Source organism: Curcuma longa, unplaced genomic scaffold (assembly GCF_044706935.1).
Source record: "Curcuma longa cultivar G26 ecotype Majalengka, Jawa Barat unplaced genomic scaffold, ITB_CL_G26_1.1 contig_2545, whole genome shotgun sequence".
Classification (NCBI taxonomy): Eukaryota; Viridiplantae; Streptophyta; class Magnoliopsida; order Zingiberales; family Zingiberaceae; genus Curcuma; species Curcuma longa.
Genome location: NW_027432769.1, coordinates 4,300 through 69,766, shown reverse-complemented (window position 1 = coordinate 69,766; position 65,467 = coordinate 4,300). Strand labels below are relative to the sequence as shown.

At 40.4% G+C, this 65,467-nt stretch overlaps 2 protein-coding genes and 1 non-coding gene across 3 annotated transcripts; 1 reads left to right on the top strand and 2 right to left on the bottom strand.

Moving 5' to 3' along the window:
* The first annotated feature begins 6,799 nt into the window (after window positions 1–6,799).
* On the top strand, window positions 6,800–35,819 carry LOC141818599 (BEACH domain-containing protein C2-like). Its single transcript, XM_074706061.1, has 4 exons — window positions 6,800–8,977; window positions 13,905–14,692; window positions 17,457–18,146; window positions 35,622–35,819. Exons 1-4 carry the CDS (start codon window positions 7,081–7,083, stop codon window positions 35,817–35,819), a joined length of 3,573 nt encoding a protein of 1,190 aa, XP_074562162.1. The 5' UTR covers window positions 6,800–7,080.
* A 13,003-nt stretch (window positions 35,820–48,822) lies between these two features.
* Window positions 48,823–49,203, bottom strand: LOC141818598 (uncharacterized). Its single transcript, XM_074706060.1, has one exon. It carries the CDS (start codon window positions 49,201–49,203, stop codon window positions 48,823–48,825), a length of 381 nt encoding a protein of 126 aa, XP_074562161.1.
* A 245-nt stretch (window positions 49,204–49,448) lies between these two features.
* Window positions 49,449–49,520, bottom strand: TRNAE-UUC (transfer RNA glutamic acid (anticodon UUC)). Its single transcript has one exon. It is a non-coding gene; the product is annotated as a tRNA-Glu (tRNA).
* Between the last annotated feature and the right edge of the window lie 15,947 nt (window positions 49,521–65,467).

Genomic DNA, 65,467 nt, shown 5'->3' with positions numbered 1-65,467 from the left:
CTGGTTAGCCAAACCACATACTTAACTTGATCCTAGTTTCATAATCAAAACTCTGGTTTGATCTGCTAGTGCTACCTGCACTAACACATTTGTCACATTCATTTATTTTGAATTCGTTTGATAGTATTATTTTGTCAAATTTTTCGTGTCATTGTTTGGGCGATTGTTTAAGTTCGTACAATGACTTAACAAGTCGACACACCTCCTCTTTCCTTGGAGCTATAAACTCTCTGGTTGCTCCATATAGATTTCTTCTTTTAACTCACCATTTAGGAACGCAGTCTTAACATCCATTTGATGTATTTCAAGGTCATACAGTGTTACGATGGCTATCAACATTCGTATGGACGTAATTCTTATTATCGGTGAGTAGGTATCGAAGTAGCCAAGTTCTTCCTTTTGCTTGAACCCTTTGACTATAAGTTTAGCGTTATATTTATCAATCGATCCATCAGTTTTATATTTGCGTTTTAGTATCCATTTACAACTTAATGGTTTATTACCAAAAGGAAAGTCCAATAATTCCCAAGTATGGTTATTCATGATGGACTTGATTTCACTATTGATAGCTTCTTTCCACAATGGGGCGTCGGGACTAAAGAGAGCTTCGCTTAATGTTCTTGGCGTTCGGCCTAACCAAGTTGGACATCTCGTCGACAGCCTGCTTTGTTGCTCTAGAGTCAGATAACTTTTGATTATCCTCCTTTATTCGTAGTCTCAAGATCAGGTCTTCAGATCTCATCTCCTTTTGCTTGTGCTTGAGGTAATTTTTGAAATCCTTCCACGACGGAGGGAGTTTCTTGATTACCGCGGCTACTTTGAATGACTTATTCAGCTTCATGCCTTCGACGTCCAGATCATGCAGTATCATTTGCATGTCTTAGACTTGAGACCTCACGTTTTTGGAATCCACCATCTTGAAATCTAAAAATCGGCCAACGATGAATTTCTTCAATCCGACGCTTTTGATTTTGTATTTCTTTTCAAGCGATTCTCATAGAGATTTTGCCGTCTCCATCAGACTATACATGTTATACAACGTGTTCTCCAATGCGTTGAGAACGTAGTTGTGGCACATGAAATCTCCGTGCGACCACGCATCACATGCAACCTTGCTATATAGAAATTATATACTTGTACCTTAAACTATTTTCACCTCTCATCCATGCAATTTTCTGGGATTGGTTCAGACTTCTTAAGCAAAATATTTTGTAACCATAGAACAGAATTCAAAACTGAATGAAATTGCCTACTAACTGTCTCACCGGATCTAGCTATTTGGCGTTTTAGGACTCTATTCTTCACATTATGTGCAACAATGTGAAGAAAAGATATTACAAGTTCACTAATTGACATATTTTTATTTCCTTCCCGTTTTTCATGAGTCATTAGCAAAGAACAAAGTTTGTCTAAAGACTTTCTATCCATCCTACAGTTATCAACATATTGTCGATCACTATGAAAAACTATTTCATTTAAGTTTATAAACCTAATATTATATCTAGACAATGTCTGATGAGTATATGATATGCTCCTCCTAGACCTACCACTCCACTTATTAGCTAAGACAACTACCAACAATAAAAGCATCAATAACTTCCTTTGCATCCTCTTCTTGCGTATAATTAGATAAATTATCTTTGTCCCCGGGGCAATGGTGCAACGGTAGGACATCCGGGTTGTGACCCAGGAACCTGCGGTTCGATCCTCAACGACGTATTTGCAAGAATTTTCTTCCAAATGGGGAACGCAATCAAAGGATGCTAGGCATCTGGATTGGCCGCCGTATGCGCTTCCCGATTTACCTTGGTGGTCGGTGGAAAACTTCCGTGGGACCAGGCTTTGAGTCCATGAGACTGACTAGGATTTATCATCAGAGAAATTATCTTCATCTCTTGCCTTACTGCTAATTGATCCATATCAACCTATCATGAAAATAAGGCAATGAAAAGTAAATAGACTTGGATTTGCTAAACGAGATCATCTATTAATAAAGGATGGTTTAGCCTACATAATCCAAGGATTCCATAATAGATATCCACACTGCTACAAGCACATCATATGCAAACTTGTCCAGATTGAGATATTCTTATTGCATGGATTGAAAGAGATAGGCAATATTTAATATCAGAATTACATATAAAGAACACATACGAGAGGTGTGTTACATAAGTTATTGCAATAGCATCTCATTTGCAATGATCAGACTTCAGTAACACATAATTTTTGCATTTTGACATTTGTTAATTGGTTTTATATCAACCTCTTCTAGGCATGCAATCCTTGATTACCATCTTCTATGGATCTCTACCAATTTTGAGTTGGCATTCTTCCCCATGTTAATTTCCAAGTATGCATACTGCTCCCTGACCCCAAGAAAAACTAATGAAGCCAGCCACTAGTGGGTATAATTGAATTGTGTGAGACTATAATGAATTGGAAAGGAGAAATCATTCTTATGTATTATATAAGTTACATAGACAGTTGCTTTATGATGTCTTCTTATAACTGCTTTTTCATACACTGCAAAATGGTACCTTTTATCTAATGTACTTTTATAATAATAAAAAATGCTTAGTAAAATGCTTTAGTTTAATGTTCCTAAAATGATGAACAGAAAACTCATCATTATCCTCAAAGCATGTTACCCAATTTGAAAAGGTATAAAAATGAAAAGGCATTAGAGGAGAAATCTACAACAAACATGATGTAATAGTGTTCTTTCTTCTTCTTCTTTTTTTTTCTTTTCAGGGTAATGCAAATAGCTTCTCTGATAAAATTGAAACTAGCAGAACATGTGAAGTTATATTTGCATCTCAGCACAATAATAACAACAACAAAAATACAGATAACAATTAAAAGGGGGCTATCTACCTGTGGTTTGAGGTCCCTGTGAATGAGATTATTCTCGCTCGGTACTTTCAATCCTTCAGCTGATGAACAATTCAAAATAAATGCAGAAATGCACCCAACAATTCAACATCAACAAAGTAATACAACAACAGAAACCATTCACAGATAACTTCCCAAAGAAAGAAAGCTCTAAAAAGAGACATTTGATGAAGGTAGAGGGTAAACACATATCGAGTTGCCTTAAGAAGTGTCTAGCAACATCCACTGACACCCTCCCACGAATTCCTTGCCGATTTAAATAATCTGCAACGTCGCCACTAGCCCAGTACTCCAACACGAGAAATATCTTGTTCTCCGTCTGTTCAAGTGAGTCATTCCAATATAAAATTCTTCTCGAGACAAAAGGCAATTGGATAAGACGATAAAGCGTAGAGTCAACAAAGGTGATGATAAGAAAAGGATCTGGATGGCCTGGAAGAAGCGTACAATGTTGGGGTGGGAGATGTTGTGGAGGATGTTGACCTCCTTGAGAAGGCAGTTGCGGACCTTGCTATTGACCCTCTGCTTGTCGATTAACTTTGCCTAAGTTGATGCATCATACTCACCGCGAGGAGGAGGAGGACAAGGAGGTGGTCAGGGGCGGCGTGGCGGAGTAAGCTGTTAGAGGAGGAGCGAAAGCGAAAGGGGAAGGCTTCGAATCTTGGAAAGTGGAGAGGAGGGTTGCGATCATTCACCGTGGACGAAGGCTTCGAATCGCCGCCACCGCTAGGGTTTCGCTAGCGGAGGATTTCGCGATCGTGGACGTAGGCTCGCGAGGTAATTTTGTAAAGAAAATTTCCTTAACTCCGGAATTAAGAAAAACCTAAGTTTTCCTTGATTTTTCAATTTCAGATTGGATGCCCTCTTTTACTGACATATGCTGACGTGCCGAGTATGAAACATTACTTGGGAATCACTGATTGCCTAAACCAAACAAGGTTTTAGTTGATAATTTTGGATAGATAACCAATGTAATCACGGACGATCCTCAACCAAACGCACCCTTAAAGTCATTTAGAACTACAAAACAAATGCTAGAGTTCTTTGGCATCATGTTATAGTTCAAAAATTACTACAATTTTAATCAAAATTCCTACAACATAGAACAATAAGTATAGATTATGAAGTATTACATTAGGCAACTTGACCAAGCGTCAAACATAATATTACATCTTACAACTCAGAATCCAGTTAACATAATAGAATATGTAATTTATCATGCAAATTAATATAGATGTTGTAGTAATTTTGATTAAAATTATGAAATAAACTGATACACTCAATAAAATAGGTTAGGATGTTATATTTGGAGCATATACAGTTGTAAGCAAGCCTGGCTCAAGGCATAGGCCATTAAGGCCTATGCCTAGGGCCCCAATTTTAATTGGGGCCCATTAACATTTTAAAAAAATATTTTAATAAAATTTTATTAGAGCCCCAACATTATTAAAAAAAAATTATTAAGGTGTTGAACCTTATTAAAAAATTAAATTATTTTACTATGCATGTATAGCTTAGAGCATCCGCAACGCGCTGTTAATCGGGCGGTAATAGCAGACGTGGAGGAGCGAAGGAAGGACGTGGAAGAGTGAGGGAGGAGTGAGAGAGGAGTGAGGTATTGAACGCGTTAATAGATGGGCCCGTGCTTTTTATTTTTATTTTTTTAATGTTAACGCGTTCGTAGAGGCTGCATAGTGTGAGTGGTGGTCGACCACTGGTCGACCACCATATGGTGATCGACCACTAGCCGACCACCACTCAACCACGTGTTAGTGGACCCAATCGACCACTGGTTAAAGGCGTTATAACGTTACGAGCGTTGTGGATGCTCTTATAGAATATTATTAACTATACCTTTAGTGCTTTTGTGCAGAATAAGAAAAAAAAAGGTCACTCTTTAAAAATTTCATTGTAAATTGAAATACTTAATATAAATAAATACAAATGTGGGAGAAAACAAGAAGATGCAACAGGATCGTTTATCTGATTGGTTAGTAAAACATGAATTAGTTCATAGATCTTTGGGCTTCGATGGCCAAGGAATAGAAATAGTACAAATAAAAATCGAGGATTGTGATTCCATTGCTGTCATTTCATATATATATGGTTATAATTATTTATGCTCCTTCAGCAGAAATAAATTTTTTAAAATTAAAATTAATAAAGTATTATTTACGTTCAACAATATTTTAAGAAAGATTAAATAATCAAATAATTTTATCAATTAAAAAAAAATATTAACAAAACTTGAATATAAAAATTTAATTAATAATTTTGCATCTCAAAAAAAAGTTAGAAAATTAAATTTTATATAAAAATCTACTTTTAAATTAATAGCTAGAAAATTAAATTTTATATCAAAATATATTTTATATAAAAGGGTGAAAAGGATGAGAAAAAATTTTATATTTAAAAAAATTATATTAAAAGTCTAAAAAAAATTTAGCCTAGGGCCTCATGAAACCTTGAGACGGCCTTGGTTGTAAGATGCAAATTATTATTAAGTTTTGATTGTCAATGTACTAATGTTGGAGTAGGCAAATTTTTCTATGATGGTCAACTATAGCTTTTCGATTTACCTCATTATAGATGATTATGGGGTTAGCTATATGAGGCTGCTGGAATGATTGATTCTATCTTTTACTGCAGAATAGACAAATAATTTATAAATTTTAAATAAATAAATTTATAAATCTCTAATTAATTAGTAAAATTTTCATAATATTTAAAAAATTTAGTTAATTCGGTCGAAAACCAAATTAATCGATAAAATATCAGTTCGATTTGTTCGATTTTTATAAAAAAATTGATCGGTTCGAAAAAATCAATTTATTTGATTTTCGATTAATTTGGTTCGGTTCAATTCAGTTTTAACCGAATACTCAGTCCTACCTATGCGTGGCCGCTCGTGTAGGGCTATTGTGTCACGCGAGTGATCATGTAATGTTGCCTTGCACAAGGTGATCACATAGTGCCGCCCGAGCAAGACCGCTCGTGGCTTGTGCTATTGAGGGCGGAGATGCGACAAAAGAAGGATGGTCATTTTGGGCGGATACAAAATTATCTAAAAATTGAACTGCAATGAATTCATAAATTCATCTGTTAATTATTTTATAATAAGTAAATAAAAGAAATGATGAATAATTATTTTCTCATAAAATAAATTAAAAAAAATTATTCTTAATTCTCATTCTTCAATAAGAGATGGAGTTCATCACTCCAACGGTCCCATACGATCGATCCCATGACTATCTATAAAAAGGTAAATCAAGAAATTATAGTTGATCATAATGAAGAAGAGCATTACTTCGATTTTATTAAGATTTGATTTTTATCCACTTTAATAATTATATTTCATCCTAATTAACTTAATTATATCTTGAAATGATTATCCTCAATTCTTAAATTCACCCTCCGAAGTAAATAGGTCATTAAATGAGTTAAAAGTGAATGACTTTCTTGTCAAGTCGAAGGTTCAGCTTTCAACCGTTGAACTGACAGAAAAAAGCAATTTTTAATAGTTGAACTGATTGAAAAAAAAGAAAAGTATTTCGGATATTAAAATATGAAGTGGGGTGCCATTGGATCGATTGAAAAAAATTGAAGTATTTACGTATCAAAATATAAAGTGGAATGTTATTTTAATAATATTTTAAATACCACCCTCGCTCGACTATAAAGATAATAAAAATATTCTTTTTTTTTTTTTTAAATTGAAGAGAATATTACAAGATTTAAAAAAAAAAAATTTACATAATGAAAAATGACGGTAACCCTGCCCCTGCGAAGCACAAAATATCCTACAAAATAGCCGAAATCCCATGGCGTAACACAACTGGGCGGAATCCTCAACCACAAGGCTCAAGCCGGTTGAACTCGATCCCTCCTCGTCTCTCCGGCTTCTCCATCCCTTGACCCGCTTCGCTTCCCTCGTCCAACACAAACAATGTAACTCAATTCCATAAAGAATTGCCATTTTCAGATCAATCGAAGCAGCAGCGCCACTCCTCGATCTCCCACCTGCTCTCCTTTCGTCAACCCTCTTTTAATTTCTCTAGATCTGCAGATTTTTAGTCCCGCATTGTTTTTGTTATTTCTTTTCTTACGCCCTTTGACGTCGTCGTGATTGGTTTTTCTAATCTTTAATTCATTTTTTTTAATCTTCTCTTGTCCTCTGGAGTCTACAAAATGGAAGAGGATCGGCACGAGCCCTCTGGTTCGTCCCCACAGGACAATCGCGGAGGAGTCGGCGGCGGCGGCAGCGAACGAAACCATCTCGCTTCCTCTGGCGGCAGCCTCACCAGCTCCCTCGCCGAGGACGACCTATTTGAGCCCGTCTCCCTCCGAGATCTGGACGTCGTCGTCGCTCCCGCAACACCCCGTTTTGACCCTGCCCTCGTCTCCACGGGGCCCCCCGGCTCCGACGATTTCAACCGCTACTCCGCTCGCTTGTCGCCCCTTGCCGACGCATCTGTGTCACCTCCCGTCGAAATGGCGGGGGATCTGCCGCGCAGGCCATCGGATCAGTGGTCCACTGGTAACTTCGACTCGTACGTGTCCCCCGTAGCGTCACCGCCCAAGCCGAGGGCGAAGCCAGCCACGTCTGATGTTCCGCCGGATATCGTTCATTCGGTTGACTCGGCCATAATGGGCAGGGCGGAGGGCTTGGAGAAGCTCAAGTCGGTGGTCTCTGAGGGTAGCGGTGATGATGCCGTCGGCGTTTCAAGATCCGTTGTGGATGCCCTTCTCACTACGATGGGAGGCATTGAAGGTCTCGATGAGATTGATGGCAGCAGGGATGCTGTTTGGAATCCTCCGACCGTGATGCTGAGTTCGAGGGCTGCGGTGGTAGCTGCAGAGATAATCCCCTGGTTACCCTGCGAATGGGATTCTCTAACTTACATGTCGCCAAGGACTAGAATGGCTAAAGGCCTGCTATTGATCTTACGAGCTTGCACCAGAAACCGAGCAATGTGTTCAGCTGCTGGTTTGTTGCGTGCTCTCCTCCAATCAGCAGAAAAAATAAACTCCGTTGATCACAGTTCCTGGGATGGAAAGTGGCTGTTCCAGTGCATTCAGGTTTTAGCAGAGCATTCTCTGAGTACGCTTGATCTCCACAGATGGCTTGGTCTCATCAAGAAGTCTGTGTCAACTGACTTGGCTGCGCCTTTGTTGCTAGCACTAGAGAAGGCCATGGAAAGCAGGGAGGCAATGGGTCCTGCTTACACTTTTGAATTTGATGGCGAGAGCTCTGGCTTGTTAGGCCCTGGTGACAGCCGATGGCCTTTCTACAATGGATATGGATTTGCGACATGGATTTACATTGAATCGTTCTCTGACACCCTTAACACAGCAACTGCAGCTGCCGCTATTGCTGCAGCTGCAGCCGCAAAGTCAGGTAAGTCATCTGCCATGTCGGCAGCTGCTGCAGCCAGTGTACTTGCTGGAGAAGGGACGGCTCATATGCCTAGGCTCTTCAGTTTTTTGTCTTCTGACAACCAAGGAGTGGAGGCATACTTCCATGGGCAGTTCTTGGTGGTGGAGTGTGGCAGCGGGAAGGGAAGGAAGGCTTCTCTGCACTTCACTCATGCTTTCAAGCCTCAATGTTGGTACTTTGTTGGATTGGAACATAGTTACAAGCAAAGTTTGTTAGGAAAGGCTGAAAGTGAGTTGAGACTGTATGTGGACGGCAACCTATATGAGAGTCGCCCTTTCGAATTTCCACGCATCTCGAAGCCCTTAGCATTTTGCTGCATAGGGACAAACCCTCCTCCAACCATGGCTGGTTTACAGAGGCGCAGGCGCCAGTGCCCACTGTTTGCAGAGATGGGCCCTGTCTACATATTTAAGGAGCCAATCGGTCCAGAAAAAATGCGTCGATTGGCTTCTAGGGGAGGAGATGCACTTCCTTGTTTTGGTAATGCTGCTGGATTACCCTGGATGGGAATAAATGACCATGTGAGGAGTATGGCAAAAGAGTGCTTTTCATTGGATGCTGATATTTCAGGAAGTTTGCATCTTTTATATCACCCTAAATTGCTAAATGGCCGTTATTGTCAAGATGCTTCACCATCAGGTTCAGCAGGTTAGCCAAGTATCTCTTTTGCTGTTTCTAATGTTAAATCTTCTCATATATAGTTTCCCTTTCCTTATATTACTAATCACATAAGATCTATGCTTTGAAAGCATTCTGCTTAAACTGAAAAGTTAAGGAAATCAATGTAGGTCTGTATAAGGTAAACTGTTTGGCATTGATTCATGTAAAAGCCAGTCAGCTATTGTGTAGCAGCCTTACACTATTTTCCACATTTTCTATCTGCTTATGTTTGTGAGAATTAGATATCAATATCCTACCAAATTTGCCAGCTATCTTGCAGGAACTTTAAAATGTATTTATTCGAGTTGTCTTTGTATTTGAGGAGAGGAGCCAATATGTCCTCTGACTATAGACTATCATCTGAAATGAGTCTAACACATGACTCAAGTGGGTCATGCTAGCATGAGACTAACATGGCCATGCTTACACAACTAACATGCTTTTATCATGGCAGTTAGTAATTACATTGTGTGTAGACTGATAGAAGAAACACCCACCATACTTTCACACAGTATTTCAAGAGAAGGCTTGTAATAGGCAATGCTATAAGAGGGTAACACTTTTTTCAAATAAAAAAAGAGCTATAGACTGAAGGACTACTCCAGGTCTAGAAACACAAAACTTCCTGAATTAAATTAAATCAACATGATGCTTGAACTCTCCATGACCTTCTCCATACTTTTGTCCAAACACTAAGATTTAGTAAACACTTGAAATCTTCATTAATCATCTATAAATTTTTTTAGAAACAACAATTCATTAATCATGTAAAACAAAATTTAGAAACAACCTTGTTGGATACTTAGATCCACATTCTAGTCAAATACTTGTACAAGAATCCATTTAACATAGGTTAAATGCTATGTAGTATGAAATATGACAGGATATTGACTTATGTGGAGCTCATTCCTTAATATATGTGGATGTCCATAGTTAATTTGCATGGAACACCTAGTTTTAGTAAGTCTTCTATCATGTAATCAAGAATTAACTTTATATATGGACCCAATAGAAATTTTCAGATGGCGTTAGTAGAATTGAATATGGAGACAAACGTATAGAAAGCTTGAAAATGAAGGGAACGTGTTACAAAAGTAATACTATTATTTCACCAACATTCAAAAATGAAACAAAAAATGGTCATGAAAGAAATATTTTTGTTTGATAAAAAGGCACATAAACTTCAAATACTGCATAGCATATGATCCACCAGGAATTCCTCTTAAGGTCTTAAGGATTTAATAGGAATAATATAAGGTGTCCTTAAAAGTGATTTGTTTACCACTTGTCTCAAAAGCTCGAGCTATTAAAAGAGAAACAAATTTATATATATTTTGTTACCTTTATGTCACCTCCCTACTGATTGGTCATGACCTCCCAACACATGAATTGATTAGATATATATTTTTCTTGACGCAGGTGTGCCTACTTTAATATTGTATTAAAGTATATTAACTAACTGCTTATTCCAAAAGTTCGAGCTATAAGAAAATGGACACACACTTGTACATATGGGCATGTTGAAGCTAGGAGGTCCCACATGCACAAGGGTGGCAGTCTAGTATATAAATCATGATTTGAAATCTCGTACTGTGTTGGACGAAATAGTCAAAATGTATCCTTCTGGTAAATCACCGAAACTTGATATCACTCGACACTTCGAGTAGTGCAGTAGTTTTGGTCTTTGACTTGTTTTAGTATTGTATTGACGCTTCGATGCATGGTATCAGTGATAGTTTGAAGGTTGAAGGAGGAAGGAAATGAAACAAAGGAAGGAAATGAAACAAAGGAAGGAAACATTGTCTGTGCTGAGTAGTATTGAGTTTCGGTAATTTATCGGAATGATATTTTTTGATCGTTTCATCTGACATGGTAAAAGATATAAAACCATGCTTGACACAGACAATGCTAACTTCCTATGCTTCATCTTCTTTCTTCTTCAATTTTAACCCATTAGCGACACCATGCATCAAAATATTTGCACGATACCGAAACAATATTGTTCCAGTTAAAGATCGAAACTTCAACACGACTCGAGATTTTGAACGTTGCCTAATACTCTAATTTGCCACCAACTCCTTCGAAGCAATATTGTCCATACGGGTTATCATAGAAGTCAGATAGTAACAGACGTACCATTGGTGATGAACTTGTGAATGATATGCGACAAGGATGAAGAGGGTGCACTAAAACCTAGTAACAGATCAAACAATTTAGAAGTAACTAGAATGAGTAGCATTTTCATTTTTTTTATCTTCATACTGTAATTTTGGCAACATTATTCATTTGCATGAAACTTGAATTATGTTACTTTAGTGTTTCTAGATAGTCAAAATACAAATTTCCATAGACAGTAGGAAAAGTAAACAACACAAATTGCTAAGTCTAATTAAGACTTAAAATTCTTGTCCCGAAGTTTTAAAATTAATAATTTAGCACTAAATTTAATTTTGTAATAACTTTGGTCAGAAGTTCTTGTTAGTGTGATTTTTAGTTTGCTCCTTTGGCAATGTGTACTATGTGACCTTGTCAATGTGCTTAATTATTAATTTATTACCTAATCAACATCTTAATTTATTGAAGCCAACATAAATACCCTGCTTTAAACCAATTGAAATATGACACTTTAGGGCCAATGAATAGAGTTTATAAGCTTAGACCAGCGGATGGCTATTAATTTGGACTAAATATTTAGGCAATTCATTTGGCCTATTATTCCACTGGATTATTACATATGGTGTCAAAGTATATCTACAAAGAGGAATTCACAAAGTTTTACCTATGTGATAGCAGAGCCATCATTGGGCTTTACATGCCTTAATTAGGGATGATCCTGAATTTAAAGGTTTAAAATCTCATTTCAACCTGGGGTTTTTGATGATAGATGAAATGAGATAGTTTCAATATTGTGTTGGAAGTACCAACAATTATGAGTATGGTGAATTAGTGGTGGTGGAAGGAGAAGTTTGAGAGTTTAACTTGCCTAAGTTTATTCACAAAATATTTTTTTGTTGAACTCTTGCAGCCTTGATGAAGCTCTTCGTGAGCTGCAGAGAACTTGATTGAGTTGTATTGAGTCATCATTTGAAGAAGTTCCTTCATTGGTGGAAATTGTCCACGAGTTGTGCAAAGTTGTTTTGAGTTGGTGTAAAGAAGTTATGCAAAGTCCTTTTGCTCTTAAAAGAATTAGTATGAATTTTACTCATGACAATCTTTTTTACTTAACTTTTTTAGTTAAAAAACAAGACTATAGTAATTAAATAATAAATTGAATTAGAATTTGGGAAACAAGTTGAAAAATTAATAAAATTACTTGAATTTATCTTGACATGTACTTAAGGACACCAAGTGTAGCAATTAGTAGTTAGTATGGAATGATATTCATCAACACTAGAGGTGCAAACGAATCGAGCCGACTCCCGAGCTTTTCTAGCTAGTTCGAATAATATTTGATTCGTATTCGAAATTATCGAATTCGAGCCGAACTCGAACATGTTCGATAATTTTTTGAGCCGAATTCGAATCTATAATATTGTGTTCGACTATTCGCGAGCCGCTCAAATTAAGACATTTCAAACTAAAGTTTGATTCTGCTCGAATTAAGGTTCGAATAATTCGAATCGAACTCAAATAATTTAAGACATTTCGAACTAAAATTTGATTCTGCTCGAATTAAGGTCGAATAATTCGAATCGAACTCAAGCTCGAATTATATTTCGAATCAAACTCGAGCCAAAATTATTGATATTTTCGAGCTTCGAATCGAATTCGAATATCATATATATGTTTCGAGCTTGAATTCGAATATCAATATTTTTATATTATTCGATTCGATTCGACTCGTTTGCATCCTTAATCAACACAATTAACATGAGCATAGGAGAGATTACTCACGATCTGCTTTGCTAGAATGGTATATTTTGACTATCACTTAGCAAGACATGAAATTTTGAACCCTGGCTAAGTTATGAGTTTGGATTTTGATCAGATGTCATACCTTAAGTGGGACACATTATAAAACTTTAATTTAGTCTCACAAAGAATTTTAGCTGATAAAGAACTTTCATAATTTTAGATGAGTGAAGTACTACTAACTTGGGGGCTTAAACATCTTGGGCTAATAATTTAACGGAGTGATTTTATCAACTTATTGTTGCATGTAATATTTATCATTAAGAAAATCCAAACAATGGCAGATAAATTTTTAACTAATTCTATTGCAGATTTTACCATTTTATGTCTTTCTATCTGTGTACCATTACAAAGTTTCCAAACCTTTCCTAACAATTATATCAAGTAGCAATTGTTGAGAGGACATTATATCTATCTTTGTTGTAAGTTCTTAATGGATGAGTTGGATTGTCAAAGCAATTGAAGGAAACTACATAATTCAGTTAAAACTCAGCTTAATCCATAAAGTATTTATGAGATAATTTGCTAGAGCGATCTAGGAGATTTTTACAATTTTTGCTGATGATCCTTTTGCAGATTTGTATCATCTAATAAGACAAACCTATCTTTACTTTCTTCTACTTTAATTACTACAATCCAATGTTTTTCTCGTCTGCAATTAGTGAAATTAAACACTTAATATCCATCTTACTAAATCAAGCCATTGCATTATCACCTTCATAGTTATGCAAAATGAAACCTCACATTATTAACCACAATGGGGTCTTCATTGATAGTTCAAATTGAGTTATATAGTCTTCTAAATCAGTTTGATTTGCTTTCTTGACCCTATAATATAATTGTTCTCTCATCTTTCATTGTATCAGCATCTGCTTTCCAGTCATTTGTAAATAAGGTAAATTTTAGTGATTATTAATTATTTTACTCATTTGAGATATTTGCTTCTCTGTTCCATTTCTCATTTATTTCTCGAGCAGGTAACTGTGTATGCTCTAATCTGCAGGTATTCATCGTCGACCTGCTGAGGTCCTTGGGCAAGTTTATGTTGCTTCTCGTCTGCGTCCAGCTGAAGCTTTATGGGCCTTAGCCTATGGTGGTCCAATGGCTTTGCTTCCAATGACAGTAAGCAATGTGGAGAAAGAAAGCCAGGAACCTATTCTTGGTGATTTTGCTTTGTCACTTGCAACTACTTCCCTCTCTGCCCATATTTTCAGAATTATCTCAATTGCCATCCAACATCCTGGAAATAATGAAGAGTTATGTCGCACCCGAGCACCCGAACTTTTGTCAAGAATCTTGCATCATCTTTTACAGTCTCTTTCTAAAATGGCACTTGGGAAGCAACATGTATCTAGTGCTGAGGAACTTGTTGCTGCTATTGTGTCACTATGTCACTGTCAAAGATATGACCAAAAACTTAAAGTTCAACTTTTTAGGACTTTGCTGTTGGATTTGAAGCAGTGGAGTCGGTGCAATTATGGGTTGCAAAAAAAGCTTCTTTCTTCGCTTTCAGATATGGTATTCACAGAAGCATCTGTCATGAGGGAAGCAAATGCTCTGCAAATGCTTCTTGATGGCTGTAGAAGATGCTATTGGGTTGTTAGGGAGAAAGATTCAATTGATACTTTTTCTCCTAATGGAACATCAAGACCTATCGGTGAAATGAATGCTCTCATTGATGAATTGTTAGTGGTTATTGAACTTTTAGTAGGTGCTGCTTCACCTTCATTGGCAGGTGAAGATGTTCGGTGTTTGATTGGTTTTATGATTGACTGTCCACAACCCAATCAGGTATGTTCATGAACCTGCTCGACGGTGCCTGCACTGTGCTTTGTATTGTGAGACAGCCAATGTTTGTTTAATTGCTGTGTCATAAGATTTTAGGTTCCACTGTTTTATTGATTGTCCTTTGCTTGATAATGGTAAATACTTCACTTTTGTATTCTCTTCTGTCGTGCTGAAATTTGTTGCTATACTTGTTTTGTTTGTTTAGGGATAATTGTTCCTCTCAAACCTAGGTAGCCCCTTTACTACATATATTATTAATTAAACTCAAAGAAAAAAACTAAGGTATGAAAAAAGAATTGATAGATTAAGCATGAGTGAAAAAGAGGCAGCACCAATGTCCTTACTAATGAATGAGATTAGTTAATTATTAATTATTGTAACATTGTGAGACATTGATGTGATTTGAGAGTTGAGAAGGATGCTTTATTACTAGAAATATGCTCGAAGGCCCTCAAATCTAAAATCCAAGGTGAGTGCTTAGAGCTAATGAAGTTGGGAGTGCTGCTTAGTATTGTGACAGTGAGACTTGAATAATTGTGAATATAGGTTGGGGCAATTTTTTTAAAAAATTTAATGTTTTGGGTTTTAAAAATATCCCAATATTTGGACCTGTACCCAAATAAATTTAAAGAAATTCGAAACTAAATTTATTTGTTCAGTTCGCTTTGGGTTTTAGGGATTCTACATCTTTAAAGATTTTGAGGTTTTAGATTGTTATACTAGTTTGATTATAAATTCAAACTAGAATTTAAGTTATAAAATATAAAGTGCAATAAATAGGGAATCACACTATAAAGAACTTCACTAATAGAATTACCAAATTATAGAAGAAACCTATAATTCATAGACACTATAAAAAGGTTATGCAATCAAATGCAAAACTTGTAATTTATAATAACTATTACTAACTATATTAGAACTATGAATTGTGTATAAAAAGATAAATATCACAAAAGTTGTTGTCATGGCAAGCTACCGTTATCAATGAAAAATAAATTGATCAATGATTTTTCTTACTAAATATTAAGGTATCATATGTTTGTAAATTATTGTGTGCAATGAGTAACAACCATTATAAGTTATTTACCGTAGATCCTAACTATCTTAGATGAAACAAAAGAAACATTGGAAATGGAATGAATGTGGAGTAAATTCATGTTAACATGGAAGAAAGGATGATAGAGGTGAGTGCAAAAGCAAAAAAACAAAAACAATGTCATGCAATCATAGAGGGGAAAAGGAGTGTTAGATGGGATGGTACACCGGGCAAAAGCAAATAGGAGTCATATGAGATTTTGGAAGAAGAATAATGTCTCAAGAGACACCAAACATGGAAAGGACAAATTTGTAAACATGGAAGGAAAATAGATGACCAAGATTGAGGTAGACAATGGAAATAAATATGCAAAAGAGGAATTTTGAATCTAAATATGCTAGTGTGCTAGTGTCCTAATCCAATTGAGTTGTAGTTGATGAACTCAAGGGCATTGATAGACAATACCTTCTTTGCTTGAAGTCCAATATGTTCGATGACAACAATGTAAAGCTGCCTTTGTTGCTTGGAGTCCAAAGCATCACATGATGACAGGGTAAAGCTAATGATAAACAACGCCTTCATGGCTTGCAAACACATCTGAGAGAAGCTCATGTGTGAATGCTTGGAATTGGGAGAAGGTAGTGTGGATTTAAGAGGAGGCAATAGATGAAGCCAGGGTGAGGAAGATCGCAGTTCATGTGAGGATGCCTAGAACAAGAAGACCTAACCAAGGATTGAAAACTCTAGCCAAGCCAAAATTTCAATACCTTGTCATCTTGAGATAGTGTTGCCAGTGTTATATCAGTGCCAAAGGTGTATTGAAAAAAGGAGGGGAAGTAGGAGCCGAGGGAGAACATCAGTGTCAGTGGTAGAGGAAGTAGAGTAGTAGAAGAAGCTAGAACATTGTTATCATGGACTTACCATAATATTTTAGAGTGGTTTTGGCATAAAGGAGCTGACATGGAGGGAGGAGATAGGGTTTCAACATAGAGGATCTAGTGGATGAAGTAGGTGGAGCTAGTGCTCTGTGAGATCATGATGCCGAAGATGCTCGCAAGATGGTGGTTTCGCGAGATGGTGATGCGATGCCAATAGTGCCTGCGCAAGGACAAAGACTTGATGGTGCTTGCTTGGGGTAGGGGGAAGGAGGAGGTTCTATGTTAGTGCTAGTGTTAGAAGAAGGGGAAGAGGGGGAGGACGTGTTGTGCATGCAAGGTGTTTGTCACCAATTACATATGAAGGATAAGATTTTAGATGAATCCTTTCCTTAGTGGGATTGACGACACAATAGAGTCAGGAATAAAACACGTAGAGTGAAAAAGTGGATGAAAGGAGAGCTTCCAGCAAACATGGCTCTTGTAGATGGAGATGTTGTGCATATGATAGGTGCGGAGGAAAAGCTACACGAGGAAGAATGACAGCTTTGATACCCTATCTTGTTTCATGGAATTATTCCTCTCAACCTAGGTAGCTCCCATACTACCTATATTTATATGTTGATGTTATTAATCATATCGAATATTACAAAGACACCCTGATAGAATACTTAATAACAGGTTCATAACAAGGTATTTGCTTTTGAATTGTTCTAAGAAAGTCTTTTTAATATTAAGAAAAACATTTAGTTTTTTTTTCAAAAAGGGATTTTTGTGGTGTTTGAGCTTTAAAATTAAATAAGCCTTTGATTTGAAACTGATCAATTGTTTTGGTGGATAATCTGTTGTCTCCCAGGTTGCTAGGGTTTTGCACTTATTCTATAGATTGGTTGTGCAGCCAAATACATCTCGGGCTAGCACATTTGCACAAGCTTTCATATCTTGTGGTGGAATGGAAACACTACTCGTTCTTCTGCAACAAGAAGTAAAAATTGGGAACCGTTATATATTTTCTAGTTCTGATGAAAGTGATAAAGCTTCTATTGTATTACAAAAAGATTCAGTCCTGGAAACTAGTCTGGATTCACGATTAGAATTATCTGGAGAAAAGGAGCCCTATGCCAATAATGCTGGTCCTAAATCCTTTGACACCGGTCAAGGGTCTTATGAGGTTTTCATGGCTGCAAATGTGGAAGGAATGGCTTTGGCTCCTGAGAATCAGCTTCTAAAGAATCTGGGTGACATCAGTTTGTCAATAAGTGCTGAGAGTGCTAGAAATAATGTCTACAATGTCGACGATAGTGATGGAGTTGTTGTTGGAATCATCAGTCTCTTGGGTGCTCTCATCTCCAATGGTCATCTGAAAATTGTCCCAAATAATTCGATAACACAATCTAGTAATATTCTGGGAATTGCAGGTTCTGAAGGGGGCACAATGTTTGATGACAAAGTATCCTTGATCCCTTTTGCATTACAGAAAGCATTTCAAGCTGCTTCATGTAGGCTTATGACCAAGAATTTATATACAACATTATTGGGTGCAGCGGTATGCTATTTTCCTGAGCTGTGTTCCTTATTTTGAATGCTTATCTTGCTCTTTTAATGAATGGGTGATCTTGGTTAATCTTCTGGATTTATCACCACAGAATTCACTAAAACATGCCATTTCTTGGATTCTTTTCTTCCTTTTCCTTAAAATTCTGCTTTTCTTATGAGTATGATGTGTATCTATGTTTAGCATTCACAAATGGGCTTGATGCTGCTATTTTCTTAAGAGTAGATTTTTCTTGTTTTATCTTTCAGTCCTCTCTTCAGTTGTATTTGCAAAAAAAAAAAAAAAAAAAGAAAAAAAAAAAAAAGAAAAATAAAAAATGGAGAAGCTTTTCCACTATCATTATCATTAAGCCTCATTAGTTTTAACTATTTATGTTGGCTATTTAGTCTTATTCCTCCATTGAACTATATGCAATGCAAGATTATCTCATTAGTAATATTTAGCTGTCTTAAATCACTTTTAATTATTCTAGCTAGAAGTTTCTTTGGTCTTCCTTTGCTCTTCTTACACCTTTATCTCCAGTTGATTCAACTTGTCACTATAAAACATATTTGCTTCTTTTATATGTTTATATTATCATAGGAAAAAAATCAAAAGAACACCCCTCTTTATTAAAATTATAATGGGAGATCATTTTTTTAAACCATGGTACACTTTTATTTATGTCCCTTTTGCCCCTCCTCATCTTATAATATTTTTTTAACCATCTACATTTTGATCAAAGTAAAAAAATTTCATATGTACCAAATCTGAATCTGTACAATTTAGTATAAAAATTTGAATCTCACAAATTCATATTTTTTAAAAAATAACATTTGGATTTGTCAAATTCAAAAATTTAAAATTTTTAAATAAAAATTTATATTCAAATTGCATTCATGAAATTTTGTTACAAAAAATTAAATTCTTTAAAAAATACAAGTATATCCTTATTATTTGAATTCAGATTTTGATTTTATAAAATTATATAAATGAGAAAGGGCAAAAGAGACATACAATAAGTTCTAAATTGATTGATTATTGGTACTACTTCGAATTGCTCTCACTATATATAATTATATTTTCATCTTCTCTTGTCATCTTACACATCCATCTGTGTTCTCGTTTTTGTTATATTAATTTTTTGGGTGTATAGTTGTGCACATAAAGTAAGACTGATTGTATAAGTCATAATTTTTTCTCCTTTGTTTCATTATGTGTTTATTGTAGATTTTAGGAGTTATTCCCCATTGTCTTTGCAAAGCCACCCAGATGATTGTGCCTTAAAGATTTATGTTACTTTCAAGGACAAGTTCTTTTAAGCATAATTTCAATATGTAGAGAAAGCTACACGTTTATACACACACACACGTGTTTCATTGTAATAAAATACACTTTTTTTTTGTTTCTCCTTGATCCCTTAATGTTTTCTTGTGAAATTTTTGATGATACTAATGAAGCAGTTATTTTGACTTGTTAGTGAAACTAAATGTGTATTGGTTTAGTTGAATGATATCTCGAGTCTAGGTGCACGACCACTTAAGTATTGTCCTGGGGTTGCAAAACTACGAGGTGGGCTAGACCATGTAAGGTGCTCAAGTGATATTGTGAATCTAATTAATAGATTTGAATATCCATGGAATGTTCTCCTAAAATGATAAAAGGAAATGAAGGTATATACATTAATTTATTTTAATGAACGGCTTGTACCGGAACCCGAAAGGGGTCCAAGGGATGGCCACCCAAAGATTGGCTCTAGGTCGAAAGGCAAAAGACCTAGTAACCGAGTAGTCGAGACTTGCAACCTCGTACTATTTGGAATGGCGCGCAAGAAATAAATGGGTACAAGCCGGGGATCCCAAAGAATGATAAAAATGTTTATATTTATCTATTATGATAATAGATTTTTCAAAAGCATGTTCATTATCATTATGCATATGATATCGATGATAATTTTAAGGAATGTTCATGTATGTAAGGTCACAAGGAAGTTATATGGGTATGCTATGTTCTGTTTGTTTGTGTAACATGATATAAATGCTATGCTTTGATTGACGAACGGTCTTTTTGGTGAGTAGGACAAGAAACTTACTAAGCCTTGTGCTTATAGTTTCTTATTTCTTATGTTGCAGAACCAAACCGAGGTCATTGAGCAACGGGAGGCAGCAGGACAAGGCTGAAGCAAGGATGTGTGTGGTGGTGCCATAACATAAGGGATATGAATTATTATTGCATGTTAAATAGTTGTCTTAATTACTGTTGATTCCAGACTTTCCATACCATATGTTGAGTAGAACACTTTTAATTCTAGACAATATATGCATGCGTCAGATATCACACATGGAAATTCTATTACATTATAATGTTTCCGCAGTAAAGTTTTAGATTTTTCGTATGTGGGATTTTTTAAATAAGAAGGAAAAGTTTTAACTGTAACGTCCGTCACGGCTCTGGTAAGGGCGGGCGTTACAGATAAGAACCACACCAATGCATATAACCTGTCTACAATCCTATCGAATGTAACAGTTGTTAATACAACCTTATCGAACTACTACTAAAAGGAATAAATCTAGATCTACCAGATGGTAGCTGGCAGATCCCTGGCATCATCTGTAAGCTTCTACCTGGTACCTGGGAAGATAGAAAAATCCCAGGGTCCAAAGGCGTGAGTACAAAACTCAGTGGAAAATAGAGACAGATAGTGCATGAAGAGATAAATAAAGATAACAAGGATACATACCAAAGTTTAGCAAGATATCATAAATAACTCTGTAGGTAGTAAGCGCTAGCATAATCACATGTAATGTATCATATGAATGACATGTCAAACAGAATGCAACAATCAAGAATCAAACAATAAACAACCAAAATGCAAGATCAGTGCGGTCCAATACATATATATAATGCACATGATATGCATATGCATGATGCAACTGCCCCACACGCTACAGCACTCGTGCAAGCATCTGAGACTGGGTATGGCCGGCATCGGGGGATCAGTACTCCGTGACCTACAACAAAGTAGTCCGGTGATCCCATATCCTATGACCGATATCTGTCCTCTAATACTCTCCGAATACCACCCCTAACCGGTGTCGGGATCAGATCGTCGGCTCGGCTGCGTACACTGCCATACAACCATCGACTGCGTACACTGTCATACAGTCGCCATCAATATGATGGAAGTAGGGATCATAACCACTTATATCAATATACTACTAAAGGCCAACTATAGACACGATAGACCCACATCATTGGGATTTACAATCATTATCCAGCGTCATGATGAGATGTTCATTTCATAGTCATTAACACCTACCAGGCAAATAAATAAGTGTAGGTGTAGGTCACAATGATCTCAAGTATCATAAAGAAAGAACTATAACAATAATGATCACAAATGTCATATCCTGAGTAGAGACACAGTCAGGAATATTAATCCAAGGTCAACGGAAGTAAGGTCAAGCAAGAGTTAATCATGAGTACAACTAAAGTATCCAGATAACAAGGAACAGGAGTACGATAAGGCATATAATCAACAATAATAGGAAGTAACATGCACTGGGAAAGAAATGAACCTGTGTTGACCAAACACAGGGATTACCCACCTGAATAACGAATCGTCGCAATAAAAACCCTAATAAATTTCTCCGTGTATAGCAGGATCGATAAATCAAGATCCTGCAATTAACAATAAACATCTTTTAATTATTTAAATTTTACAACGAAGTAAACCCTAGTTGATTCTAAGGTTAATCTAATCCAATTAATTCAACTTGGCTGAATTAACCTAAATTAACACACTTATCATTTTCAACTAATCTAATTAAATTGATTTCTCCATTATCAATTAATTCTTTAACCGAAATTAAACTAACCTAACCTAACCTATAACCCGACTTAACCAGTTAACCTATTCACAACCTAACCAAATCAATTAACTCAATTAAACTCGTTCTCTAATTAAACACAAGTTAGTCTCATTTACAACTTTAACCGGATAAAAACGAAACCACTATCAGCTAGAATTATTAATGAATTTCAATCTAAACTACCGAATCAATCCAATGGTTCTACCCACTTCCAACAACCAATCAAACCTCCATTAACCAATGCAATAATACTCTAATCAACTAATCAATAGTTTTCTCACTGCACTCACACTTCAACAACCATGAAAAGATCCTACCGAACAAACTCCCAACTCCGAAACCTTAGAAGTATTCAAGTCAACCTTAGCAAAAACCCTAACCAACTTACCTCAAATCAGAAGTCCCAGATCCAGCTAGCTCAGGTTGGCGGCGGCGAACCGCGAAGGAGGGAATTCGCTCGCGTGGCTTGAGGAAGAAGGAGGTGGCGCTGTGGATCTCTACTCACGGTTGGCGGGTGGCGGCAGTGGCTCTGGCATAAAGCTTCGGCGTTCCTTTTCCTCACGCGGGCAGCAGAACCTCGGCGGAGCAGGGGATTGCGGTGACAGAACAGAGAGGAGAGGAAGAGGAAGAGGGATCGGTGGCACTGAATCGAGGAAGGCGGCGGCGATGCAACTGTGATCGGGGCAGAGGAGGGAATTGCATCCCCTAGGGTTCTCCCCACAGCCCTCCTTTAAAGCCCCCGTCCCTAGTTCTTCGCTAGCGGAAGCGGGCTGCGGGCGAGGCCAGGTCACGACTGCGGATCGCGCGGAGTGGAGAGGAGAAAGTCGCGATCGCAGCTTAAGTCTCCTTAACGGGCATGGTTGGTTTTAACGGGTTGAAATCAAATCCAAGAACAACTTAGGCATTAATTGATCTAACTACTATACTATGATACTTTTAATTGGGTTATACTCATAAACTAAAATTTAAATTCTCATTACTAATTTAGGCTTTAATATAATCAGTAAAGATAAAATTTATTTATCTCTTTTAATCCCCTAACCAATCAATTTAACCAAGATTAATATTAATTAATCTTCCCACTAAACCCTTTATAAAATCAATTAAATTTACCAATAAACCTAAAATTTTCTGGTATCTTACATTAAATCTTGTAATTGAGCCTCCATTGATGCATAATGGATCATGATCATCAACAACATCTAGAGTGGATTGAGTATGATCCATATTAGTTTGTTGGATAACTTGTTCACTTAGTTTGACTCCATCAGAAGAGCTTGTCGATTGTCTGCCCATCATACGGATGTTGTAGAGCTTGTTCATTAGCAGGTCTCTCTTGCTGACTTTTGTGTCTGAGGCGCCTTCGTGCAATTCGATTAGCTTATTTCATAAGTCCTTTGCACTTATGAAGGGTCCGACTCGATTCAACTCCTCCTTGGTTAATCCGCATTATAGAGTCTGGGTTGCCTTTGCGTCTGTCTCGATCTTCTTTCTCGTGGCCGGATCCCATTTATCGTAAGACTGTGGTAGGCCATCATTGTCAGTCAGGATTGTAAATCTCGTCTGGATGACTATCCACATCTCTACTTGTGTCTTCAAGTGGTATTCCATTCTACCTTTCCAGTAGATGAAGTCCTCTCCGAACAACAGAGGTGGTCTTGCGGTAATAAATCCTTCCTGGTGGGCCATTTATCTAGCACACAAAAAGAGCAAAAACTTTGTTCCAAGACTTGGTCTTAGATTAGTAGTGTAAGAGGAAAAAAATAAAATAAAATTTTAAAAATCTAAAAAATCTAAAAAATAATTTTGGAAAATCTGCTCGACTAGTGGTTGCACTGAGTTTGAACACCCCCGCTCTGGTACCAATTGTAGGATCATATATGTGTTAGAGGGGGTGAATAGTGCTATATTGTAGCGTTTTCTCGATTTTATAAACTCATCGATTATGCTTGTAACTCAAAGATAACGCCGCAGTGAAAATAACAATTGCAAGAAACACAAGAAGCATAATAAACACAGTTTCTTTTTACATGATTCACTGCCACTTTCTGCTACTCCAAGATCCACGATCTTTGATCATTTACGTATGGGCAATTGTAGGATCGTAGATGCGTTAGAGGAGGGTGAATAGAGCTATCTTATAGCATTTTTTTGATTTTATAAACTCGTCGATTATGCTCGTAACTCAAAGATAACGTCGCAGCGGAAATAACAATTGCATGAAACATAAGAAACATAATAGAAATAGTTTCTTTTTACTTGGTTCACAGTCACTGGTTGCTACTCCAAGGCCCACGATCTTTGATCGTTTATGTATGAGCAATCCACTAAATAACTCCTTCCTTACGGAGAGGAGTTGTAACGATTTACAAAATATCAATACAATAACAATTCTATCATACTTAAATGAAAAACATTTAAGTAAATCGTTACCCAGATCGTCGGAGGTTGAGAAGATGTCTTGTGGTGCAGAACTCCGGCATTACGACGACTTCTAGGGTTGTTGTTTGCGTACAGACTGCCATCGTCTTGCTGTGGAATCACTTGAATTGTTATCTAGAAGCCTTCTGTCGAAGCTCTTTTGTAAGGCTTTTCGGGCGCCTGGAATCCCTTTCTAGACACCTCCACGACGTCTGCCGATCCTGTAAAAATATGAGAACAATAGGGGGCTAATTGTAAATAATTAACCCTAATTAGTCAGAATTTTATTGGGTTATTAGGGTTAGTGGAACCAAATTAATTGGAGTTTAACTAGCCTTAAGACCATTAAATCAAACCGTTAAAACCCATTTGATTAACCTAAGATCAGTCACTTAGAGTTATTAAATATTAATGGTTAAATGATTGAGGGTTAATAGGCTAAAGACTTATTGGATTCAATCAAACCAGTTAAGCCAAAACCCATTAAGCTGAAACCCGTAAAGAAACTTTAAAAGCCGCGATCCTCCAGTCTTCCTCGCGATTTCATTCCTTTGCTTCACGCGATCCGCCTCTGTTTCCTCTTCTTCATCCCGATCGCACCTGCTAGAGGAGCCTCTACCCTAGCTGATGACAAGGGAGCTGCCGGAGGGTTGGATCTTCAACTCTAGGCCCATTGTCTTGTCGGAGGAGGTGCGATCCGATTGGTAGAGGTGACGGTGGAGGAGGCAATCGGGGTGAGAGCGAATGGTAAGTGGTTGATTTCTAATTGGATTTCTTAAGGTTTTCATCGGATTTATTTAGGTTTTGGGATGGTTTTGCTTCATGGCATGATGGGAAACCAATTCTCAAATCTGTTTAGTCTTGGATTTCGGTAGGAAGAAGACTTGGTTCTTGATCGACAGACAGCGGCTGGTTCGGGCCAAGCTAGGGTTAGAGCCAAGGAAAGCTAGGGCAAAGGCAATTGAATCAATCTAAGGTAAGCATCATAGGATTTCAATACTATGTTATTCTTAATTGGTTTAAGTTTTAGTAAATCTCTGATGCTTCTAGTTTTGAGTTCTTGTTCAATGTGATTCCCAAATTGTGTAGGATCTTTAGGAATGGGTTGGATCAGGGTACGAACTTTGCTAGATTTTTTAATCTATGGTGAATTCTTGAAACCAAGATGGATAGGAATGGTTATGTCCATTTCTCTTGGTTAAGTGTGGGTTCTGATTTGTTTACTGTGATTGAATTAAATGGAGCTATTGGACCCTAATGGACCTTAACCTAAGATGAGGGTTGGTTGTTTCTAGTGATAGATTAAGTTTGGGTTGAAAGGTTGGATCAATTCTTTGAAGGTTGTGGTTAGGTTCTGATCAGAAGGTTTTTATGTTGAGTTTGAACTGTTCATAGTAGTATGCTTGCGGTGGATCTGTTTAATTCGTTGATGGGTTTTTTAGAAATTGATCTAATCAATTAGGATTAGGTTTTAAGTAAGTTAGGTTGAAATTGGGTCTAATCCAATTGGACTGATCTGTTTCAAACAATTCTTACACCTATGGATCTAATTAGGTAAGATTAAGCTAGTGGGGTCTATTAACCTAATGTGGTTAGCTTGGGTTTAATTAAACATGAGATTGATTGTATTAATTAATTAATACAGCTAATTAATGGATTAGTTAAACCCTGTTAATAACAACCTAATGGTTAAATTAATCTAACCCAAGTTAGGTTAATTAAATAGAATTAAATTAACTTTGGTTTGATTAGGGTTTCTTGGTTATATCTTGGTATTTAGGGATATTGTCATTGTATTTGCAGGACCCTGAGTGATTCGTGGAGTTCGTTATATACGAGGATTTCTAGTATTGACTTGCAATACATTAGGTGGGCAATTACTGTATTTGATCAATACAATATATTCTATTTCCAGTGCATGATTCTTTTCTAGGTTTAGTAGTTAGATACCTTGATTCTATTCCTTTCTGTTACTTGGATATTTTTATGTTACTCATGTTTCTTCCATGCTTGCCCTTGATACCATTGATATTTGATTATCAATTCTGTTGTATCAATTCTTTGATATCTATGATTATATTTCTTGTTCCTATGATACCTATGATCATTAGAGGTTATAGTTTCTTTTCTTATGATAACTGTGATCATTAGGGCTTATACGTACGCATGTTGATTAGTATGGTAGATGTATATTACTGTGATTTTGATCATCATATCATATGTATGATGACGAGTGTAAACCACTTTATTGTGGGACCATCGTCATGGACAGTTGGCCATAGTGGCATTTTTATATAGGTGGTTATGATACCCTATTTCCATCATGGTGATGGTGGCTGTATGGCAGTGTACGCAACCGAGTCGATGATCTGACCTTGACACCGATTAGGGGTGGTACTCGGAGAGTATAGGGCTGATACTTGAGAATAAGTATTAGAGGACAGATATCGGCCATAAGATGTACGTAGCTATATATGACTACCTACTTTTGGGTCACCAGGCTACTTTATTGTAGGGCTGGAGTTATGACCATTTAGATGTCGGATACCCTCAGTCTCATATATATACATGAGTACTGTAGCGAGTGTAGGCAGTTGCATCATGCATATGCGCATCATGTGCATGATATATATGTATTGGACTACACGTTTACTGCATTTTGATTGTATACTTGGTTGATTATTGATTGTTGCATTATGTGTGACATGTCATTCATATGGCTCATTGCATTTCATGAGATCCATGTTAGTTGTTTACTACCTGCAGATATATTATTGATCACATGTTGATTTTCGGTATGTATCTGTACTCTTGCTATGTACTTCGTTCATGCATTGTCCTTTCTTATTATCCACTAAGTATTTAGAAGATTATAGTTGATGCCGAGGAGATCACCAGTCTATTGGTTGTGTGTGGACTCTGGAATTTTTTCTGTCTTCCCAGATATCAAGTAGAAGATTATAGTTGATGCCGAGGAGATCCTGTCAGACATGCCTTCTCACAGCCGATGATATTTTCTATTGTTGTTGTGTGTGGATATGTTTGTATTAGTGTGTGCATCTTCTGTATTACTTTCTTGCTTTCGAGTTATACTTCGTATCGGTGTTTTTGAGACTATAGTATGTTTCGTATCCATGATTTTGTAGTTGTACATTTTACATTTGCGCATGCGTTTCTTTAGATTCTCATTACTTTTCGAGTTTATTCGATAGTAGTGGTGTAGACTCAGAGTTTTATTTGTTATGCATGTGTAGGATGTATTAGTGGCCGTATGAGTCACCTTTCTTTTGTTTAGTTGCATATAATCCATACTTTGTAGTATGGATAGGCCGTGTGGGCCTTTGTATATATGTGTATTCAGGGAATTGTCATGCATATTGGGGAGATGTTGCTGAATTTTTTTTCAAATGACTATCTCTCGGGTCGTGATAGATCCGCCATCGACGCTTCTGACTCGGCACTTCCAGTCGTTTGGATTCCCCTTCCAGTTGACTCTGTGATGACGTGGAAGTTCTGGATGAACTTTGACTGCCGCTACGATTATCTGAACCTAGGCGCCTAGAACCTATCGAGTTGCCTAGAAGTTGAGGTGTCCCAACCACTGGGACAATGCCATCTCATCACTTCACTGGCCTGGTTTGCTGACGTACAATCGCCTGGATTTATAATTCAGGTGCTTGGACCTTTAGTCGCTTGGATCCTGGATAGAGTTGCTTAGAATTAAAGTTCCCACCTCTTCAATCATGCATTACAAGTTAATGCAAAAACTAAAGTTGCAGAAATGGATTAATAGTTTTTGAATTGTTAAGTGGTCTTAACTTTAGGTTTACAGTGAAACCTTGGGTGAGACCGATGCCTACTACTCCACTCCGAGAACGCGCCCTTACCCACTCTACTCGGGAGAATTTATCTGATTTGCCAACTTGTTGGACTTCTTGCTTAGCCATGATCCTCGGCCGCCTAGATTTGCTGCTAGGCTACTGGTCCTCCTGACCGCCTAGACTTTCACTACACATCCGGTCCTCCTAACCTGCCTGGATTTCTGCCATGCAATCGGTCCTCCTAACCTGCCTGGACTTGCACCTGGCACACTTGATCTTGCTATGACTTCTGCCTAATCCTCCAAACCAAGACTTGCTTTTGTCTAGCCTCAACTAGGGCTTACTTTGGCTAGCCTCAATTAGAACTTGTGCTCCCTGCACACTAGATAATTATGTTAGTACATAACACACACTTAACATGAACCTCGTGTCATTATCAAAATCAAGGTTCGATCATCTGGTGCTTCCCTGCACCAACAGTAAAGTCATTCCTAGCCATACAAAGCATGTTTCCCTTAATTCAAGCTCTGTGTCAATTGACACGTACTTATAACTTCTTGTAGGGGCTTCAAAACTAGGATTTCATAGCATCTATACCTTCTCTAAACTCCTCTCTTCCAATCCATGTCTAGAATTCATATTATTCTAGATCTATCAATAAGTTTCAATTAAAATCTATTGATAGACTTAGAAAGCTTCAATTAGACTCATTTCACGTCCTATAGATTTTTGCATTGATTGTCATTCTAATTATGCCCTAAATGCTCAAATTAAAGTCCTTCCAAACTGTGTAAAGTATGTTTCCCTTAATTCAGCTTACGTGCCAATTGACACAGACTCAACTTCTTGTAGGAGCCTCACAACTAGGATTTCACAGCATTTATACCTTCTCTAAACTCCCCATCAAATCCATGTCTAGAATTTATAATTTAGATTACTCTAGGTGTATCAATGTGTTTGGGTCAAAATTCATTGATGGACTTAGAAAGTTTTGATTTAACACATTCCTTGTCCTATAGGTTACTGCATTGATTGTTAGTGTCTTAAAAGCTCATATTAAAGTCCTTCCTAATCATGCAAAGCATGTTTCCCTTAATTTAGGGTCAAAACCCAATGATAAACCTAGAAAGCTTCGATTGGATCCATTCCACGTCCTATAGGTTTTTACATTGATTGTCAGTCGTACCCTAAAGGCTCAGATTAAAGTCCTTTCTGTCTATGCAATTGACCTCTAAAGTTTTGATGTTTGTTTGAAAACATATTTAATAGAGTTATTCTAGGTTGACTAAGTTGGTGAGAAGTCCAAACATGTCAACATTAACCAGATATTTGATAGTCAATGTAGAATCGAGTTAGAGCATTAGAGGGGGGTGAATAGCGCTCTATCGCTTTTTCACTCTTTCAACAATTCATACATAAAATGAAAGTATATGAAAATAGAAAGTGCAGCAGAAAGAAAAATATGAATATTTTTATTTTTACTTGGTTCACAGTCACAAGCTGCTACTCCAAGGCCCATGATCTGTGATTATTTCTAATGAACAATTCACTATAAAAACTTCCCTCTCATGAGAAGGAGTTTGTCACTTTTACAAAATATGTTAGGATCGGTAAACTTATATGTCCTAATCTTTCAAGTACAAAAAGTAATAAAGAAATTATTGAATGAGAAAATTAGGCTTGTAGTTGTCGGCGCAGCTCCTCGGCGTTACGATGACGTGCTGGATCGAATGCTTGTGCACAAGAGGTCGTCGTAGAAGCGTGTTGAATTGATTCTAGGTTCCCCCTCATAGTTGCTTATAAAGCCTGATCCGGACACCTGAAAGTTCTTCCGGGCATCTCCACATCATCTCGTTGATCTACTTTCGACACTGACTCAGCATCTTTCGGGTGCCTATATCCTTTCTGGGTTGCTGGATGCTGATATCGAAGTTACAGAATTAACTTTGACTTTGCAATGTCTTATCCAGATCCAGGCGCCTAGAGGCTGAGGTGTCCCGACCACTAGGACTCTGCCACCTCATTCGCCTTGCTAACCCGTTCGGTTGATGTCTAGTCGCTTGGATTCCTTCCGGGCGCCTGGACCGTCTGATCGGCTGGATCAAAATAAGGATGTCCCGAACATAAAATTCTGGTCTCTCCTTTCCTTCATTACAAATTAGTCTAGAAAATAAAATTATAGGAAGGAAAATAATTTTTATAAATTATTTGGTCTTGACTTTAAGTTTTTAGTGAAATCCTAGGTCAAACTGATGCCTACTGTTTTCCTTACTAGGAATGTGTTCTCACCCACTCCACTCGGGAGAATTTACTTTTTCTCAACTAGGTCCTCCAGACCTATTAGACTTTTGCTCAACTTTGATCCTCGACCCCCACGTCTTCCATTGCTAGACGTCTGATCCTACAAACCCGACTAGACTTTTTGCCTGGTGCTCTGATCTGCTAAGTCTTCCTGCCCAGTCCTCTAGACTAGGACTTCCTTGCTAGTCCTCCAAACTAGGTCTTCCTTATCCAATCCTCTAGATCAGGTCTTCCTTACCCAGTCCTCCAAACCAGGTCTTTCTTGTCCAATTCTCCAGATCAGGTCTTCCTTGCCCAGTCCTCCAAACTAGGTCTTTTTTGTCCAATCCTCCAGATCAAGACTTCCTTTGCCTAGCCACTACTAGGACTTTCCTATACTACTTGCATACTCAATTCAACTTATTAGTCTACTTTTCAAACTTAACTTGAACTCTTTTCCATTATCAAAAATCAAGTTTGATCATCTAATGCTTCCTACACCAACAATCTCTCTTTTATTAATTATGCAACCTAGGTTCTAAGTTAAGTAAATAATTGCTATGACAGAAATAATCATAGCATATTTTCAAGTCATTAACAAGAAAAATTAATGTTTTGACTTACCCTTTACTCAAGAGTTCTCCCCTTAAAATTAAGGTCTACTTAGAAAAATATTTTTGAAAAAATTTTTCTTCTCTCCCCCTAAAGTTGACATGGTTTTGTCTTTGTCAATTTGGTTAAAAAACTATTAAAACTTTTGAAAAATATTTAGAAATATTTTGAAAAGATAATTTTGAGTAATAACATTAAAAATTTTAAGGTAATATTTTAAATTTTTTTCATATTTCAATGCAATTTTTCAAGTCATTTTTCAAGTTCAGTAAATTTATTTTAACTTAACTTCACTCATACTTTCTCCCTTTGACATAATCAAAAACCTTTGTTAAAACTTGAGGGTGATTTTTTGAAAAAGTTTGAAACTATAAAATTTCAATTACGCAAAAAATTAGGTTCGAGTCCTAGCATGTCATATATATAATACATAAAAATACTTAGATAAAAAAATATCATCCTTTAGGCACATGTCTATCTCATTAGTATTGACTGATTAGTCAAGTTAAAGTGTATCATTCCAACTAACCTTTACTAAGCAGGAACACTTAACTTGATCCATATTTTTTATTTTTAGCTCAAGTTTTGGTTTGATGCATGTACATAAGCATCTAAAACTCAGGCTTTTACTCATACATCTCACACCATTCTAGGTTTCATATTACACAAGAAAGTTATCTAGTGTGCTTTGTGAGATGTAGTAAGCTAAGTCTATAGGTGCATAATTTCTACTAAGAGTGCTTAGGCTAAGTCTAATTTTGGCTTTTAATTTTCAAATCAAAAATTTTAAACTAAGTTTTTCAAAGACTTTAAAGATAAGTATAATTTTAAAAACATTTTAAAAACTAGGCGAAGCACAGTGAATTAAGACCCTTGACTTCATGAGTGGCCCGGATCGAATAGCAGAGTTCTTCCTATCTTCCAATGAAAGAAGGGTGTGGGTACGAGCTACGCGAGATCATTCCAGTCTAATGAAAGGAGAGGAGCGAACGAGCAGTGACGCAGAGAAGTTTAGCCGGGCAAGATAGTACGGGCTCACGGAAGAGAGTGCCTTGCCTAGTAGGGAAGTCAGTCAATTCATCCTTCTAGGACTGCAACTGGGAATGATTATAAGATAAGCAGGCGAGACCCATCCTTTTCAGTAGACAGTTGCGGATACTAGAGTCTGTCCATTCGTAGACCCGAGCAAGATAGAGTTCTAGGAAAATTACTTCTATATTGGATGGAGAAAAGAAGAATGCAAAGCAGGCTAACTCCACTTCAAAGGCTCAGAGAGGTCAGTAGCACTCGTCCCTCCCCTGTCCGGAAGATCAAAGAATAGTGAATCAGTAGTGAGCTCGTCTACGGCTCCGCGGAACGGGTCTAAGTAAGGAACCTCTCCGACTTCGCTTCTATAGCGGGGACTTTCTTATTTCCCATCGAGATATCTTCGCGTCATGGCCTCCGATTGAGTGTTGTAGCTCCCGAGATAAAGAGGAGAGTGCGTAGGCGTAGCTGGCCCAATCCCAAAGAGAATCAAGAGAAGGGCTATGGTCTGATACGCTGAAGGAACAAGTCCGATCTGCCAATACGATCTATTCCGAAAAAGGCAGATATAAGACCGGGTCAGACTTTAACGAGGAAGAGGAGGAATTTATTATAGTATGGGGAAGTGATGTGTAGCCGAAAGCAAAGGCAAAGGAGCACGACACAATGGCACGGGTCAAATTCTATGCCTACTTCGGGAAAGAGGAGGATGGACTATGGTTACAGTGCTCAAGCGGGGCAAGGTGGCTATGGAGCTCTCAGTTCGTGGACCGGCCGAATAGCTCTGCGTGTGCAAGGAACGCGATTAGCTCAAGCTATGTCTTCGAATTTATTATAGTATGGACGTAGAAATTGAGCATTCGATTATCAAGAGAAGAGACTCATTCGATAGGAGCGAACGAAACGAAGAGAACGAAAGTGACGAGCGAATTATATGGGCCAGTATTCGGAGTTTCCCTGGGATGAGAGAGTTCTCTCTTTCTGTTCAATTCGACTTCGCTTATCCGTTGTCTGTCAAGTCTGTCTATCTCCTGATCGAATAGACCTAATCTTTGAAAGGAGCTCAAGGTGCGTCCTGTCAGGAGCGAAAGGCGCGAAGCAACTTATATTTATTTTAGGCCATGAAAAAAGGATAAAGGAAGAGTTCTGACCATCGAAATAGAAGCAATGGTGCGAAGCAGATCGACCAACCAATGCCTAAAATATAGTAAATTGGGGAAAGGGCAAGAAACTCCTTGGAATCGTAGGCATAGGGTCTATGGTAACCTATAGGAATGCCTCTTTCACTTCCTTGACAGAGCCCACTAAGATGCTCCGTCTCGATCTTGACCTAAGATATGAAGGAAGAAAGGTCTCATTCTGTCCTTACGCACCTAAGAGCACCTATACCTAATTCTTTCCTTTATTTATTATAAAATAACTATCAACCGCTCCAAACCCTATCGCATCAGCTCGAGTGCAGTATTGGATTCAAAGCTAGAGGAGGAAAGGAAGAGGCACTCTCGCAAAAGGTAGAGCTCCCTTATCAGAGTTGGCCGACTGAGTCTGATGCTTAAGTTAGATCCAGAACGCTGCCCAATGTCTTTTGATCTTCTGAGGCCCATATCCATTAGTTCGCAGTTTCAAGTCAGTAAGGTTAGATATGCTACGGACAAAAAGAAGTCAAAAGAGTAGTCCCTCACGTGAGGATAGAGCGAGGCCTAAAATAAATATAAATTCAGATCTTTACTCGACCCTATGTCTTCGGCGGCATAATGATAAGAAGAGCTAGGCGCACCCTCCTTTATCAGCTAGACTGAACTCAGAGGTGGAAGCATTGTCTCTCGTCTCCGGAAAGCAGAGGACCGCAAAAAGCTAGATCTGTGCTTGGATAGGATGTAGTTTAAGGCCAACTCAAGTCCAACCCAAGGAAGGAGTGATAACGACGAGAAACTTACTTTTATATTAGGGGCCAAAAATATAGTAAAGGAGATAAATAGCCCCTTTGGCCCTGCATTTATAATATAAGTTCTAATCCGCCTGTATATAATATAAGTTCCTCTGCTACCCTGTATATATATTGGGCAGATAAATAGCCAAAGGGGCTATTTACGAAATTTATTTTTATTTTTTAGGCCCTAAAAGAAATTAAATTCCGCACTTACTATAATATAAGTTCTAATCCCCCTGTATATATATTGGCTATATTTTTGGGCACGACCTGCGATAGCGACGAACGAGTGATAACGACGTCGCGCACCCGGAACGGATTCCACTCTAAAAGCAGAGGGCACAGATTCAACTAGAAAAAGCGACTTACTCGGTCGGGATACAACCTTTCATAAGCAGTGCATATAGCAATAGGAATGACCATTCCTCTCTTTAGAGTCGGAAGAAAAGAAAAGAAAAGAATGGACGCGTAAGATACTGAAATGGTGTTCAGTATCTTCATATGAAAGTTTGTTTTCTCACTCGGCCCTCTCTCTCTCCCTCTCCCTTATGGTCGAGCCTATCTTACGAGACCCTTGCATCCAAAAAGTCAGGGTATCGTCAGATCAAAGTCGAGAGATCCCGCTAATAATCCAATTTAGCCAATCCCGGGTTCTTTATAATACGAATACTTAATGAGCCTCACTAATGGAATGAACTTGAACCTGGCGGAAGTAGAGCCTTTCTTTTCTTAGCTTAGGTTCGGTAGCTTCCCTTTATGAGGTAAGCTCCCTTCCTGACCTTTATTAGTTCCGGTCAGTTCACTTCCCTAGGCAAGGTCGAGAACTTATTAAAGTTCCTCGGAAATATATAGTAAGGGAGGAGTCAGATCAAAGTCGAGAGAAAGAGATCCCGTTGATTACAATTCTTTCTCTGAACGAAGGTCTTACTACTTGACTGCCTTGATCTCCGAAGTGGGGAAGCTAGTTTGTTTTCTAAATTAAATTTTTTTTTTCTTTTTTTTCCTTCCTCGAGCTTATGCGTACTTCTTGTATGGAGTTCAATTCCCCTCCTCTGGCTAACCCGTACTTCTGCCTCTGGATAAGAATGAAAAATGAAAATGGATGTGGATACGCGCGTGCGCCCGGTAAGGAGACTGGCTATAGAAGAGGGATCGACCTTCCGGGCGTCCACTACTGGATCCTCTCTCTATTCACTTTCACTCACCCTTTAGAAATCTGACTTGGGCACTGAAATTCTGACTGAGCAAAGAAAGGCAAGTTCAGGCGATTGATCAAACTTTGTATATCTAAAGTGCGCCCCTACTTACTATAGTCTTTCTCACTCTTCCCTTACTTATTATAGTCTGCCCTAAATTATTACCAGTATAATTGCGAGCTATTACATACCCTAAATTATTACCAGTATAATTGCGAGACGTCGGTATCCCTCGTTCCTCTCGCTTTCGCTCGAGCCTATTCTAACACTCCTTTTCATTTCAGTCGTACCTTTGCTTTTTCTTCTGCTTGATAGATTCTGTGTGTCAGGTTAATCAGGTGAGAAAGAAAGAAGAGAAAGAGAGGTGCGAGGGAAGAGAGAAGCTAAGTGAGGGAATTACGGGACTAGAAACATATACAGGTGCACTTACGAGCTCAGGAGAGGGTGAAGGAGTTAGAGTTCCTTCTGTTCCTTCTGTTCATGGTTTTTTGTACGTATTTAATGTTGAAGCAAATGCCCGGGGTTAAAAAGAAGAGTTCAGAGAAAGCTTAAAAGAGGGCAACGGCAACGGCAAAAGGCTAAAGGGTGGTACGCTCCCTATGAAGCTTTTCTTTCAATAGTAGTTGACCCTTTGCAAGAGTACGGGATTCATTTGAGGAGGATAGGGATGATGAGAGATAAGTTTAAAAAAGCCTACGCTAGCTCAGCTGCAGTCCTTTTCAGCTCTTCTTTTCCGGACTTCAAGGACTCCACCTGCGTACGAGGGAAAGATAAGAGACTGAGATGGTTATATGCCATATATTCATTATACTCTCTCCGCGGTAGGCAATGAAGATCAAAGGCTGCAGCTCCTGTTGTTGTTTCCGGTTTGATAGTTTTTTCTTTAATTTACTATATTTTAGGGCCGGTTCGGTAGCAGCGGGGTTAGAGTTCTTAAGAGGCTTCGCTCCTTATTTACGCTCGACCATTGGGTGAAAGGAACGAGTGAACTATCATTATAAGTTATATTGCCGGCAGCTGCTCAATATGGGTTCAATTCAATAAGGCACCGCACCTGTTGAAAGAGATTCCATTAACAGATAAAGAGTGAGTTCATGGAAAGAGTCCTGTTGTTTATGCCTTTACTATATTAGCAGCAGTAGCTTCAGTTGTCCTAGCACACTCGGATAATTTAAATAGCCTATCTTTTCCCGTAGGTGGGAATTAGGGAAGGTCCTATTCCACTATAGGATTAGCTTCTACGGACTCGGGCTCGGGACTCAAAGAAGCTGGTGCCTGTGTTTTTCTCCTCAGGCTAGGCACCAGTTGGCGTAGCTCCTTTAGCAACAGGTAAAGAATCAAACAAGATGCCGTTCATGGCAACTTATAATAAACTTCAGGAATTCTCAACTCAAGAAGCTGCTGCTGCAGTTCTAGGAAAGAAAGAAGGTAGGCACTTTTTATATTGAGTTGCAGGATAGGGGTAGCTTAATTCGGGTTTGAGGCTCAGAAGTCCCCTAAAAGAAATATAAATTCCGAGTGAGAACGACGGGGGGAATACACTCGACTTATCGGATACGCGGGAGAAGAGAGGAACGAACAACCTTTTACGCTCGGTAGCTCGACTTTGAGGAGTGGACAAGATTCATTATAAAGCTTGTACCCGGGAATCCTTACGAGTTCTGTTCCAATTCGAGTTCAGTGATCAGGCGTAGCACCTATAGTTCGCCGGGACGAGGACAATAACTCAAATGATTAAGAGGGCTCGAGCAACGGGGAGGGACGAATAAAGACCATCTTTCACCTACGATTAAGCTTATGAAACGCAAGCTGCAACGGAAAGCAGCTACTTAAGCAACCGGAACTGATTTAACTCGTCTAGCTACTGGAATGAAAGTAGCGGAGCCAGCAGCAACAGGAACAGATTAAACCAAGGAGCCGGATCTTATCCTTGAAGTTGAGCTAGTAGCTAGCCCGAGATTTGAGTCCGGAAAAGAAGAGGGCCGCCTTACTATAATATAACCTCGCAATTATACTGGTAATAATTTAGGGCCAAGTGTAACGACGGGATCGACCTAAAGGGCACTGAAACTGATATTTGGATAGCTCGCTTTAATTAAGTTAGGGCCAAAATAGTAAGTAGATCTTTCAAATATATAGTAAGGGTTGAATAGTTTCGGATTAGTCGTAAATAGCCCCTTTGGCTATTTTTCTACTCTGCATAGCAGAGGTACTTATATTATATACAGGCGGATTAGAACTTAATTATAGTAAGTAGGGCCTTTGGGGCTATTTATCTCCTTTCGTAAATAGCCCCAAAGGCTATTTATCTACTCTGCATAGCAGAGGTACTTATATTATATACAGGCGGATTAGAACTTAATTATAGTAAGTAGGGCCTTTGGGGCTATTTATCTCCTTTGGGGCTATTGTAGACTAATCTTCTATAAGAATACGGAGATGCAGTAGCTAGGGCTCCCGCTCTTTAAACTGTTGCTAGGGCGGGTGCTTCCTTAGTTGCAAAAGTAGATCCCGCTTTTGCGGATAAAGGAGCTGTAGCAGTTGCGGCTAAAGTAGATCCGGCTTCTCCTAGGGTTGCGGGGTCCTCGGATCTTGAGTAGGGAACAAGGAGGTCCTCGCCTTTTTAGTTTAGGCTCCCCTCAGCTTCTGAGTACGCACCTCCGGCTTAGGCTTCATAGTAGGCACCCCCAGATTCGGATGTTGAGGCAGCACCTCAGGCTTCCGAGTAGGGACTTATTAGCTCTTCGGCTTCTGAGCCATACTATAATAATTTCCTAAGGCTTCGGCTTCCGAGTAGGGACTCATATAAGATATACAGGTACATAATACCCTATGCCCCGATCCGTCCTTATGCTCTGCGCTGGTCCCCCCACGACGAGGGAGAGGCAGGTACAGGTCATAAAGAAGAATCGCTTTCTTAAGCTTTAGTAAAGAATAAATCGCTTTCTTAAGCTTTACATTACATAAACTAAGAAGTTAGAAGATCAGGTAAAGAAGAATCGCTTTCTTAAGCTTGACTTTAACTCATAAGTTATAAGATCATACTACGTGAAAGAAGATTTTTGGACTGTTGCTGCGATATATTCCGACCGGAAGCGAAAGAGTAAATGGTACACTAGACCTGTAGCTGATTGTATAAAAGATATGAGTTAGGAAGATTATCGACGAGTAGGAAAGTATACGTTTTTAGGCTTACGGAAATGTGACGTATTATGATTAACTTGCCCAAGTTCACCTATACGAGAGTGAAAGAATCAAAATCATCCCTCTCCTTACCTTTATTTAGTTCAGTCGAGAATATGCCTATCGAGCCCGTATCCCGTCATAGATCTCCCGTATCCCGGTCATAGAGTCTTAATTTCGGATCAGCGCGTTTTGCCATAAGTACCTCTTTTGTTTTCTAGCTTCCCTATGCTTTTGTTAGCAGTTGAATCAAATGTTAGCCCTGTTGCTGGGTAAAGTTCATGGAAGGAGAGATTAAGGGGTCGACTTAATCAGTATGGGTTCGAGGCTTGATAGGCAGTAGTTCTAGGTGAACGAGTCCCTTTCATCAGCTCACCTTTCTGGTAGTGTCTTCTTCTCATCCTCTCATTTCCCTGCCCGAACCTATCTAATCTTACGCACTTAGAAAGCACCACACGTCCGCATGGCAGAGCTAGCTGACAAGAGGAATGAATGTGAAAGCCATGACTCACCGAATTTACTTGATTTTAGGGCGATAGCTACTTTCTGAACAGGCCATAGCTTTCCTCCGCTGCGCACCTTTCTTTGCTCGCGAGAAAGATCTGCTTAAGTGCCTCCGCCAGACGAGGTCAAAACCTTCTAAGGATAAGTACGACCGGAAGAGTGAATGGCTTTGAATGCCATGTTAGACTTAAGCTGTTGGGTATATACGATAGGATATCCCCCAGTGGATAGGATATCCCCCAGTGGGTAGGGCCGAATGTATATGAGGGATCGACAGGGCAAATCTTTCGTAGTTTTGAATGAACTTATAAGGTGGGCACGACTGTTGCGTCCGGTAGAACCAGTGGATAGGATATCCCCCAGTGGATAGGCTCGACCAGCGGGAGAGGGGAAGACCAGCGGGATAGGCTCGTTGAGACCAACTAGTCAATTGACAGCAGTTAGGCCCTTACTATAATTTCTTTCTATGGAATTCAGACTTCATCGTTATCAAATCTTTATCAAGTGGAACGAGCGTTAGTCAACTCCTTTATTGCCAATTCATTCGTACGCAAATTCAGTTTATCCGAAGCCCATTTGGGATGAAATTGAGAATGAGAATGGGATCCATTTTCAACTAGCTCGTGACAAGGGTCGGATCCTGCGATTTGAAGTCACCAAGACGAGGAGGAAAAAAAAAAGCAAGGAAAGTCAAACCCTTGTGAAGGAGGACACAACAGACATAACCTCTCTCGTACTCTTATTCCGGGCAAATAGGGGACTACTAGTGCTCTAGTGGGAGTAGCAAGGTACACTAACTAATGAAAGTGTTAGATTCCCTTCGCCCAAAGCATGGGAGTAACCGCTAAGTCGAGCTTCATTACCTAGATTCTGAATTCATGTCCTATGGTAGGAGTAGCCCGAGAGAAGAAGACAGATGAATAATCAATTTATCCCTTTTGTCCTTTTTCTGGGCAAGGAGAACCGGTTGGTCGATAGCAGAGTAGATGGTTTGAAGGTAGGATACCTCAAAGGGAATAGGCCGACCGCACCACTCCCTTCGTTGGTTGTTAGCTCCCAGCGCTCCTCGTGTTACGATCCAACAAATTGGAAAGCAATGCAGTGCCTGCCCTTGGAATTCGAAAGTGCCTAGCCCCTTTCTACCTTGCTACTTGAAGCGTGGAGAATATAGAAAAGAAAACCTGCATACAAACAAGACCATAACACTACTCAGCTTTCAGCAGCTCTTCTGAGAGCAACCGGTCGTAACGAATTTTAAGTAAATAGCACTGTTCGTCGGGTGTGAATAGCTCCTGTTTGTTGCTCTAAGGGTAAGCGGATCAGAGTCAATTCGTTCTTTTCGTGAGAATGCTGCATTATGAAAAGCAATGAAGTTGCCGAATTTCGTTTTGGAGCAGCGGGTTCAAGGGGGATTTGTGTAGTGAACTGGCGAGTCTCCCGATCAGCTAGTAAGCGAGTTGGTTCTAACTTGATTTAGTGAAAGAGCAGGGTCTATCTTACTCCCAATTCCGAAGGCTATACCGCGGAAAGCTGCCCTATTGAAATGGAACAGAACTCAGAGATAGGTTATTTAGACTTGCCCGAGTTGACCAAGTGAAGGATCGATTCAATTGACTTCATGAAGAGTTGTGACTAGTCTGGGAAAATCGCTGACGATAGTGGCATCTCATTTCACAACGTTTTTCCCTTGTCTATATGACAGAAGCCAGCTCAAAGCTGGTATTAGCAAGAACCGGATTGAATGTCTTGGCAAGAATCTTTCCAACTCTCGAATCAAAGAGGAACGGGCTCCTATAGTGGAGGATCCGTCTTTCTTTCATACAATCTACCCTCTCTCTTTCAAAGAGACTTCCTACAAGGCCAATCAATAGACAGCCACCAAAGTCTCCGAAGGTGTCACAGCTTCCCTTCAAGTTCCGGTTCCAGGCATCATCCATCCCTAGCCTTTCCAGAGGCCCTCTGACCAGAAGCCGGAATCGTCTTCTGCTACAACAAGATAGGGTGACATGGGAATGTTGATAAGGGACGGAGAAGCTTTCTCGCTCCTACCACCCGGGAAGGAGAGAAGAATCAGGCGACTAGCCGCTGGGAATGATAGTGGCGATGTGCAGCAAGCATGTTAATCGTCATCAGATTCCAGTCAATCTGAGTACTCTGATAGTACGGGAAGTGACTCAGAGAGCTTGGCGTCAACTACTGTCACCGAGTCATCATAAATTTCCAGCACTGATGGTGGAGGAAAGAACGCTCTTGGGAAATTTGCAAGAGCTGCACCAATGAACCTATCATATGAAGAGAAGTCAGTCTTTCCTTCAGGGTTCTCTCATCGGACGATCTCATTGGATGGATTGAATCAGGAGCAGATTTACAAGATGCTGATGTTTATGATGACCGCCTACAATGCGTACATCGGGGGAGGACATATTTCTCCGACAGAGCACCTTACGCCTCTCCCATGACTTCCTCCTCAATGTCCCGGAAACAGGTCCAGGGAACTAGTTGGAGGTCTGGCTCCGGATTGTTGTTCTCGTTGTGGCAAGCTGATGCAGGTTGAAGCTCAGATCCTGCCTGCAATTAGACCAAAATACCCCGCTTTGGATCTACAGAAGGATTTTTTCTTTCCCTAATATAAAAGTAAATTTTGGAACGCCCTCGCATTCTGAATCCAGCATCATCGGCGGGAGAGCCGCTATCGATCAGTGCATTCATGACGCGCACACCCACCTTTGCGTGAACTCGCATCGTCTTGTGCACGGTCCGACCAGTGAGAGCATTGAGATAAATCTCGAGTTGAGTATCTGGCTGTCCTTCATCAGTTGACTCTGCCTCCGGCATGTCTTCAAGGAGCAAGAGTTGCGTGGCAAAATCCAGGATGGTATCCAGGACCCGACCGTAGGGTTTCAATAGTTCTGTGCTTTCTTCTTTGATTTATTCATCTAGAGGCTGGAGGGAACCCCAGTGGGTAGAGTAACTGGCCGAGAAGGTTAGCGAGGTCCCTGATATGGTGAAGATCTTTCACTATTTGGGGGAGAAGGCAGGTAGCGAAGCCTTATGTTATGCTATTGAATGCGTTGTCGGAAGGTCCGTCTCGACCGAGACAGTCCTGCTATAGTATCAAAGGAAGGAGCTCTGTTTTGTCCCCCGCGATTAACAAAGTCGCTAATAAGACAAGAACTCTTCCTCCCCTGAATCCTGTGCGCACTTTAGCAGTCAATCCCCATACAGGAAGTACGAAGTCTAACTTAAAAATCTTATCAAGTTTTTGTGTTCTCTTATCTTCAAATCCAACAATTGCGGTATTCAGGCACCTAGACCAAAAGCAATTTAATCCTGAATTGTTTAACAACTCAAATAAAAAGTAAGAAACTAGCTCTAAATAAAAATCCATCAATATAAAATAAAGTCAACCTATTCCCCTAGAGGGGATCTTTTTAGTTTGTACGAATTCCATGATTCTACCTATTAGTATGTAGAACAATATACCTGGAGTTTTTTTATATACACCATTTCTTTTAGAATAGGATTTTCTAACAACTTTGTCACCTTTTGCATAAGCTTATCCCTGTCCAGAGATGTGGTACTTGGAGAAAACTCATATAGTTTAAATGAACTCAGCGTGGTCGATGCTTTTCTTTCTATTATGTTATCCAGAAATCGACTTTGATTTGGATGGAATGGCATTCTATTAGGTAAACTATTGTTAGGAAGGGGGCAGACGAGTGAAGCGATCAAACAAGAGGAGCGATGGATCAACGAAGAATTCAAGAACGAACGGCCCGACTGCAGACAGCAGATGGCTACAGACTTGGCTAAATCTCTTGGAGAGAGAACTCTGTAATCAACAATTTCTTTCACTCCATCCAGATTATGCGACCACTGGAGTGCGGGTACAGTGGATGAGAAAGCAAACCCCAAAGGCAGCTGAGCTGTGATAACAAGCACCAACGCCACCGCAGCAGTCGACATCTTTCTTATCTACTCCGGGAATTCCCACCCGGACCTCGATTGATCGTCGAACGTGATACTGAGCCACGATTGGCTAAAGGCTCTGGTTTGATACGGCGTCGGAAATCAGCGGAAAGCTTGGGCTTCTTTGACTTGCCTCTGAAGACCAAGGTTCAATGTGAAGTGATTGTGAATACTCGTATGCAAACAGTTTCTAAGCAGAGTTGCTATCCTGAAGTTTCTGAAGAGAAATAGGAGGTGAAGCTGGTTATTTTTTGCAGCACTCGGGTGACGAAAGGATGCATATTTTTTAACTGGTTGATTTGGAATTCTCTCGGCTTGCTCTCATGTCTACAACATCCTCCTCTGTGTATCCTTTCCTTCGGAACTTAAGTGGTCCTCGACAGCCTTGTCAGCACAGTGGTCATACCAACCATAGCTCTGATCGGTGTTGGGCGAAATTTCGTCGACCTGCATGGGCCCAAACTGCTACTAGTACTTCTGGTTCATTGGGTACTGCCTCTACTACATCTATTTTATCTCCACAGTCTATGTCATCTTCTCTAGTGACCCTTTCTGCTGAAGAGTATGCAGCCTTCCGACTTTCTCAGACTCAGCAGTCCTCAGCGATGGCTTCACATGTGAATCCTACTACTGAAGGTAATACTGCTTTTGTGGCGTCCTCCTCACCTTCATGGATCCTTGATTCCGGCGCTTCTTCCCACATGTCAGGTACTCGTAGTTTATTTTATCAATTTGTCCCAATCTCGCCTATTACGTCAGTATCCATTTCCAATGGAAATACTTGCCCTGTCCTAGGTGAAGGTTTGTATCCTTATCACCAACTCTTTCTCTTGATCATTTTATGTCCCTGATTTTCCTGTTAATCTTATTTCAATTAGTGCTCTCACTCACCAGCTTCAGTGTTCAATAACCTTTCACCCATTTCATTGTACTCTTCAGGACTTGCAGACGGGGAAGAGGATTGGTTTGGGCCGTAAAGTCCGCCCTGGGGTATACCAGCTTGTTCAGGACATCATTCCTCCTGGTCTTGCATATCAGACCTCCTTCTCAGAGCCCTCCATTCTTTGGCACTACCGTTTGGGTCATCCCTCTCATTCTCGCCTGCAACAAGCACTACCATGGTTCTCTATATCTGCTTTTGATTGTGAATCCTGTCAGTTAGGAAAACATCATCGGGCGGACTTTCGTCGTCTTGGTTTAGTCTCGAGTCATAGTCCTTTTTCATTAGTTCATTGTGATGTCGGGGGACCTTCCCGATATCCGTCTATTTCTGGTTTTAGATATTATCTTGTTGATGATTACTCTCGAGTTTGTTAGACATATTTGTGAAAAAATCGTGCTTATATTCTTGATATTTGAAAATCTTTGCTGAAGTTCGGACTCAATTTGAACCCTAAAATACTTCGAACTGATAATGCCTTAGAGTTTGTGCAATCCTCTGTTCAAGCATTTTGCACTTCCATAGGCGTTATTCATCACACCACATGTCCCTATACATCCCAACAAAATGGTGTGGCCGAACGCAAACATAGGCATCTACTTGATATTGCACGGACCCTAATGTTCAAAATGCATGTACCCGATTCTCTATGGTCTGATGCTATTTTGACTGCCTCCTACCCAAACATACATTGTTTACTCTTCCTCCCAAGGTATTTGGTTGCACTGCCTTTGTTCATGACCTCTCTCCCAATCTTGATAAACTTGCCCCTAGCTCTATTAAATGCGTCTTTGTAGGGTACTCCAGGACTCAACGAGGATATCGGTGCTATCATCCTCCTACTCGACGATATTATGTTTCTGCGTATGTTACCTTCTTTTAGTCTCAACCCTATTTTCCTCCGTGTGATACTCATACCTCTCCTTTGACATTATCCTCAGATGAGGTTCCTCTTCCACGCCTGCAGCTCCGGTAGTTGGACCTACTCCATCTCCATCTGACTTGGATTTGCCCATTGCTCTTCGAAAGAGTAAGCATCCTATTTCACATTTTCTTTCTTATGATCGTCTAGCTCCTATGTTTCGTCAATTTGCATTGTCAGTCTCTGCTGTCCAACTTAACCGGGCGTTTCTTCCTCCTTGGAAAGCAGCTATGGATGAGGAACTTCAGACTCTTCTTTCTCTTGCTGTTACTCTTGGCTGGTCACTTTTTCACATGGATGTAAAAAATGCTTTTTTATATGGTGATTTAACTGATTATGTCTTGATGGAGCAACCTCCAGGCTATGTTATCGGGGAGCGGACCAAGTATGCTTGTTGAAGAAAGCTATTGTTGGTCTAAAACAAAGTCCACGGGCGTGGTTTCATAAATTCAGCACCACTATTGAGCAATCAGGTTTTAAAAGATGTGCTGTTGACCATTCTGTGTTTTTTTACAAACATACCTCCTCCGGGTGCGTTATTATTGCCGTCTATGTGGATGATTTGTTGATCACAGGAAGTTCACTGCTTCGACTACCTTCCTTGAAGGAAGGAGAACTGGTACTCCGAAAAGTGCAGCAGAAAGCAGGGAAGATGGCAAAAAATTGGGAAGGCCCTTTCCGGATCGAGAAGGGTTTGAATCAAGGCGCCCACCGCTTGCAAGATATGGATGGCCGAGTTTATCCCCGCTCGTGGAATGCTGACAACCTCCGAAAGTTCTATCAGTAGTGTCGTTGCTGTTATGGGAAATGTCCCAGAAGACAGTTTGCTTAGACTGTACTGATTTCAATTCAATGAAAAAATTCGATCTTTGGATCTAACTCCGCCGTTGACATGCCTCAAATAGTGACTTCGTCCAGGTATGTTGGTCTTATTGTTGAAAGTGTGTTGAAGTCTGTGCAGGAAATTATCGCAAGAGAAGCAACCCGCCAACACACTCTGGTGCCTTATCATACCGTCAATGGAAGAATTCCATTTCCTTTTATACTCGTTCCACTATCGTTACACTCGTTCGGTCTTCTGTGATATGATGCAGGCAATTATGTTTCACTGAGATTCCAGTCAAAGTACCTACTACTCGAAAGACTACAGGTGAAAATATCCAGCCAAAAATAAAGATTTTTCATAGGCAGCTATATTTTATAAATTTCCGCTTCTCTCTCTATAAATGAGGGAAGACTTTGATTTGAGAATTTATATTTATTTTAGGGGCTATAATAAATGGTTTTTCCAATCAAAAAAGATAGAAAGCCTGACTCTCGTTTAGTTCGAACGTTGCCCGCAGGAGCTTCTTTTTTATATTAGTATAGTAGGGGTTGTAGGCCAGAGAGAATTACGGCGAGGGGAGTTCTTGGGTGTAAGATTCTTCTTTATACGATATTTCTAGTTACCTTTTCAAACATCCAATTGATAGAGGCATACTTGTCTATGTTATCCCATAAGATAAGACTTATTAAAGGGTGTAAACCAGTAATATAATTAAGCTAGATAACTTATGCCACAGCACTTATGTGGGATTGAGTTCATGGAACACTAACTTCACCTTCAAGGTCTGATAGTGCTACAGTTAACACCAAGCCGGATTTTATATGTATTGGTATCGCTCGTCCCATATTAAGGTGCCTCTTTCTTCTTGCTTGAAGCTTTGTCAAAGAAGCATTCTATTCCGAAAGGGCTTAGGGTAGGGCTAGGCTAAACCTCCCTCAAGCCATTAAGTCCTAGAGCTCTTATTCAAAGAACTGGTGATATTCCCTTAACAGCAGATTCAATAGCACCGGTTATGAATCCGGAAAGAGAGCACCGTCTACTCATACTCATACTGTCACACCGGAAACGAGAGCAGTAACAGCAGATAGCGGAACAGAACTAGCAGCAGAAAGGCTAAAAGTGAGCTTTAAAACAGACTCGTAGTTAGAAAGAAGATGCTTACTCAACAACCATCTTCTTTAGAATGTCCTCTCTCTTCAACGCTTTAAAACGAGCTAGAAGGCTTCTATGAAAGCAGAAAAAGAGGAGTGGTCTCCGCTATTCGAATGAGTGTCTAACTTCCTTTCTTTATTACAATATCCCAAAGAAAAAGATGAATGTGCTTTCAAAATGGGCATTTTAGGCCTCGAAGTCGCTCTTAGAGTCCTAAGGAAAACCGCTAATTCTAATCGTGGAAGGAACAAGACTAACCTAGCAAAAAAAAGGATCAGAGTTTTTGTAAACCGTAACAATACATAACCCTTTTTTTTCGTTATAAACCTTAAACTATCTATGTCATCCTCAGAAAGGAATGATGCCCAGAGCCCGAGAAGAAAAATCTTTCTTGTTTCGGCTATCTTTCCTCTTCAAATAAAGCAAGCTACGTTAGGGTTGGTTCACTTGCTTGCTTTCTGGGTGTCGGTATAGGTAGGTTTGATGTAATTAAACTTCGACGATATGCTTCACAGGAATGTCGAGTCCTATGGTGGTGAAATCCAGTCAAGAAAGAGAGGTCATCATCTACAAGACTTTTTGCAAGTCTTTTCAAGAGGGTGTAAACTAGCCGCCTAGAGTGCAGCCTGCCTGACCTAACCGAGATTGACATGATGCCAGATGTAAAGAACGATCTGATTTTGAAAGAGCTATATGCAAATCTCTGTGAGCAGATATATAAAGTCATCTGTCAAATAGTGAAAACCTTGCCTCTGATTCTCCCAGATCCGCATAGGGTTAAATATATGAAATAGTCAAATTGCATCTCTTCGATGAAGAAGAGGTCGATCTTATCTATTTACAAGACATGCTACAAGATCTAATTTTTTTAGGTTCAAATTCTCAGTTCTTCCTTTGGGGGTGTGCAACCAAAGAAAAAATATTCAATCAAGTACTCTAAGAGCGACTTAAAATAGAAAATAGAAACTAGAATGGAAAGCTACTGTAAATACCACTCCAGAGGCTTATCTTGGAAATCAAGACTATTCTATATAAGTGTGAACCCCTACTCCCGCTTTATCAATAGGCCGGCCAAAGAGAGCGACTTTTCGATAAAAATATTGGATATAGAGTGGAAGGCAGAACGAATCAAAAAACGAATCTGACACTCAGAGAATCCCAGGAGAGGAGAGTCAGGATCCTCTAGCCTGAGTCTCAAACTCTGGTATTAAGGGATATAAAAAACCTGAAACTTGATTAATGGTAGAATAAACTGCAAATGAAGGCGCTATGTTCCTAACGTTCAATTCATTTTCATTCAAAAATACCGGTAAAATGGAATCAATCAATGAAGTGATCTTCCACTCGTCAAAGTGAATAATGAGACAAGGGAAATAAATGCCAACGATCCTCTCTTTTCTTTGAAGTCGATTCATTAACCACGGAATCTTGGTAGTCCTTTATATCAGGCAAGTCTACGAAAGTATGGACAGAAAGTTGACTCAAATGCCTCAAAGAATGAGATGCAAAACACATATGTGTCGTGGCACCAGTATCTACAATCCATTCCCTAGCCCTAGCATGTAAAAAAGAATGCTCGAAATGAGGAGGAGAAGAAATGTTACCAAGAAAGTCATCAAATTCGGCCATGTTAACACTCTGGTGATCCTGTTGCTGCCTTAAGATTCTGGTGAGTTCACGCTGAATGATCTGACAAGTTTATGGAGAGACTCCAGGTTTTTTTATTCCAAACGTAATGCCAGCCTCAGTACTGGTCAAAACAGAAGGAATATCCTCCATTGGGCTATCCACTAAATGAGCCTTGGCCTTTTGAGAGATAGGCTTACCAATTCGCTTCCTATAAGTCAAATACCAATCTTGCAGTGTGTCCATCTGACTAAAACAAGTGTCACTCGTGTGGCCAGGTCTGCCACAAAGCTCACATAATCAGCCTTTGGGGTCAACAAACTTTGGTGCCGAAGATTTGGTCCCACTCTTGTGACCTGAAGAAGAACCAACACTCCTGGCTGATAATATCGCAGGATTCCGGGCAAGTCAAGCTGAACCAGAGAGTTCTGCTCCCTTATACAATTGATTCTCAACATCGAGCAACATAGCATAAACTTGATCTAATGTCGGCGGTGGCTCCATCAGAAGGATGAAATTGCGCGTGGTAACATAGGTCTCATTCAATCTGGCCAAAAACGGAGTCAGCCGAGTCAGATTCAATTCACAATTGAAAGCACCTTCTTCGCCACATTTCCGGCAATGCGGAGACGGCAATAAGCTGTCAATTTCCTGCCAAAGGTCTTGCACCTTGACATAGTACTCCGTAATGGACAAGCTATCTTGTGTAACAGCAAAAAGAGCTCGCATAAGATGATCGATTTCATAAGTGCGTAGTTTACCGAAATGGCGTTCAAGTGAGAGCCACATCTCTCTCGCATTCACGGCCTTGTTAAAGCTACGAATCAGCGACTCTTGTCGTTTTCGTTTTTTTTCTTAGTGGTTCATACGTTTCAGCTCCCACCTATACCCAAGAAACCAATAAAATTGGAGGTGGTGATCTCGTCTTGCTTTCTGGGAGAGAGGCGCTATGGAATTGCCTTTGGAAGCCAGATAGCGAACGATCACTCAGCAATGAACACTAACTGAAAGCGGCCGGGAATGAGTACCTATCCTATCCCTTACGGGAATCGAACCCGTGTCTTCGACATGAAAAGACGATGTCCTAACCACTGGACGAAAGGGACCAAACTGAAAGCCATTCTTCCAACACGGCCTCAGCCCCGACTTCCAAAGAAACCAGCAAAAAGGTCCTTGGTTCGTTTTCTTTCTATACGCAATTAAAGATTTCGTTTGTGTTGGCGATTTCTGATGTGAATTCGGCGGGTCGTCCCCCCCTCCTAGGGTTCGGTTCCCTCACCGACCCAGTGACACGCCAAAGGATAAACCCCTTTGCTGAGCAGACCAATCAGTCACTCGTCGCTTCTTTCTGGCGACTAGCTTCTCAAGTGGGTGGCTTGGTAAGCAAGCTACCTTCAGCATCGGTAAAATCCCTAACAATCAATAATAGGCCAGAATGGTGGTCCAGGCAGCTTGCTCTTCAATGGATAGGGGTTTGTTTTTTTACCTTTCACAACCGCTCCTATACAACCACCTTTCGCCCAACATGATCACGAACGGAGACAGAGAATTGCTTACGTATAGGAGGAGGAAACGAACCAACCCTGAAAACCATCCATCCTGATCGGAATGATTGAAGAAAGAGAATGGTGGCTCCTTTCCCCCAGGGGACATCGTTGGAGAACAATGTCGGGGACAGGGTGAGAACCTTCCGTTGGTTACGCCCTTGTTGTGTTGGTTCTTCCATATTTCGATATGGATCTCGATCCATATAGAGATCTATATCTTTCTATCGATATCTCGATCTATTGAGAAATGGATATTGATCTGGTTTCAAGATCTATGAACAAGAGAGATCCCTAAATATCCATTTGAAAAAAGAGATGAATAGATAGGGCGAAGCCAGCTGAAGGTGAAGGAAGGTTTGGTACACTGACACTCAACTGCTCACACGTTGGAAGATAGTTGTACGCTCTCTGCGAGCTCCATTGTTGTGTACGCTTAAGAGAGTTCAAGTATACTAATAGAGAAACGAGGGCTATTCTACTCATAGTAGCGGAGTTCTTGTTCTTTAGTCCTTACAGAGTAAGCAATCCTTCATGCCCCACGCGCAGCTAGGGAAAGGGCTTGAGTGCCCGCGCCAAGGTCTTATTGTCAGCGGTGGAATCCTTTGATCATTTATCAAGGGCCGTCGGTAAAGCCAATTCCATTTTTCTACTCCAAAATTTCGCCATGTGGTACGGCTTCCTATCCAATTCATGGATATACCAATTCAATCTCATTCTATTTTTTGGAATGCAGCCATCTTTCTAAAGTGAATTGCTGGAAAGCGTCGAAGTGAACGGGGCTAATTCAATCCAATCAACAATCTTTCCCGGATCAGCCTAGTGTTCTCATTCACTTATGGAATCGGTAGCCATCCTGTTTGTGAGTCAACAACCAGACGTAAAGCCTGTCAATTCTCGAGTCAGCTTGTCTTGTACCCAAGGTTTTGTTGGACATCAAAGAAGATAGAGGTTTGAAGAGCTCTTCGCGTTAGTACGAGGAACGAAGAAATGGCAGGAAGTCAAATGATAAAGAAAAATTTTAGGTGTATTTTATCCTCCTTTGAATTGCTTTACCTAGATAAGGTGAAGACGGGGTTAGAGAAGTCGGTATAGAGTAGTGGAGATCCTGACTTTTGCGCATAGCCGTTCTGTCTGTTCTGTCTATTAGTGGTGAAAGCGGAATCACAACTGTGCTTCAATCCTGACTTCCACCGAATGAATCCTATCTTTGATGTTAATGCCGCTTAGAAGCATAGTCCTTTAAACAGGAAGCATCCAAAGCAATCCACCAACTCAGGTAAGTTACCTAACTGAACTTTCAACTTTGGCTCTGGGTCTGGCTGCTTGACTCACCAACCCTCAATTTACATCGAGCCTCCATCAGATCATCCGGAAGGGACAAATCTTCAGAGAACTCATTTTAATACTCTATTGGAGAAGTTTATCCCTTTTTAAGTTTCTTGTGGTGGTCTTTCCCAGCCTTACGTTCTGCTGGGTACTTCACCGTCAGACCAAGAGATTCTGTTCTTTCTCTGCTTCAGTCTGTATTTCCCTATTCACTGAACCCAAGACTAGACTAAGGGCAAAGAGAACTTTCGGGCGTATTGAACAGAGAATAGCTTCGCTTACGCCCCTTGGTTGAAGTCCTATAGAATCGAGATTGGAAATCAGACTGAGATCTTTCGCCCATATCCAGCATTCGTGTCGAAGATTCCTTCATCATTCGATTTCGTTGAAATAACCACTTCATTTTAAAATCTAGTCAATGATATTCCTGGAAATCGTTTCGAGAACTCCCCATCAAAGATGTCTATGTCTAGTAATAAACTATGAAATTGGATTCTCGTTAGATCACTCGCAGGTGGCATATAGTTCGTTTCTGGAACAGGAGCTCATTCAACATTGACAGCCACTCTTGATACTCGACTACACGCTCCTTCCTTTTGACTCGTTCCATTTCATAAGGTACGCGCTCTTTCTTGTTAAGAACATTATTATTATTCCGCTCGTTTAGTTGCGATAGTGAAACGCACTCGCTAATTACTAGAATCCCCAACGTTTTATGGGAGAATGCAAGGTTTGAAGATCTCCTTGCAGTCGAGCTTCATTACATCCACCCTCGCCCGCGAAGATGAAAATCATTGACATAGAGGTGCAGAAGCTTTTGGACGCTAAATACATCATACATCATCGAGATGCAATACACGAAGTGGGTCTCCAACCCGGTTGTCATTCCGGGGGTCGGTGGAGAATGTTCATTGACTTCACCGACTTGAACAAGCATTGCGACAAGGACCCATATCCTTCTATCAGCCAGCTCGTTGATTCCACCGCGGGAAGCTCCCTCCTCAGCATGATGGACGCCTTCCAAGGATACCATCAGATTTTCCTGGCTAAAGAAGATCGCTTTTCTCACTGAGCGGGGAGTCTTTTCTTATGTGGTCATGCCCTTCGGCCTTAGAAATGCCGGGGCAACCTATCAACGCCTTGTAAACAGTTTGAAAAGTGGATAGGTTCGATTATGGAAGTGTACGTCGATGACATGATTGTCAAATCTATCAATGAAAACGACCAATTGGTCACAATGTTTTACAGTTGTGCATGAATATGGTCTAAAAGTGAACCCAGAAAAATGCTTCTTCGCAGTCCAGAGTGGAAAATTTCTCGGCTACTACGTCTCTGAACGCGGAACCTTTGGGGCTTTACATTGCAATTTCGCCCTATGCCTTAAGCATGGGCCTTGTCTGGATGGACGGCGAAAATCATCTACCGGTAATTACTACATCGGCAAAGTCTTCAACGATGCTGAAACCCGGTATACCACACTGGATAAATTCATGCTCGCCTTATGGTTATCAGTCCCCTTTCTCCGAGATGCCTTTTTAAAAGATTGATTCCCTAGATTTGACATCGGAACAAGACCCACATTATACACTATATTTAGCCAATTCGGGTGGGGGAAATTGATTTTACAGATTTATATGCCCCTGCGCATAAAGATATGGATAGGGATGCCGACTCAGATGCGACTACAAAGACTCCTTTGAGTGATTCATGAACTCTTCTCGGGGATAAAGAAGCAAGGGTTTCGTCCTCTGGGAATGCTACTTCGAGAAATGCAGCTTTTGGATAAATTATTGATTTTTCCATATTCAGCTCCTGTTGCAACTCTTACTGCTCTTTTTTTATTGATCTACAAATAGGATTGGTTACTACAGTTTTTCTGGTGGTATGCCACTAGGAAGATCTGGTACTTGAAACTTAATGATTGTATTCAAGGCCGAGCCCAACATCTTTATGCATCCATTGAACGTCACGTCTTAGATGTAGCTGGTCTACTCTAGGCTCCCTATTCAGTGCTATGCATGGTTCCTTGGTCTTTGATCAAGGAAACCGCATAAAACGAATCTGCTAATTCAGGCAGGAATTCGCTACGCCCCTGGTTTATGAAATCCAGTTAGCATTGGACGGTAAGCAACAACTTGGTTTTGGAGATATTGCTGTGCCGCCCGTTAATTCCAGAGTTGCATGAGACATTCATGCCAATACACCCGGCCAGAACTCTCTGGTTGATGCTGGAAGAACACTACAGTGAGTCCAATGGACCACTTCGGTTCCAATTTAAAAGGGATTTGTTCTCAGTTTCACAAGGGGAAATGTCTGTATAATACTATTATACCAAGTTAACAAAGCTGTGGGAAAGGTTAGTCTTATGACTCAAGGTTATAAGTAGGTGAGGTATTCAAAATTGCCCTCAAGTCAGGAATCCCATTTGAACTAGATCGACGGCAATGGTGACGCGTCTGGCTCGCAGAGATAGATACGCTGTTGATTAGTCAATGAGTTCGGAAGGAAATAGAGGTTGGTTTGTGGCAGACCACAACCTCTATGTGAGGAAGTGGCAACCATCAAGTCCATTGCTGTCTGGGTAAGGATCCCCCATCTACCCATTTTCGATTATGACATAATCTTGTGTTGACGCATCGGTAAGAGAATGTTAAAATCCGTATTGATGAGGCGACTGGGGCATTGGTGCACTTGCAAAGTTCTCCTATCCGCTTGTATAGAGTCTTAGTCTTTCTCCGACCTTTGAAGTTGAACACTTTCTCAATTTTGAGCTGGAAAGTGAGTCTGAAACGAGTTGGTATGGTCTAGGGCTGGAGATTCAAAGGCTATGAGAAGGCCTGAAAACGATTATGAAAGAGTTGGTTTGGAACGCTCGAACGAAGTGAGAGGATGGATGCGCTCTGTCGTCTTCCTTTCTAGTGGATCAAGTGGGGTCGACCGGCCTTGAGACCGGGTCCTTGACAAGAACAAGAGGTTTGGAACCCAAAGGGCTTCGGTACGCCTAAGCTCAGAAAAAACTTCTTTATCGCACCTTGACTTCCCTATGGTGTTGGTATATCCCCTTGACAATAGGACTACACCTATGAGATGGATGGAACAAGCCAACAACAAAAAAAGGCGAAAAAGAATCATCGAACTAATGGACCGCAAGTACTAACACTCTTGAACTAAAGGAAGGACCTGCCGATTGCGAGAGCTGCTACAGTTCTACAATTTCCAGGTGACCGATAAAGCCCGCTCTCTCATTTTGTTGAGGAGTGTAGACGCAAGTGGTTTGATGAAGAATCCCATTTTGTGTCATTCAAGTAGAGAGAGAGGATCGCCAAGACTTTTCCATTGCCATACTATAATATAGGGTGGAAAACTCGGATTTTAGAGTCAAATTGAGTTGAGTATGAATCATTTTAAAGAAGCGAGGGAGAATATGGCACACTTCATCTTTTGTTTTCATCAGATAAACCCAAGTGACTCGTGTGCAATCATCCAAAAATTAGATCAAGTTTCGGTGCCCACCCGAACTGGGAGTAGAAAAAGGACCCCAAACATCTGTAAACACACAAGCAATAGGAACGCAACTATGATGGGAACTAATTTTCAATCAAATAAGTACGATGATTCTTGGCAGCATTGTTCACATCGTAAAGCAGTGTCTGAAACAGTAGAAAACAAGGACCCCTAATATAGTAAATTGAGAAAAAAAGAAAGGGGTTTATCCTTTTCAACTTCTTTCTGGGCGCCGACAGTGAGTTAAAGAGACGAAGTATCGAATGGAAAGAAATGATTGAATTGGAAAAGAAAATAAGCAGACAAGACGAAGAGAACTACCGTATGAGGTACCAACCAACTCAATGATCTCCATTTGCTCGCATCATTGAATTCCGCTCGTTGGATCAGGAAGCGGCGGATCTCCCACTCGTCCAATGGCCTTACGAACCGCTCAACCACCCTTGATCGTGAACTTCCTCTTTGGATGAGCCTTGACTTATCCGGGATAAAAGAATATTCCTTTACTACTGACTTTGACCGGCCCTAACAAGACATCGACCAATTGTCTAACGAGCGTACACCACGAACAAGAACTAACACGATGCTAGAGATAAAGACAAAGGTAACATCGATCGAAGAAGAACGTTAGCTGCTCGAACTAGACTAAGAAGAAGAACTACTCCAATGACTGCCTTATTCTCCCTAAAGGGTTCAAGGCCTTACTCGATTCCCTTCCTTTGGTCGTTTCACTCCTTCACTCTTCTTTTTCACGTCTTTTCTTTCGCAAAGCTCAGTCGAATCCTTATATAAGAGAATAGTTCGGGTGAGTGAGGCAAAGTATGTAGATCCTGGGAAAATCCCCCCACTCCGACTTCGCTTAGTGGTTGTCCCGCCTCATCTCATGTAACTCGCTGGGCATGAAAAGAGAAAGAGATTCTGCCTAGTCACTCTCTACCTCACTCAGTTCAGAGCAGACGGGTGCACTCTACTCACAGACAGGTTGGTGCGCGAGCCTTCACGATCTGCTTCTGACAGAAAGGGGAAGAGGGAGTATGTAATGTATCTCTCGAAGGTAATCTACCTATGAATGAGATCAATCTCTAGGTAGCCGCTCATTGCTGGGACTTTTCATTTCTTTCCTTTCCCCACTCTTTAGCCGCCTAAGAGATATTGGTTTGCTACACATCTAAAATGCCCTCCTTATGAAGAGGCCTCTGCCTATCCCACTGAATCTGAAGTCAAATGCCGGAGTGAGCCTTGGAAGTTCCGTTCATAGCATCTACAGTACTCACATTAGTTGAGGGCGAGGAGGATTAGGTCTCCCTGTATATAATATCAGGCGTAAGCCTTTTTGACTTAATGTCCTTTCTGCGTGCACATCTGTCAAGAACTAGATATTAGCCAGTTGCTTAGACGCTCTCTCCCTCCAATGCATGATAAAGTCAGAGAAATGCTTTGCTGAGAGTGACGGACGAGTGCAGCGACGTGGTGGCTTTCTCAATCAACTATATCTCACAGGTATGATCATAAGAAGAAGTACGAATGGGATAAGTGGGAAGAGGAGGCTCTCGGATTCCACTTCCCCATTGGCTTCTTAAAGGGCTTACGCCTGGAAAGAAATCAATAAATCGCTTAAGAAATGGCGCTTCCTCCAGGGCTTTTACGATGGGGGGCATGCGATTGAGCTTACGAAATGGCTTCTTAAAGGGCTTACGAGAGGAGAGTTGTATGGGTACCGGTTTATCCTCGAGCTGTGGGTAGTTGTAGGGGTACCGGTTTATCCTCTAGCTGTGGTTTCGCCCCTTCTTTAAAGTCCGTATGAAGTTCCTTCTTCTACGGATGAAGTTCCTTCTTCTTCTACGTATGAATTTGAGCCCCGGGCTGGAACCTGAATAAGAATAGGGTATTAGACTCATAGGGAACAGTACACTTGGTACTTCAAATAGAATTGAATAGGAATTGTTCCAGCCAGAGTAAGGAATGCAACGTACATAAAGAGAACGACAGGTGCCACCAACTGTAGAGCTCAAACAACTGAACCAAATACAAGGTATCGATATAAACTGAACGACATCGAGATGCCAATGGATCGAAAGGACAGCAACGTAAAGAGGCTCAGTAGTAGTTTGTGAATATGGAACGGAAGGTAGGTTTAAGTTGGTTATGGGGCTTCAACTGGGGTTGAGGTTTCGTATGGGGCTTCCTCGGCTGGGTATAGGGCTTTTGGATCAGTTGAATCAGTTGAGTCAGTTTGGTTTGTAATGGAATATAAAGGAACTTAAATGAAAATGCAAAGGCAAAAGCAAAGCCTTTGGATAAGTCAAATTCAGTGGTCTGAGGCTTTTGATTCATTTGTTTCAGTTGATTCAAAGGCTTAAGATAGGTCATCCCCTTTGGAGTTAGAAATGTCTTCCGCATCCGAAAAGGCTTAAGATAGGTCATCCCCTTTGGAGTTAGAAATGTCTTCCGCATCATAAAATGCTTCTTAAAGGGCTTCAGATAGGTCATCCGATTTATTTGTATAGTTGTACGGGTTTCGAATGGCAACTTTCAAGTAGTTTCGAGCTGTAGCTTCCTTTTGCTCTGAGTTTGGAGCTGTGGCTTCAAAGGGGTTAGGAGTTGTGGTGCACCAGTGTATTCTACAGAGTTCGGAGCTGTGGCTTCCTCCCCTTTTGCTGAGTTTGGAGCTTGGGGCAGTTTCGAGTTTCGGTTTCAGTTTCAGTTTTAGCTGACACCGCTCCCCAAAACAGTAATTAGATCTTTCGTAGTGTTCTTTATATGGGGTTTTTAATTTCAGTTGCACCTGAGGAGTGAATGTCAGCATACAAAGTTGCTGCATAGGAAGGGGCCCCAGATGGGGTTTAAGTAGCACCTGTAGTAGTTGCACCCGCTACTTTAGCTTTGTAGGAGTGAATCGAATAAGGCACCTTTAGCTTCCCCTGGGTTTGAAGTAGAACCTGAGGAATGAATGGCAGCAGCCGAAGGGGCCCCAGAGGGTTAAGTATCACCTGTAGTTGTTGCACCTGAAGTAGGAGTAGTTCTACCTGAAGTAGGAGAAGAAGAAAAGGGGAGTTAAGGTCGGTTAGAATCAGGGTTGGGCCCACGTCTGGGTCTTGGGATTCCAAGGGAACCTGTAGTAGTTGCCCTTGCACCTTTAGCTTTGGAGGAGTGAATCGAAGAAGCGGGGAGTTTAAGTTTAACCTTCCGTTCTACCTCTATAAAGAAGTTCAGGACCTCGAAAGGGGTACACCTCGTCAAACAGGAACCTTTCTTTCTTTGTAATTATCAGTTTGGGCCTCAAAAGCTCCTTCCTTTTCAAGAGCTCCTTGTTTTTTGAGCCCCCGCCTGAAGCGTTCCTCTCTTTCTAGTACCCGTCTACTGGCAAGGAGTACTGTAGCAAAGGAACGACAGGAAAGTACATCGAACGACTGGCCTGGAGTGAAGGACAGACGAAAGGGAACATAACGACTGCAAAGGAGTAAGGAAGAGGTAAGACTTAAAGCAAAGGAGAGAACCGAAGGTAACGAAAGCAAGGAGAATCGATCTACTGCAAAGGAGTAAGGGAAGGGAACCGAAGGTAGTGCCTGAACGACAGGAAAGGGAGCGGAACCTAACTACTGGAATGTAGTAAGGAACAGATGCAACAGGAACGACTGACAGGAGTAAGGTATCGAGAGTAAGGGAGCGGTATGAGAGTAAGAGAACTACTGAAAAGGAGTAAGGAACAGATGCATCTAAAGAAATAGGATATTAAGGAAAGGGCAGGGAAAGTAGAATCTAGTACTTACTTAGAGTAAGGGAGCAAAAGTGGCAGACTTTCCGGTATCGATAGAAAGGACAGCTTGAACGTATCTATAGAACCGAAGAACCGAAGGGAACGAATCTAAGAAGTGGGTTTCCACTGGAGCTTCTCCTTTTTGTTTTGATAAGTCCAAACTCATCAAAAGTAGAATTTGAATTCATAAAAATCTCTATAATATAGAAATAGAAATATGCACCATAGATAGCTGGTGCAGTTGCCGAGATAAGTTTCAGTCGAGCTGAATGAAGTCTCAACTCCAAACGGGGTTAAGGGTTTTGAGTTCCAGGCTAGGCATTCCTGAGTAGGGGTTAAGGGTTTTGAGTTCAGTATACCGGGTTTTGCCAACTGAAGTCTCAACTCCAAACGAGGCCGTTGGGCCTTTCGAGTTTAGAAGTGCGAGTTAGGGGTTTTGAGTTTGCTGATGTAACGGGAGGCATTCCTGAGTAGGGGTTACGGGTTTTGAGTTTACAGGATATGCAGTTGGGCCTTTCGAGTTGAGAAGATATAGTTACGGGTTTTGATAAATTATTATACCCAGATGACTTAAGGGTTTTAAGTTACGAGAAGAAAGGTAATAGAAGTGGTTTGTGAGGTGTATTTGAGCTTGTGGGAAGCCTTTCGTATTGGATTCGCAGCCGGTAACCCTTGAGTTGAGTGAGCTCCATTGTAAGGATTGCACTTTTGCCGTAGCTAATGGAGATCCTTTAGTCACTACTTTTGCAGTAGTCAGTTCTTTATGCTCTACTTTATCAGCCCCGAATTGAGCTACTTGAACTGATCTACTTTAGCCGTACCAGTAGTAGCAGCAGTATCAGTATCAGCCTCTACTTTAGCAGTAGCCGTACCATTAGCAGCAGCAGTATCAGTATCAGCCTCTACTTTAGCATCTGCGAATGGATCTACAGCCTCGAATTGCTCTACTTTTGTAGCACCGGATTCTTCTACTTTTGTAGGTGTAGGAACGTCTTTATCTCCTTTAGCCGTAGCAGTAGCTTCCTCTTTAGCGACTGCATCCCCGAATTGGGATACTTTTTCAGTACTATGGGTGGTCGCATCCTTTACTTCAAGAGCAACTTAATAAGGAATTAAAAAGCACTATCCTTAACTCGTATGATAGGTAGGGCGCCCCACTGGACTCACTAGCCTCAACTGATTCAATCCACTCGTGTTATGTAAGACCAGCAGAAAGAGAGATTCATCCCTCTCTAGATAAAGCCTCAACGAAGGAACCCTGCTATTCCGTACCCTCCTCAAGAAAGGAAAGGGCTCCTTTCTCTCTCCTTTCTCACCTCATGCCCATTCCTGTATGGACCCAACGGGACCTGTGACGTTTTAGCTCGATTCTTTGGCCTCTGGGCTCTTTTTTTAGTGCGACCTGTACCCCACCAATTTTGACTTATGTAAATTCCCTCCTTACTTTGTTTTGTGGTCGTTACCTTCCTATCTGCTTCGGTGGGCCAGTACCTGGGCAAGGACAACTATGGCCTGGGCGAGGACAACTAGTGCGGTTGCAAGGCCAACCCTTTCCGTTGCGTAAGTCTCTTTAGTACAGTGTAGCTGTAAAGGGGTAGGACGGGTGATCCCCAAAGGGGGAGGAAAGTAAGAGTTAAGTTTGCTTTTCCTTAATGGGCGTTGAATACATATTTCTTTGCAACAGGACCCCCAAACTACGTTTTACGACGCGCTGGTGTCCTTCGTCTTTGTTTTTGCGCCGTCCCAAGACCTCAATTTATCAGTTGTACTAATATCAGTTGTACTAATTTCCTTCTAGTTGTACCTCTGGAGTTTAAAAGGAAGTATGGTATTCACTGGTGAAAAACCCAAGGACTCAACATCCTTGAGCCGCTGCGTGGATGCCTCTGACCTAAAACTTATTGTATACCAGGATGCCTATCTAAAACGCACGCTGTGTGGTCTGCTGGGTCCACATAAGGAAGCAGTCCCCTTGGACAAAGGGAAGAGTAATAGATAGTAAAGAGTACTTAAGAGTACCAGAACAGCCACTTAACGGTTTCCAGTTGGGGCTTCATAAAGGGAAGAGTAATAGATAGTAAGAGACCGATTTACTTACAAGACTTTTACAATTCTTAAATAGAACGACATGTACGGCTCTTAAAGGAAGTACAAAATATGGGCCCATGAAAATACAAAGCCCTAGTCAAATTTTTGAGAATGCCGGGGCCCTCCTCCCTTCCCTTCCCTTCACTTCCCTCTTAATGTATAGGTACGTTACTAGTCTTCGCTTTTACGTCCGTAGGTAGGTCTGCTGCTTGCCGTACTCGTACTTGGTAGTTGCTCGTCTGTAGCTCACTCTATGCCCCCCGCTCACTCACTCACTTACGTTCCGCTACCCCCCAATAGTCTTGTTCCTAAGCCTAGCTCCCAGGTTGCCCTCTAGAAGTAGTTGCCTGCTCCGAGGTTGTTGCCTTATAGGTAGTTTCCCACTCATGAGTTGCCCCATAAGTAAGGTTCCTGTCAAATTCATGGAATACCCATACATACAAACTTTTAAGGAAAAGGGGTGGACATGCAAATGTAATCTCAGCTGCACTTTACTAAGGTGACCTTTAAGAAGGGAAATCCTAAGGTGCCCCAGCGGCCCTTTAACAAGTTAAATCCCAACCCTTCAGAAGTTAAATCCTCAGCTGCTGCAGTAGAAGACTCAGCTGCTGCTCCAAAAGTAGAGGAAAGTAGCTACTCCAAAAGTTGCTAAAGGAGAATCCTCCGTCGGGGCTTCCAAAGTAGCTAAAGTCGCTCCTCAATCCCCGGTGCTTGAAAAGTAGAGGAAAGTAGAGGGGCTTCCGAAGTAGAGAAATGAGGGGCTCCTTCAGTAGCTAAAGTAGAAGATTCCGTAGGGGCTTCATCCGTAGGGGCTTCAAAAGTAGCTAAATTCGTTGAGGCAAAATTAGTTCCTACTCTAGAAGACTCTGGTGGCGCTGGGGCTGTTGGGGCTAAAGTAGAGAAATTAGCTACTGAAAGCGCAAAAGTAGAAATACCCACTTCCGAATAAAACCCCAGGATCAATACCTACACTCAAACGAAAGGGTACTCAACTCAAGGGTTACCTTACAATAGAGGATACTCAAGGCGGCTTGGAGAATCCAATCCGAAAGGCTTCCACCAAACTAAACTCACAAACCACTTCTATTACCTTTCTTTTCGTAACTAAAAACCCTAAACACCCCTCCCTTCTGCTCCCTCACTCTAAGCTAAGTCAGTACGTCATTCTACTTCCCTTTGTTGCATTCCTGGGGTTGTCATTCCTGTTGTTCGCTCGATATACCTTTTGTTGAGGGCATCCGCGCTCTCTCCGACTGAACTGTTTGAACGATTCTCCTTGCATTTACTTAGAAAATAGCTGCTCAGTAGATTGGGATTCCTGGAGAGAAGATAGGGTTTGACTTCTAGAGTAGAATAGGTATACCAAAGAGACAGGTAGATGGGAAGGGAAGTACCTCTTGAAAAGAGATTGGGTTTGACTATCGTAGAGATGGTAAGGGAGTTGTAGAAGTTGACAGAGATAAAGGAAAGCGGAATTCAGTTACCAGAGATTAAATACACAAAGCTATAGAATTCAAAAGAAGTAGTTCAAAGATAGAAATTAGGTATTTGGGCGTAGAAGGAGGTATTCGAGTTTGAAGTTTCAATTCGATTTAAGATTGAACTTTCAGATTTATTCCCTCCTTTAGCTAGAGGCCCACTTAATAATTTCATCAGGGTTACCCATACCAACTACTAGGCAACCAAGGCGCCTATCGGCTAACCTATAGTCTCCTCGCGGATCCCCTCCTTCCTCAATATTAAATTATATCAGCACATATGCCTCGTCAAAGAACTAGAAAAGACAGCAAAGCAGCAAAGCAACAGACCAGAGGAAAGACAGATGCATGGTATCGATCAAACAACTGAACCAAATGCAAACAACTTCAGACCACAGGAAGGAATGCAAGGTAGTGCCCTCAAATCGAACTCAAACTTAATATGCCACCAACTACAAAGGTAGGGATTCCGCTTCAAAGACTGAAAGTCAAAGTACTTGCTTATGGAACTCTTGCTTCAAAGGAATCCTTTGGAGGGGCCGCTAAAGTAGATAAAGGAGAATAATTTGCTACTGAAAAAGTAGCAAAAGGAGAATCCGATGCTATTGATAGTCGAGAACTACGGCAAAAGGAGAATCAGAAGCTACAGTAGATGCTCCAGTAGATTCCTATGCTGCTTGAGCAAAAGTAGAATCAGCTGATACTGGTACGGCAAAAGTCGCTAGGGATGCTGCTACTGGTACTACAAAAGTAGAGAAATCCGTAGGGGCAGCTACAGTAGATAAAGGAGAGAAATCCTCTGTTGGCGCTGGAATTTATAAGTCGTTCCTAAAGTTGTAGAATCCTCCGTTGGGGCCCCATAGAATAAGTTAGCAGTTGATTCCTTAGTTGCTAAAGTCGATCCTGCTTTTCCTAGGGATGCTGCTCTTGAAAAAAGTGACTGGTGCTAGGGCTGGTGCTCTTGGGGCTGCTGGTGCAGTTGGTCATAAAGTAGAATCCACTGTCGGGGCCCCATAGAATAAGTTAGCAGTTGCTGTTGCTGCTGTAGAATCCTATGGGGCTGCTAAAGTAGTGACTGATGCTCTGTTCCTGATGAAAAAGTAGTTCCTAAAGAGAAATCAGCTGCTGCTAAAAAAGGAGCTCAATTACCGGTGCTTGAAAAGTAGAGGAAAGTAGTTCCTAAAGTAGATCAAGTAGCTACTAATGCTTCGGGGGCTTCAAAAGTAGAGGAAAGTAGACTCCCCCTTGGTAGGGCTTCAAAAGTAGAGTAAAGTAGACTCAGTTGGTAGGGCTACAAAAGTAGATCACGGGGCTGCTGTAGCTAAAGTAGAATCAGCTGGTGCTTGAAAAGTAGATCCATTCGAGGCTGCTAAAGTAGCTAAAGTAGAATCAGCTGGGGCTGTAGAATCCTCTGCTGCTGAAAAAGTATCTCAATCCTCTGGGGCTGAAAAAGTAGATCCATTCGGGGCTGCAGTCGCTAGGGATGCTGCTACTGCTAATAAAGTAGCTAGGGAGGCTGATACTAATACTGCTAAAGTAGCTCAATCCGTTACTACAAAAGCCTTTGCTGCTGCTACAAAAGTAGATCGGGCTGCTAAAGTCGCTAAAGGAGAATCCTTTGGTTTTGGTGGGTACTCCAAAACTAAAGTAGAATCTTCTGCTGCTTCAAAAGTAGCTCAATCCGTTCCTACAAAAGTAGCTAAAGTAGAGGAATCCGGTAGGGCAGCTAAAGTAGCTAAAGAGAAATCCTCTGGGGCTGAAAGAGAACCCTTGGCAGATGCCGGCTCCTTTGATGCTTTTGCTTCTGTTGAACCTATCACTTCAGAATCAGGCCTGTTATAATATAAGTTCCCCTCAAATAAATATAAATAAGTTGCAGTTATATTCAGGAGTGGTTGCCTCGTTGGTAACCACGATTTAAGTCCTGTAGATGCAGGAAGGTCTAAGACTGAAAGCTTCGTATATAATAGAATTTTAATTGAAACTTCAAACACCTAATCCACAACTTCGTAACTCAATTCCATATCACTCAAATCCCTATACTATCCCATATCTACGATAGTTAAACTACTCTACTATAGAATCCACTGAAACTCTATCTTCTACGCCTCCAGGCTTCCCAAACCCCTCAACTCTATCTTAGAAATACTGAACTTCTACTCTCCTTGAATTATTACCAGTATAGTTGCGAGCTATTTCATTCCTACCCTTAAATTATTACCAGTATAGTTGCGAGCTATTTTGAATTCCTCCACTCTTCAAGGGTACTCTCATACCTACGTTCGATGTCCTTTTCATTCTTACAGTTCTAATACTTTAATACGCTCCCCCTTACCACACTCCCATATCCACTTCTAGGAGAATGCCCATGCCCTAAATTTATATACCTCAACTGAATTCCTTAATCTACTCAAGTAAACTTCTATCGATACCCTATTTCCGCCCGAAGGAACCTAAATCCATAGAAATGGAAAGGTAAACCCTTACTTCTTCGTAACTCAATTACCTGTTGCCTCATCTCCAACCCCTTCTCTATACGACCCTGTTTTCCTTACTATATTTATATAAGCTATTTCTTTTCAATTCAATTCTACTTAAACTCGTAACTCATCAAAAGTAGAATCCCCAGCGGAAGGTTTAGGTGCAACTGAAAACCCCTTTGAAGCCCATGCTACAGGCGCTACTTTTTTATCCCCTTTGAAAAGTCCCATCCCCAACTTCAAACTCCTAAGCATTCGTCCTGCACCTGTACCCTTATACTTGAATTTCCAGCATCCGACCTTTAATATATAGTAAGGACTCCTCAGGTGCCCTTTCTTTCGAGACTAGATTCCCTTCTGTTCTCTCGAGACCTTCGATCTGTCGATTCGTTACTGCACCTGTTGTTCCTCAGCTGCAATTGACTCTTTCAGGTTACCTTGCCTCAGGTGCTATTGACTCTTAAGCTGCGCCATTTGGTTCGATACCTTAGAAGTCCTTTCCTTTCTATCGAGACCTTTGGTATCCCCTATTTCCAATCCCAATTGGAGTAGGTGCATCTGTCTATTTAGAGATGATATTTCTTTCGATGAAATTATACTTAAACTGAAAACTCCTTGGAAGCTACAGCTCCAACAGGTGGAAAGAACTTCCCTTTCTTTGAAGAGAGCTCCCAACCCCTTCTCCATTCTACACAATCCTGGAATCCCAACTCAACCACTGCAATCGACAATCGAGGAATAACCCTTAGGGTCCCTTACTCCTTTCCTTTTCCTTAGCATTGGGTTTTTGCCTTTGCGCTCCAAACTCATAAAAAGTATAAGCTCCCTTCCTAGGAGCTGGAACTTCCCTTTCTTTGAAAAGAGCTCCAAACC

Coding starts and splice junctions, on each gene's coding strand:
- LOC141818599 (XM_074706061.1), top strand. CDS start 7,081: ATGGAAGAGGATCGGCACGAGCCCTCTGGTTCGTCCCCACAGGACAAT. Junction 8,978..13,904: donor TTCACCATCAGGTTCAGCAG/GTTAGCCAAGTA, acceptor TCTAATCTGCAG/GTATTCATCGTCGACCTGCT. Junction 14,693..17,456: donor ACTGTCCACAACCCAATCAG/GTATGTTCATGA, acceptor GTTGTCTCCCAG/GTTGCTAGGGTTTTGCACTT.
- LOC141818598 (XM_074706060.1), bottom strand. CDS start 49,203: ATGTGGCTCTCACTTGAACGCCATTTCGGTAAACTACGCACTTATGAA.